This window comes from Amphiprion ocellaris, chromosome 16, assembly GCF_022539595.1.
Source record: "Amphiprion ocellaris isolate individual 3 ecotype Okinawa chromosome 16, ASM2253959v1, whole genome shotgun sequence".
NCBI classification, from domain to species: domain Eukaryota; kingdom Metazoa; phylum Chordata; class Actinopteri; family Pomacentridae; genus Amphiprion; species Amphiprion ocellaris.
The window spans coordinates 12,219,978-12,281,904 of NC_072781.1; the positions used below are offsets into that span (position 1 = coordinate 12,219,978).

Consider the following 61,927-nt stretch of genomic DNA (forward strand, 5'->3'; position numbering starts at 1 on the left):
TATTTCTGACCTGGTGCAGTAAATTCCTACATGAGTGTTTCTAGTCTTCATGATAAGCCAAGATACTCAACTGCTGGCTCGAACTTTATATTTACCAGACAGATGCTCATCTGACCTTTAGCAAAAAGCGCATTTTGCAAAATGTTAATAATCTTTGGCTTTTCAAAGCAACATCAAAAAGCTGCTATCATCAAGTGATCGGGATATGAGGTAAAAGAAAAAGAAAATCTGTCTCATTGCATTTGAAATCTTTAGGATATAAAAACATAAGCTCCATATCAGTCCCTTTTATCAAAATACGCAAGAAATGTTATTCTGATGAAGGCATGACAGCTACTGCTGGAAGAGATTAGTGAGGTTCCCTTCTACTGGTTCCATGTCTGTGGTCAGGACTCCACTTGGCAGTTTCTTTAGTCCTGAAATATTAGGTGTCCCCTTTACGTATTTTATTTCTGAGGTTTGAACTCTATCTGTGTTGGCTTGTCTGTCGAAGTCTGCCACAGGGCCATAGTATGAAATGAAAGTTATACTCCCTCTGGGTAAATCGTTCATATTTGCGCAGCTGGTTCAGACTACATTGAAAGCCTTTGCAGTGCTTGGACAACTAAACATCGTTAATTTGAAACCTATTAACATTCTACTTCAGTTCGGGTTGAGGAAGATATTTTCAACGCTTAACAAGCACAGGGAGCAGCATTTGTTTCCTGTTGAAGTGACGTGCCTTACATTTTTATCCGTGAAATCACAATCACCATGCTGGACCCCACCGCACGGCTTTTTAGGGATGAAATTCTGGTTGAAAAATGATGATCAAGCTTCAGTTTGTTCTCTCATGTTTAAATATTTGCCCACGTGTCAGGTTGTGAGTGGCTAAGCGTTTGAGGCAGTTGATTCTTTTTTCTGTGTTGTGTTATTCAGGCAGAGGTAATTATTTTTTCCTTTAATTGAATCTGTCTGGTGCTTAATGGCCTGATCCTGATGGATTAGGCTGGTTTCCTGTCGAACCTGTGCCCCCAAACACATGCACCAGTAAGCCCTTCACTCAGATAGTTATGACTTGTACTGTAAAGACAGCCTAAGGCCATAATGCTGTGTGTCCTTTAAGAGAAACACCATTAAAATGTAGCTTTCATCCACTTGCTGCAATCTGGGGCTGAGACAGGACACATGATCACAGCTGAGGGTAAAATGGCAGTTAAACAGGCTTTTCAGGAGGGCTGAACCTGATATATGATTTATGGTGAGGTTTCTTCAAACAACGCTATACTGCCAAGATTAGTTTACACCAAACACCAAAAGTATTAATGGTTTAAAGTCTCATAATTCCAGACGAATGTAAACTGATTGTATAGATAGCTCAATTGCTATCCTGAAAAAGGCTTTTAAAAAAGTCTCAGACATGTTGTGATGCCATCAGTGTTATTTTTAAATCATTATACAGTATATATCAAATGTAATAATGAACATTCCGTATTTTTCTGTCTTTATTTATCAAGACAAAAAAAAGACCAAAAAAAATCGTAAAGATGTGATGTCATCAGTTATTTTTTTACTCATCATATATAACAAATGCAATAATGTACATTCAGATACAATATTGTTTTGATAAATAGAATACAAGAAGACAAATAATATTTGATCAGTTATATTGTTTATTTTTTATTCATCCTTCTTATTGTGTATTATTCTGTCTTTAATTATATTTATTCGCTGTAGCTCTTTTTTCCTACATTTCTGGGTGCACAGTGTGTCTTTGTGTGTGCTTTTATGTCACTCAGAGATGTTCACTGTGGGTAATATCTGTCTGGCATTTGTTTAGACTGCGGTCGGGTTCTTTTCATGGCGTCCTCGGGGATACATCTCAAACACAGACTCAATTTGTGAAACAAATCTGCTCTTTTTCACCTAAAAGAGAATTGTTTGCCTCTCTGTGTGTTTGGTCTTTGTCAAGCGTGGGCGATGAGCTACATCAAGCGTGCAGGCTTAGGAGAAGACAAAATGTGTGTAAACAGTTGCACAGCTTTTGAATAAACCAGGACCAGATTTGAAATTAAATAGGTGTTTGAATGCGTTTGCTTGTCTTTCATGTGTCAGTCAAAAGTTGCCTTCCAACAGACCCGCTGTGATTAATACTATGACGTATCCTGAAGATAAAATAAAGATTTTGCCAAAAACCCATTAGAACGATTATGCACCATTTTTGTATTTGTTCAAGAGAAAATGTAAACACTCAGAAAGTGCCTTGAACAAAGTCAACCACTGTTTATAATGGTGACGTAAAACAGTGAGCTTGTTCAATAGTTTATCAAGCTTGCATCATTTGTTTGTGTTACGATGCTGATAAACCAACTGGTTTTTGTAATGTACAAAAAAAAGTCTGATTAGCTGTGTTAAAAATCTCAGTTTATTGTAATCATCGTTTTCTGCACATGGTATGATGTATACACCGATTAGCACATGTTTTTATAAGAAAGCCCATGACCTCTGCATTAGTTAGCACACGTCTGGCACATGTTGGAGGAAGGGCTATATGTAGGTCTCTATGTGTACCCAGCTGTGTGTATGCAAAGATGTTGGAAATAACGTATGTTAGTACAATAAAATAAGTGTAGTTTGTTCTACTGTGTTTGCTTTCTTCCACCCTCCAGGCCTACCTGTGGTTAACTCCAATGTCTCTGCTATTGTGCTTCTGTAATTGTAAAGTGCATTGCGATGTTTGTTTTGCAGTCTTTACTTGCATCAAGTACTGTGCAGTGCATTATTCCAGATTAAAGTGAGGCCTCCCGTGTCACGGTGCTGAATCAAGAAGCGAGGGCTCATGACTGTCAACGCCAAACCTGCCGCAGTAATCCCACATCATGTTTGGATCACTCATTCAGCATCTCTGCGCGGTCGCGAGAGGCCACAGTGTTAAAGGTCAGGACTGTAAGGATATATCATAGTACGACCTCCATCAAGCAAAGCGACCGTGAAATCTGGACAAGGTGCAGTGTCAAGCATCACTGGCCAGCTAATCGAGAAATTTTCCCAAAGTGTGGTATGTGGAAATCGAATGAAGCTTGCTGGATTTCCTTCAAATATGTTAAGAGCATCTGTTTTGTTTAGCTGGAAAGGTTGAATCACCATTTTCATGTAATTATGCTGCAAATCCAGAATTAGATTTGACTGTCTTCATGAAATCTTGCAGATTACCACTGGTAGTTTGTTTTTGTGACATCCTGAAAAGTAATTGTGCAGTTTACTTAAGTTAAAGCAGCAATATCATATTGTAAAAATATCCAAAATAAAAGCTTTGCATTCACATTTATTACAAAGGTAAAAGAAGTATTAGTAATGAAATGTAAAAGAATCAAACTCCTCATAATGAAAAATGTTTAGGTCAGAGTTTGTTATATTTTTACATCATTGCTATTGATATACAATATAAAAGTGTAAATAGTGCAAGTAACAAGTTGTGTAATTAAACTTCTTGGTAAAGCTGTAGTTAATTTTAATGGCTTAATATATAGTTTTGTAGCTTAATCTGTAACACTGTAGGCTTTAATGGACATCATGTATTAAATAGTCCAATTAGTAGTCAGTAACTACAACCCACTATTTCCCTCTGACAGAAAATGTTCAAGCAAAGCACATTAAGTAAAGTATGTGAGTAAATTTACTTTATTTTCCATCACTGGCTGGATGACATGGTTTTGTCTCAAGTGTCATTTTTATTGCACTCTGTTGCCGAAACCTTTCTACTACTTACAGCATGTAAGAGTTAACCAATCCATGTTTTACTCACTGTACCTATAGAGGCATCAACAAACAGAATTTCAGGCTTTATTTACCTTTCAGAGAATGTTGATTACTCCTAGCTTTTAGTCAGGCTGACATATATTGCAGGAGATGGAACTGTTAGTAGTGCTGCTCAATTACTCTATGATGAACCAGTTTGGAGAAGAAACTCTGAAGTCATCTGGTGTTTGTGCCAGTTGAAAAATTGCCTTGTGATTTCTGGGAATAATTTCAGGGACTTTTTTTTTCAGTTCAGGGGAATTCAGAGGTGATAAAATGTGCAATAACAGCAATGTTTTACATGGAAGATTATAACTCTTTACTTACTTTAATTTTATTGCATACGCCTGGGTCCAAATCAGTACAAGAAAAAAAACACAATAAAAACAACACAAGGACAGCAACCCAGAGATTTAATGAATGCTCTTCAGAAGTCGACATTGATTAAAACATACACCAGGCAGTGTCTCCAAAAGAAAGAGGAATAGCTTTTGTGACTTTGTTTAGTTTAATAAAGCCACTGCGATTGCGTTTTTAGAATCAACCAATCAACACAAAAGTCTGTACTTAAAGTATCTCAACACAGCACCAAAGATGTGAACATTGCCAGTCACTATGCCCATCTTAGGAGCGTGAGCGTGATTCTCAATGCGTTCTAAATGCCATGTAAAGCTTTTTGATTTTGTTTTTTCTATAATCTCCATGGGCTATTTTGGTGTCCTCTCATAGGAATCTGGTATGCAAGCGTACTTTTTTTTTTGTGCAAATGCTTTCCGACATTGGCTCTGCATGTCATCACAGATCATTCCTGATGATGTGATCAAAATATCTTGCACTGTTTATGACATTTAGGACTTTCTCTGTCATAGGAAAACGTTGCCTCAGCCCCTTCTTGGTGTAAGGAATCATGATGGCACACCCTTAGATTAAAATTTCACATCATACTGCACGCTATAAGTTGAAGAGAGTCTAAATGATCACTATAAAGAGAGAGAAAGTCATCAGCGTACATCAGGATCTTAATAAGCGATCCCCCACCATAAATACAGTTTTACACTCTTCTTGGAAACTGAGGAAGACGTGCAGAGCAGAAGACCTTGCTGGTTGAAAAGTGAACCCTTTGCTCTTGTAGTCCTGATAATTTTCCATGAGTAGTTTGGTCAAAAGATCAACAAATCCCGGAAACATATAAATAATACATCTGTTATACACACTAACACCTTCCTCTGATGCTCATATGCACAAATCTGTTCCATGTTTGTTTAACAACCAAACTCAGTCATCAGTGGTCGTTGTGTATTCTTGACACGTGTCCAGCAGAATTAGCACCAATTCCTAACACTTTGGAAAGCCATTGGATGAAAACCAGAGCTGCTCTAATCAGAAGCCGACATTTCAGCACCGAAGATGTTAGAGGTCTGAGTTAAGCCACAGGTTCATTTTATAGCAGAACAAATGATTGTAATTTTATTTTTCTTTCCAACTGAAACCACCTCCAATGATTAACACCTACCACGCTGGGATACGCTGAAGCGATTACAGTCATTTCCACCGATGTTATTGCTGTAACTGAATCATACTCCTTCATACTTTTGCGGCCATTTACATGCTGGACATGTTAAACGTTTTGTTGCTGCGTCTTGCGAAGTATAAACATACATTTCATGCATGACTCATTACCGTGCTGAGTTTCTCCGTTTAGACGAATGGTCGTGGCTGAAAAGAGACCCTCGGGATCTCGCACCCCTCCTTCACCACTTCCAATAAACACAGCTTTAAAGTTTCACACTTTGCATGATGAAATCTCCTGACCTCAATGTTAACCTTCCATCGATCACTTATATGGATCCTTCTACTTTTAATTCTTGCTCTATGCCTTTTCATTAGCGTGTACAATATTTCAGGCTATGTTGGTCATTGCCCCTTGTTGTCATAGTAACTGGCGCAAGCGAGGATGACCTGTGATGTCAGGGTCACAGGGAGACTGCTGAGCATTGAGGCAGTTCTTGCACTTATAGGCATGTCTTACATCACTGAAGCTGAAGCAGCAGAGATGGTTGAAATGCAGCCATGACCTGCTGATGGAGAGCTTCTGTGTGGCCAAACGGGGTCAGCGAGGAGCAGTGAAAGGTTTTTCAGGAGTGACAAGAGACTTAGATTTACACAATCCATCCAGTGCCAAAGCAAAACACTTCAAACTGACATCCATCCTTCAACCAATGACCCGAAAACTATTTTATCTTCCTTTTCTAGTGTATTTCATGCTGAATCAGCTCAGCGGGAGCATGAAGACATGAAACATCCCAGATATTTGAGCATTTTCTGAAACTGGATCTTTGAAAATGATATTTGAATTGTTGATTTTAAAATATGCATTATGTCCACCCTGTTTTATTAAACACAGAGTCCATCTGTTGTCACTCAAGTCTCATTAACGAATTCAGTTATTTAAACAGAATAGTTAGAGAACCTTTTCCCTGTGCGTCCTCTCATGAGTCTGATGTGATTTATGTGTGTGACAGGTGTTCAACAAATACACACACACACACTTATGGGTGAGCTGTAGCCGCTATTCCCATGAAGTTAGCAGAGAAAACCTTTGCGGCCCTCTCATTAGGGGAACAAGTGTGTGGATGCCAGAGTAAACGATTTCGAAATTTTTGTCATCAAATCCGTCTATTCTCATAAAACAGACAAGCGTACTATTCCTATGAAGTCATTTAAATCCATATTTAGGGAATTAAAATGTTGCTCAACATTCAGAGCACCCCGAAAGAACTGAGTGGAGCCACAGCCCATCCACCACATTGTGTTTATTCTGTTCTTTTTTAAACTGATCTAATAGTAAAGTTAAAGAATCGGTCTCATTATGATGCTTGACTCCACTCTTGCTGCCTCACAAGGTGAACAAAAACACTCAAGTGGTTCCCTGGAAACTAATTTCACTCTTCAGAAAGTCAGCCTCTTTATTCCACATGCACCCACATATGCATAAATCCATCGGACACGTTCACTTGAAGCACATGCGAGCTAGTGAAAAGACTGAGCCATCTTCCTCGCAGGCTGTCCTTGATTGAGGCCTTCTCTCATTGGTACAATTGGGCAACCGGCTGTGGTTAGAAAAACCCAGCAGCATGGAAACATTTAACCAGGCTGAAGGATGGCCCTCACCCTGACCACCACACACTCTTAAAACACAGCCATATGTAAAGGATTGAGAGGATGATGGCTTCTCTTTTGATACTCGGTTTAAGAGCAGTAGGCATGACTAATGACATGGTGTTTATAATGTGGCATGTAATAGGACATGATTTTACTCTCTTAACCTGGATCTTGAACTCAATCTTCCAATTTATTAGCCGTCTTTAGTCAGAGCTGACAACTGTAAAAGTAGCCTCAGGGTTAAGGATTGTGACTGTACACAGGACCACATGGTTGTGTTTTTCCTTTTCCTGCCTTAAGGACAGAGAACACACCGAGACACTGTCTCATTTTTTTCAACTAGTCATTTTATCTTCTGCAATCTCAAACTTCGTCCGTCCTAATCCATCCTGACAAGTCAAACGGAAGCTAAACTTTCTTTTGGTTGGATTCCATTCGTCCTGAAATGCAGAAAACTAATTGCCATCTGTTTGGGGCTGCTGCGACTGTTAAATTCAATTCTGGTTTGTGGCCTTGACCCACACACAGGGGATAGACACATTTACATAAATATTGCACTTTATTACAAAAATGGCAGTCTATGAGTTGCATGCCAGGTGACTAGATTTGTATTGTTTACTAAGTTTACTGTTTGTTAAGTGAACTTTTTCCATTTACTGGAAAACTTTGTGTATTTTTCATTTAATTTGATTCTTTTTTATTGTTATGTCTCAGAAATGCTGTTAAATGTAACCTGATAAGACCCAAAAGTGTTGTGGAATTTGTAACTGTTATTGAGTTAATTCATTTGAGTTCCTCTAGCTGAGGCTATTGCATTTTTTTTGGTCTATTCCTGAAAGATTTCAGTCCTTAATCTTGCTATCATATTAATTCATGTCCCACCCTAAACCTTAAACCCAAGTCATAACTCTAAATTGAAAAATGAAAAAGAAAAAAGTAAGGTGAGGTTCTCATTCTGGGTGATGTTCCTTTACTTTTAATTCTTTCTATGTTACGCACTCTACATTCAAAGTGTCTGCATGTGAGTTTCAGCTGTGGTCTGTGACTCACCTCCAAAATCAAAATGTCTAAAAACATCCAATAGCGTTACCCCCCTTGTCCTGCAGAGGGCCGACACTGGGCAACGGTAAAGCCATCACAGAGGCTAACACAAAGAAACAGACAATCAAGCATCCTCACACTCACACCTACAGTCAATTTAGAATCTCTAATTAACCTACCATACTATACATGTCTTTGAACTATGAGAGGAAGCATCCAAAGATAACCTATGCAGGCCCAGGGAGACCATGAACATTAATACTTTGTGCTGTGAGGTGACAGTGCGAACCCTACACCGCTGCTCTCAAAAAGCATTTATAATATTTATTCCAGTATCTTCAAACCTGATCTGGTTACAAATGATAGCATGCACAGTGAGATGTGTATATACAGCTAGTTTTGTATTGGAATACTTTTCAGAGGGTGTTTGTGCAACCTTTCCTTGTTTTATTTCACTACATTTAGCTACATTTGCTAATGATATGTGAACCATGACTGTATTTTACAGCTCCTAAATGAAAAATATAGTAAGAGGAATTTCCACTTAAATTAAAAAAGAGCCTTAACTGTGTTTTGTGATGGGAACACAAAGACATAGGTTAGTGCTGTCATCTTACATAAACACACCACACACTGATATACACCAGGATTTCATCACAAAGGATAAACCTCTCATATCCACTGTCACATTCAAATAGTCTATTGCCCTCAGTAGTGTATTCACCATTGTTGACTTCAGCTTCTCATCTCTTTTTTTCCATCTTTTATTTCTCCTCCGAAAGCTATTCATTTTTTGAAGTGGAATTTCTGTCTCTGAGGACCTTCTCAGAAAATCTTTGCAGCCAGGCCAAATTACCGTGAAAGTTTTTCTTCCACTCCTGAGTTGAAACAAGCAAAAAATGAAGAGCAGATTTTCATGACTAAGGTTTGGATGCCATTAAAGGGATGCCAGACTATGTTATGAGATTTTTTAACTCCTGTTTGCAATTAAATACTGCACCATCTCAGATAGTATCAGGGTAAAGACCATGTTAAAAAAAAAATGTATGTTTTGAATGGAGAATACTGTGGGTTTGCTGAATCTTTTATTCATATTTTTTAAATCGTTTTAGATCCACTTCCTTCTGTCCGATTGGAATTTTTCTGAAAAAAGTCAGTTGGGCCATATGGGAGACTGCCATCAGTCTGAAGGGAACATTGGGGATGGGGTTTGTGCTGCAACCTCTTGGTTACAGGGCAAATACTTCATCTTTAAAGACTTTGCACTTAAACCACAGAATAACAGCTCATGGGACCAAAATGTTGTTTCATTCAGAAAGAAAAATTAAAGAAGAAAGATCAGGACTCGTCAGTACCAAGGCCAAACTCTGAATTGCTTACAGTTCTCTTCTCTGGTTATTATCAGTGTATGAATCTAATTGTGTGTGCACATGTGTGTGTGTTTACTCTTGAGAGGGATTGCCCTCTCATTCTGCATTCCTTAACCTTGCCTCTGCTAGCCCCTAACACTCATCGACCCATTCTGAATCTTTGTCTGAAAGCACAAAGCCTTAAAATTCAAACCAATACCATTACCCCCAGCAACAGCAATAGTTTCTTGCTTAGTTAGAAGAGAAAAACTGTTTTCTCTTACCTTTTTTGTCACCTATATGAGCACTTGCTCATTGACTCATATGTGCTGCACACTATTTTCACCTTAAAAGTCAAAATGTATCCAAACTTTTTGTCTCTTTTTGTAAAAAGAGGGATAAATCCTCCAGTTACTGCTCCTTCATGTTGAAAGGAGCTAGTCGCTGTGGTTCAGGTATCTGATTAGGATGTCGCCTGGGTGCCTAATTTTGGAGGTTTTCTGGCACATATAACTGGGTGGAGGTCCCAGGGTAGACCCAAAACTCTGGAGGGATTTCACATCTCATCCGGCCTAAAAACACCTCAGGATCCCTCAGGAGAATATGGAAAGCATTGCTGTGGAGAGGAATGTCAGAAATTATCTGCTTTGCCTGCTACCATTGCAACCTGACCCCGGATAAGTGGAAGAAAATTGATGGATGGATGGAAGCTGATGAATGCTAATGGGCTAAACATGTGTCCCGATACTGCGGTCCTGTAACTGATCAACATGGTGGCTTAGTACAACAACATCCGACTACTCTGATGGGGTACCTTTTGTCAATTTCTCATTGGCCAAAAAGAAATTCTTTACTTATCTAGACAGCCCATCTGATGGCGTTTGTCAAAATCAAATCAGTTACATTGTTCCTGTTAATTAAGCCTGTCTGTTAAATGGAAAACACACCATAAGACTCGGAGACCAGTGGGAAAATGAGAAAACACTGTTTTGGCTCATCATAATATGCTGCGATTTAAAGTGAAAAGGACAGAAAGTGATCTGCAAACGCAGTCACCACAAGAACAGTTTGTGCTGAAAACGCACAACAGATCAAAGTCATCTTCACTTATTGCAGAGGATGACTCAGGGCTGCTCAGATGAAAACCCAGAACAGAAAGGACACGACCGTATAACATTCACTTTGAAAGAGAAAGTGGGCATAAGTATTTATTTAACTATGCATTAGCAAAGCTGTCTTCAGTTTCACAGTGGAAAAGCCAATGATTGATACCCGTTAATGCCCATGCACATTTGCATGCTGCTGGTTTGTGAGAATCTGCTATGATGGATGTAAAGTAGACATTTACATGTTGTGGTTGACCAGCTCACTTGCATTTAGGAATCAAGATTTCTTACACGTTTCAGCAAAGTCACGCTCTGCCAATCAAAATTAAACACATAGTAATGCTGTAAACAGCCTAAAGAACACCTGAGAATTCTTTACAGCATCAATAATCAGTGTTTTCATATGAACAACGCATCATTTGACTACATGTGTGTGAAGTGATCCCTGGTTCGCGTCCCGGCTTTCCCGGGATCTTTCTGCATGGAGTTTGCATGTTCTCCCTGTGCATGCGTGGGTTCTCTCCGGGTACTCCGGCTTCCTCCCACAGTCCAAAAATATGCTGAGGTTAATTGATTACTCTAAATTGCCCATAGGTGTGAATGTGTGAGTGATTGTTTGTCTATATATGTAGCCCTGCGACAGACTGGCGACCTGTCCAGGGTGTCCCCTGCCTTCGCCCGAGTCAGCTGGGATAGACTCCAGCACCCCCCGCGACCCTAGTGAGGATTAAGCGGTGTATAGATAATGGATGGATGGATGTGTGTGAAGTGAAAGTTTGTAGTGATGAATCCACAGGGAATGTTCACATAATTCTGCATCCACTCAGCTCTACAGAACATTTTAGCATCTTTCAGCTATACGTTTTGGTTTTCTGACTGTGTAGTTTTGATTTGAAAAAGTGTAGGAGTTGTTGAAGGCCAAAATAGAGCTAAAAGGAGAGAAAAATATGAAACTTTTATCAGGTATATCAAGTTGACACAAAAATCACTCCAAATGAATGTTGCTCTATAGCTGCTAGATGTGCAGGATTTAGATAATGCTCAATCAGAACTGGTTAAATAGTTGTTTTTATGTCATTCAAATGTGGGGACAGGAGCTCCTTAAAGGCATTCATAGTGTTGTATTTGGTTGTACACATGAAAAGTCACTGGTGTAGTAAGAGAAGTGTGAGGAGATCGAATTTCCAAATCCATGTGACCCTCCAATAAGTAGTTCTGACATGGTATACTGACTCCTTAATTGTCGACTATTTTCAAAAAAGTTTGTCATAGCGATTTACGATAAATGTTGTGTCCATTGTTTGTTTCTGCTGCCTCAAAGTAGACACAAAAGTCAGCTGCTGTAATTTTAAACACTTAAAAATGTTTGACTGCATACTTAAGTCCTGCACGACGTTGTTACACAGAATGAAAAGCACAGCAGAAATGATCACATAAACTCAATTTCATTTCTGCTGTTCCCTGCTAACACTGTTGAACTGTGGGGGGTTTGATGATATATTTAATCTGTGCTGACTGTAAGACACGAAACAGCGACGCATTACACATCTTCCCTGATTTCCCAAAACTTTCTCTAGAATTCATAAATCAGTTTCACAACCACATATTTTCCTGCTCCTTCCCATGTCTGTACTTCATCTCTTTGTCAATGCCGTTGACCTTTTGCTATCCTTACAAATGGTATCTGTAAAAAAAAGGGAAAAAAGGAGCTCAGAAGCAAGACTTTGGCTCAGTGTCAGTATGTAGATATCTTATCCAGCTCAGGAATCAGATGGATGATGACCATAGTCTGCACTGTAGCAATACTTCTCAACCACTAGGTGACTCCCCTGCATTTGTAAATGCTGTAATTAGACCCCCTCAGTGGCAGGATACCTGATGTTTATTTCTGAATTTGTGCCATATTGCTTTGAGCATGGTTTATATTTTCATATTTTAAAAAACATCCACGAATTGTGTTGGTAAAAGCTAAATATTTTTGTCATCCTCACAGCTCCCCGGTGGCCTTTACATAAAACAAACTGTTGGAAATTATAACCAAGGGATTGCCTGAACAAAGCACTGAAATACAGTAATAAAGCTGCTGATGTATTTAAGATTGGAGTTGTTTTCGCTGGTTCTGACAGGCACAGACGCCCACGATGGACTGAAACTGGCTGGATGGGGAGGACGGCAGGGAGAGGGTGAGGCATGATCCACCCCTGCCCATGGGCACTGTGGAGAGAGGCTCAGAAGGGTGTAAAGCCAACATGATGATGAGGGTGAGGAGGCAAAATGAGGAGGTAATTACAAAGTGAAAGGACGTGTGAACAGGCAAGTGAAAGCTTGAGAAGAGGACCAGAGGTCAGGTGGTCAGGAGGGGCGTTTTTAAGAGTGGAAAGGAGATGTGTCTGTACAGCTGCACAGACAGAATGAAAATATGAGGCTGTGTTTATACTGTAACTCTAGATTTACAGTCTCACTGGATGGCAATCACTCACAATTATTTCAACTGTTCCACCCTCTGGCATATGCTGACGATTGCCATAAAAGTCACGATGTGCAGTGAATGTCAGCAAAGATCCCCAAACAATACACACTGACTTATTGCTGTAAATTATGTTTTTATAAGACCGTTTTTGTGTCATCATGAGGCCCGAGCATGTCAAATAAACATACACTCACATCACCCGCTGTGGCCGTAGTGGCATGGCTGAGTTAGTGGTGCATAAATCTTAGCTCATGTTTGTGTGGTTCGAGAGCAACAATACACTGCAGTCTAAACATACACAGGATTTAATCAAGACTTATTTTCATTAAATCACTCAGAGCGTGTGGTCAAAACAGCTGAACACTGGAAAAGTTTGTCCTTGGTAGAACTACAATCGAGGTGATATGTTAAAAAATAATGTTCATTTTTTCATAAAAGCATCTAACTTGGTACACTCGTACAGTTCTTGGCCTTGAATATTTTCGCCAAAAATGCCTCATGGTGGGCATTTCATTTTTTGCCATCACCAAAGGATTTGCTTTGCACCACATCTTCTGAATCAAACAGGATAACAAGCCATTCCATTCTTGAACACTGTTAAATTATGGCCGCATGAAAGACTGTCAGGGCATTGCAAATGCAAAAAGTTGGACGAACCAGGCACAATATTACGAAGTCTAGTCTAAGGTATTGTGATTTTCTTGTCATAGCATCCCTGAATCCACCATTAACTATTCACCTCAACAGTTAATGATGTTGTATGTGGCACCATTTTAATCCTTGATCATCAAAACATATGGGTAGACATCTCCTTTTCTTATTCATGTTTGGTTTAGGAGAATACACAGTCTGGCTCTGGCAGAAACTAAAGTGGCCACCATGAGATGTTTATGCATGACTCTTGAAAATGTTCAGGGCCCCAAACTGTACAAGTGCACCAAGTTTAATGCTTTTGTGAAAAAAAGTGGATATATTGTAAGTTTGTACGTCGTCCATTAATCACACGGTTGGAGGCTCCTCCTCTCTATAGACTGTCCTTGAGAAAGTCACTGAACCTCAAGTGCTTCAGATGATGAGATGAGTGCCATGAATGATACCTCAGATACTATCTGTGTGAGTGAGCGCTTATGCATGAGTGAATGAGGCACATTGTGAAGCACGATCAAGCAATGAATAAGCCATAAAAGTTCAGTTGCTGGTAATGTCATTAGTTTTGCAGGTAGCCAGAAACCCAAGTAGTGGACAAATTGAATTTTTGACCCAGTGATGGTACCGTATGAAAGACTGAGGGATCAACAAAGCTACACTGCCTCCAAAGAGGGACATTAGTGTGTGTGTGCCAGATTAATCCATCCATTAGTTATGATTGCCTTTTAATATAAACAGTTGTTAAAGAACTGCCAACTTCATGGTTTCACAGAACAAAGTATCACTGACATTAGTAGGTTTCCAGCTGGGAGGAACATTGTATAAACTTTAAGACATCTCAGTTTGGACCACAGAGGACGGTCTGACCAGTATTTCCTTCCCTGCAAATATGATGCCAAATACAGCATTGCATTTGGCATAGCACATTTTATACTGTAGTTTTTGCCACACAGTTTATACACATTTGCTTACACTCCATGCCATAAATGCCACAAATAACCTGGATGCTAAGCCGGAAACAAGGGGAACTGGTACAAAAACACAAGAGTGTCTTTGTTAGAGATTTAAGGAGATTTATGTAGCTTACTTTGGCCTCTACCAGGAGTCAGTGTGTGTGTATGTGTGTGAACTTTGTGACTCTGACAGCTCGTTCCAAAAGGCCTCTGCTGTGTCTGAACAAGCTTTCACCTCAGCCAAACCTGCGTCAACTGATTATGTGGGCTTGTATTCATGCATGATCAAGTGTGTCAAAGGGTGTCTGTTTGTTCTGGGGCTGTTTTATCCCATATCCACTGCATTGTTACACTATTAGCGACGTGCAGACAGTCACTGGTGTGTTACATAAACCACGTACTAAGTGGAGATTGTTTATAATATCTGCGAACCTGTAAAAGCTGTGTTTTGTTTACTGACACAAGCTGTTGCATTTTACGTCAGTTCTCAGTTGTGCTGAAGCAAAGTTCCTCTAAATGGATGCCAAAATAAAAGATACACGTAGGATTGCAGCCTTGAAAAAAAAGTGTGTTTGTGTGAAATGTTTAAGATGGTCTGATTAGACTGATTCACTGAAAAATTCACACAACAAGATGAAATAACACAGAGAGAAAACAAGAGGAAACTGGTGGGAGGGGACAAGGAGTTTGTTGGTTTGTAGGTTGCAGATGTCAGTTCAAGGTTGCACACAAATTACAGTTAATTGTGAATATGTGTGTGAGCTAGTTTTATATTCATTCAGGTAATTTTTAACCAGAGTTAATGGCAAATGTGATATGTGCATCAAATGACCTTGAGCTGAACAGTTTCACCTTGACGTGAAAGGCAGAAACCAGTTGAAAGTGGTATTGTGTGTGTGTGTTTGTGTGTGTGAGAGATTAACAGTTACTGGAGCAACAGGGGCACTGAGTCGCAAACCTTTCTGAGGTAAACTCGTCCAGTCTCTAGAGGCTCGACATCATGTCACTGATGGATTGTGAGATTTCAGCCTTTTTGCCGTCCATTTGTCGAGCTGACAGTCCACCATGCATCTAGGATGCTTCTTCAGTAACTGTTAGGTCGCCAACTATCTGAAATAGCGTGACATTTTTAAAGAGTGAAGAAGGAACGCATTTGAGGTCATGGGAAACTTGGAGAGCATATGGTGGATTGTGGTGGAGTCTGCCTGCAGGATCCTTGGTGTTTCTACAGCAACAGGTAAGATAAAAATAAAAACAAACTGACAAAAATCGCAATCACTTATTGCTTCAGTATGAGCCTGATTTACTTCTTTGGATACTCTAGCATTTGTACAAGAGAATCCAGATCCTCACTCTAAAAAGGCCAACAACTTTTGGCAGTAGTAGTACTTTTTATACTTTTTATTGTCTGTGAAGTTGAGTCTGTTAGACTGATGCCTGACTCTGTGCTGAAGTAGTGTTTATTCATCTCAATTTCCATAATGTCACATTTTTAGCAACATTTTAAGCTCTTCTGTGTGGGATAATCATTCAGCTGAACTTTTTTTTAAAGAATTTCCTCAAGCAGAATGATGAAAGATAAGATGGTGATGTTGGCCAACTGTTTCCTGACCTCTAAGAACACCAAACCATCTCTTGGCTGACACATAGAGCCCAATAAAAACATGTTCGAACGTACATCACCGTGCTCTTGTTGTCCCTCCTCCTCTGTTTTCATCTGGCACACCGGGACAGATTGCATGCAGCTCTCTCAGCCTCCTTAAATCATCATGGGGGAAATGGCTCTCTAGTTGCTGCCTCCTTTAGAAAATATGGGACCCCCTATACTTAAATTCAACCAGCTGCAGACGCTGAACATTCACCCAGAGACATGTTCCTCACACCACACCAGCACCAAGTCTCTGCCTCCAGCTGGGTTATTGGGTTTTCGTGATGCAAGCTGTTATATATTTGCACCTACATGAGCTTTCTATGCATTATTTTTTACATGCATGTGTGTATGTTTGTGGCATGAGTGCGTGTGCCGCTGTCTGGCTGGCTGTGGGTTCGCATGTCTGGGTTGTCATGTTGGCCTCTGTGTGTGTTCTATACACAGACATACATGCAGGAAGCACATACATGTTAATATCCAGCTGGTCTATATGCAGCGTTAATTCCTCTCACACACTCTAAACCGTTTAGTCACATTCCCCCCCCCGATTTCCCTCTGGCCCAGATTGTATCTCTGAATTTCTGGTAAGCAGGCCAGAGAAATTGCTTCCATGTGTTTACTGTAGCAGCGATCACCACTTAACCATGCTTACCTCACAGGGAAAGGATTGGTTGATATAATGGGCTTTTATTTATAGTTTTAGAGACTTTGTTGTCATGTCGTTTCTTATCTTCTGTCACACCAGCACAGCCGTATGCAGTTCATGCACCACCAACAGTGTTGTATTGTCAGCACGCAGATCTGAGGCTCTTCCTATTAAAGGAATAGTGACGGGGCCAGGCGAGCTGCTGGTTTACTTTTATGCTAAGCAAACCGACTGCTTGCTTTAGTTTCATTTCCACAGTAGAAAGGTCAATTTACTTACCTTACTCTAAAAACAAAGTGAGTATGCTTGTTTCTAAACAGTCAAACTATTCATTTAAAATATCAGAAATGTAGCAGTAACAGAAATGTAGATTAATTCACTTAAGGTATGTAATGATCCCTTAAGGAAAATTCTTTACAGCTCCTCCTGCTGCATTTAGGTCACAGATGAAAGACAGCTTTAGAGAAGATTTGGCAACTTGCTCAAAGGCACTTCGGTAAAGCTGATCTTGAAGAAAAAAGGGGAGAAATCAGCAACTTCCTGTTCCAGTCCAGTATAAGTCTGTGTTTCTGTGAACAAAGGTGAAACTTACACAGAATGAGTGAATAAAGAGAATAGAATTGCAAAGAATCAAATAGAAGAAATTCAGTTAATTCATTATGGCTAATAAATGATATATCATTATTTATTAAGTCCAAAATGGCAGACAGATAGAAGGTTATATCAACACACTATGAGCCTCAGTGACCACTTCACAAACAGGTGTGGAAGTTTTTTTTTTTTTTTTTTTAGGATATCATGGTTGTGTTTTACTAGCATAAGTTCTGTGATGGGTTAAATATCCACTCAAATAAAATTACCCAGCTTACTGGCACTGACATAGTAATTGAAAGCACGAGTAAGCTATTACCAAAGCTTTGTGACCATGACAGCAACAATTACAAAGATTACCCACATAAAGTGTCCCTGGATCTCTTTAAATAATGTACATCAGCAGGTCAGTAATACTCATTCATAGGTAAAGTACGACTTTATATTGGGTTACTGTTGGTCAACTTAAATAGATTGAAATTTCTTGTTCACAAGTGTCACAAACATTACAGCAGCAACATTAATATGATACATAAAAACGCCAACAAACCATAAACACAGTGTACCACAAAGCTGATGTATTAACGGTATATATAGTTGTTTTAGAGGTTTCCAATGAGCTGCAGTCTCCTGCATAATGAGACAATCATGAACTAAGTCTGACATCTGGTGGACAGAATCTGCTCACAAGTACCTCCAGGAATTTGTTTGTTTAAAAAAAGGAACTTAGTATATCTTCCCTCCTCTTTTTCAGTGTTGTGTGCTGTGGGAGTGGAGACGCTACAACAGGGAGAATTCAAAAGCCTCGGCATCTACCTGCTGTAAGTACCACGGGAATATGAACCCGCCAAAGCACTCCTCATTTTAACAGCTCCAAATAAAGTTACAAATAAACTGCCTGTATCTTTATATGACAAAGAATGTGTGACCTGAGGACTTTAGTGTCATTTAGTAAATACACACTCTTGCATGAGATGTTGGGAAGGAGTCAGAAGGATGAAGCAAGGTCAGAGAGCAGAGGACGACACCAGTCCTCCTCTGCTACTTCTCATTATCTCCGTGACTCACAGCCAAACTCCCCCGGACTCACAGGAAAACATCTCTCTAAGGACAGCAAAAATGTTTCATCTGTCAGTGCACACAGAACAAATGCAGACGGACACTGCACTCACACAGAAACAGAAAATACACCACTCAGCGATAAGGCTTGACAGGGAGGGCAGTGTATGATGATGGTTAGTCATGGGGGCATTTTTCTGGTTCGCTGGGATGAGATGGTTATCGGAGCGTTTGAACACAAAATAAACAAGGGGGCATCAAACTGTAAAGAAAGGAGGGGGGGGGAGGAAAAACATAACTCCTGAATGGCAAGTCTTCTGCACCATGTGTGTTTATCTAAAGCACTTTAGGGCAAACAAAAATAAGAAAAAGCCTTCTTAATCCTCAGCTCTAAATACTGGGAAACTGACCTATTTAGACCCAGTTTACACAGTTTAGAAACAGTTTACTGATTGTATCACTGAGACTGTATCAGTTTCATTTCGCTGAATGCTTCTCCCCCCAGAGCGTCATCTGTTGGCATCATGATGTTTGAGCTGGCCTATTTTCTGGATACTCTGCTGGTCATGTGTCTACCGTGAGTACACAACCCTCAGCTGCAGCTTAAATGCCTGGCACAAACATCACATATCACTCTATAATTCTCTAGGTAGGTAACGTCTGAATTTTACCAGGGCCAGATCCAAATACCAGAGGCCAAATATGGATTCTCATTTTTATCAGTCTGTCATGGTTGTATTACTATGAATATGTTTAGCTGTCTCTACTGTCAAAAGCATCATAATAACACGACTCCTCACTCATGACAGGTATAAATAGCTATAAAACTGCTCGTAAATTGAACCTGCCTGGCTGTCTTTCTCATGTTCTTCCTCTTTACCTCCACAGATGTCCTCCAGACTGGCAGCTGTTTGTGCTGTGGGGGAAGATGGCTCACATTGGAGGCTTCCAGAAATTCCTCTATTACTCCATCATGTCAGTGGTCTGCTTCTTGCACCCTGTGTTGGTGTGGCATGCAGTTATCCCAGGTAAAATGACACGAGCAGGTTCAGTACTAACAATAGTATCTATTTATTGCACTGTTAGTGTCACATTTCTAGCAGGGAAAGCATAGGTTTAAGTAATTAAATGAATGACGGCTCTGTTTTATTCAAATGTTCCTGACCCCATGCACCACTAAAATTGATCTGAAATCATTAATTTGATTATTCTGTGATATGCCAAAAAGTATTTTAAGCAAAAATGTAAATAGAAGTAGATAGCTATAATTTCAGACTGCAGGGACAATGATTCATTTCATTATTTATAACAATTTTTTTCCTGTTTTAATATGTCAAAAAATATTTGGTGCAAAAAACATCCATAGAAATAGATAGCTATCATCTCTGACTACAGGGACAATGCTTCTGGTGACGGCCTTTTTCAACTTCATACTAAGCAAGAAAGCAAAGACCAAGTCTCCCAAAAGGCCACAGGAGAGCTACAGCGACCAAGGCCCGACCACCGTCTGTGTGGCAGAACGAACAGGCTCAGACAGCGCTTTCTCCTTCCTCCATATGGTGCCTGGACGGAGAGGAGCAGGGCTGGCGCTGGCAAACAGAGATCACTGCCTCAGCGTGGGGGAGAGAGGAGAGAGCGTCCAGGCCATGCTGGAGACGGAGCAGACAGCATCACCAAAAGACACAGACAGGGAGAGGAGGAGGTGGAAAGAGAGGAGACTGATATTCTTCAGAGGCAGGGAGGAGCCTGTGGAGAGAGAGATGGAGGAGATGGAGGAGATGGAAGGATACCGTGAGCCCGAGCCAGACACCACCTCAGACACTGCACCTATGATTACTGACTGAACGCTGCTCTGCGCTCACACTGGGCTGAGATAACACACAATGGAAGGCATCTTTAATGTATTTATGCTGACGGGGTGCAACTAGCTGATGCTTCACTTCAGCCGACTAGTTGAAAATACTATCATAAAAGGTCTGACCAGCCAAAAATAAGCAATTTTGAGTGTTTGGTCATAGAATATTGTATATTTAATGTGATTACACAGTAAACAGAAAGATTATTAGAGTTTTTTATGAAATATTCTACTGATTTGTGTATTTTTTATTTCAAAAAGATATCTTTGTACAAACTAAAACATGTGGAATCTGTTTTAAGTCTTTAAAATTACAATTAAACGAGCTTCAACTGTAAAGAATACAAAAGAAATTCAATCATTCGTACCTCTGTGTGCGTGTGGGTGGCTTTAGGCCTGTTTATGCTAAGCCAGCACTGATTGAAGGGCAGACATTAATGCTGGCAATCCAATCCAGTTACCGCAACATACATTATTCATAAGGTAATAAATTAAATCAACTGTTTCATTCATTCAGAGAAAACATGTGTGCGACTGAGAGTATATAGCAGGCGCTGGAGCGTATGCAGGTGCATGTGTTCGTCACATTCAAGCCGCCTCATTGTGTGTTTGTCATGTGTGAGCTGTGACCATGGAGACAGAGCTCTGGGAGGAGTGCTCACGTTATTATGGTGATGAGAGAAACATCAGATTGCCTACCAAAGCGCCACTATGTAGACCAATGTTTCACCAAAACACATCTAGCTGATCTCTAAATTGTGAATTACTAATGTGCCATACGCTGATAATATTAATAGCATGTGTGAATCATTCCCAGCCCCTATAAATCACCTTGATATTAGCATATTTGTGATACAAAGGCTGGTGTGAACAGCCTGTACTATCGTTTCATTTGTTTTCCCTTTTGTTTTATCACGCTACAAAAGACACGATTCTCCATACAGACATTCCTCTTTTGTTCAGGTCATAAATCAATAGTGTTTTCTTCTGTCAAAACACACACACACTGTACACACACTGTACACACACCATATTCCTCAGTCCTTTGTTCACTGAACTGCAGGTATATAACTGCATGTAGCCTTAAGAGGCAATCTCACTGCAGCATCAAAGTTAAAGAGAGAATCAATAATAGCACAGAGCCTCATTCATCTGATAGCACCTCACTGAGAACTGGGGTCAGACAGCAGCCACGTGAAAACACACACGCACTCAAACAGCCTGAAGGTCAAACAACGGGGTTGCTCTCCATATCTGACACAAATGAAATCCCCAGCAGCAACATGATGTCTACAGTCCTTCAACAATTTAACATGCTTTCTGCAAACATGACGTGAATCCTGTCAGGAGGAAAGAGGCATTCTGGTGTTAAATGGCGAGAACAGAAAGCCTTTGTCCAGAGTTTTCTGAGGTCGCTCTCCGGCCCTTAATCTGAGCGTTGTTATTATCTTCACAGTGATCTCTGCTCAATTAGCAGCTGATTGACCCAGTAAGGAGTGGGAGGAGAGGGAGAGAACTTCAGCGTTTCCAATCCGCTTCCATAAATGTCCCGCCAGCTTTGCCATACCCACATCCTTTAGAATGAGCTGTTGTCTTTGAGGGAAGTTGTTCAGCTGCTGGAACAACTTACTTCCTCAGTGCACATTAAATCATAAATCCTATTCAGACACACAGCGAGAGAGAGAGACTTCCTACAGTTTGTGTTTCCACCCTACAATAGTTTCCTAGATGGCAGGTCCAGGCTCAAAAACAGGATGGGTGAAATAAATCTTTGCAGGTCGCAGGAACGTCTTCCTTTTCTCCTTCCTCTCTTCCTTTAGCAGACTGAAAAACAGAATAGTGGGTTTAGATTTTAGTAGCATTGCATATATAACATGTAGAAAAAGGAGAGGAGCTACTGTGTGACTGTTTTGATTTAACATTTCAAACAATCAGACACAATGTGCAAATGTTCACAGACAACACAGAAAAGGAAAAGAGATAAAATGCAAACAAAACAAACTTAAAAGAACATGTTAAGCAAAACCTGATACTAAGAAACTTCAAACATGACAACAGATAAACAAATTAAAGGTGAATATGTCTTAAATCTGCACATATTTTTACAAACAAAAAAGATAAGACTTTAGTTTCAGAACACAAATAGAAGGCTTCCACTCAGAATATTTGTTTTATTTTCACTTTTTGCACTTAAGCAGTTTTTTGTGGGTATTTCCAGCAAATAAAGTAAACATATCTTTAGGCTTCATGCATTTTTGCATAAAACGGCAAAAAATCAAAGGTCAACACAACCCATTTAGTAAAAATGAGATCAGGTTAATTGTCTCCTGAGCTTTATCTTTCTTGGACACTGCAGTGATTGATGAGACTGAAGCTGAGCCCCAGAGGCACCTTTTTCTGGAGGGGAGAGGTATGCAACCCTGACTGACCCCGCCCACACCAGACACTGATTGGCTGAGACGTATCAGTACCGCCTTCCATTGGATAATCCTGTTGTCAGTTTTATCTAGCAGCTCTGAATACCGCACGGCAAGAGAGGCATGAAAACTGATAAGGATAAGCGGGATACATCGCTGCTGGATATACGGAAGAAGACGGGAGACGCTCTGTGTTATGGTAAGATCCAAACTAATTCCATTTACTGCAGCAAATGTTTGTAGGAAGAGATCTGGAGCAAATGGACTGTACCGAACCCAGAAAGCAGCAAAATGCTGTCATGATAAGAGATTTTCGGGAAGTTGGATGCCGGTTAAATTCAGGTTTTTGTGTTCAAGAATATTAATGCAGTAGTGGTTGGTGTAGAACAACTTTTTGTCAGCTTTCATTTGCTCTGTTTTTGTAAAACTGCACGCAACAGTAGATAAATATTCTTCATCAAGTGGTTTGCAGATGAATGTGTCTGTCCGGTTTTGTGGCGAGATGTAGACGTTTGGGGGCACGTGCTGCCAAATTTGGCATCGTGTGCGTTATTTGGAGACATTTTACGCACAGGGATGGTCGTCTTTGGGCGCAGCTGCCAGTGTAGTTGGGATAATTGGATGCGAATCTCGCGATGATCAAACCAATTAGCAGACCTGCAATGAAGGTTCTTTGTCCACCGAGAGAGCGCACACATGGAGGTGCTGCGTAATTTGGTGAGAAGAGAAGAGAGGAGAAGGATTATGGAAATTCACCTAAATCTGAGCATCACCCCCAACAGACTGACCCTTATTTTCTTTGGACTTGGGTTTATCTCCTGTGCAGCCATGTGCAGTGGCTGAATAATTCATAATAATGGTGACAGACTGGAATCCTTTAAGTTATGGAAAATTTATACACCCATTATGACATATAAATATGTATGAGATGTAGACTGACCATCCTATTGTGCAGGTACCTTGTCAGCACTTTCCTTGGAATAAAGTGGAGATGGGCAGAGGTCACTACGAAAGGAGGGAGGAGGGCTGGCAGTAGTTAACATTAACATTCTCTGGATTTTTATAAATGATAACAATTATGAACAAGTCATTATAAGGAGCTTGGATTGAGATTAAAAGAAGAGCACCAATGTGACAGACATTTACAAGAGTTTTCCTTCCATTTTTCATGCTTATTGTTTAGCTGAATTAGCACCTTACCTCACAGAGATCACTTCCCAGTCAGACATTACTGGGAGGGCTGTTTCCTGGTTTTTGTGGCTTTGTTTCCACTGCTCATGCAAGCATTTTTTCTTCTGTTTTTTTTTTTCTTTTTTTTGTCTGAACAACTTCTGTTTTAACCACAAGAAATGCAAAAGAATCACTTCCTATGTGAGTAAAGATCTCAGTTTTAAAGAAGAAGGACTATCAGAAGTTTGGTTAAAATGATTGTGAATGGCTCAGTAGAACTATCTAAACAAAGTGCCTTAAAGTGCAGCTTTAGTCACGTTTAGTTAGTTTAACCTATTAACTTTTACCAAATCATACACTGCAATTAAATGGATCAGCTCAGAAAGTTCCCAACCAATAACTGAGCCATCATTACTTTGAAGTCAGGTCTCCATTACAGCTGCTCACTACCCTGCTGGCTCTGCAGGTGTTGTCAGTGTAAAAACAGACTGCAGACTTTTAAATGTTTAGTGGGCCATAACTGAGCAGAATTGATTCATGATGGTACACTGACTCAGATTTGGATCAGTGTTGTGAAGTCGACACTAGGTGGCACCATTGCTTCATCAACATCGTGGTAATGTGGACATAGTGATGTTTTACAGATGGGTGATAAATTAATGGAAAAACCCTGAACCCCTTGACCTGACATTGAGGATAGCTGTTGGCTCTGTTATGTTGAATGGCACAGTTTGCTGGCAAGTTCTGGGTCGCACTTATTGTTAGAGGGAAGCCTCATGGCAAATAAATACAAAGTTTTACTGAGTGATCAAGTTTAACCTATGGTAGAACATTTCTATCCTGTTGGAAGCGGTCTCCTTCAGGATGATAATGCCTCCATTTATAGGGCATGCGGGCTCACTGAATGGTTTGATGAAAATGATGTAAATCATTTGCTATCGCCTTCACAGTCACCCAATCTCAAGTCAACTGAACACTGATTGGAGATTTTTGAGTGATATGTCAGACAGCAATCTACACCACCATCATCAAAACACCAAATGAAGAACAATATTTTGAGAGAATGGTGTTTCATCCCTGCCGTGGGCTTCCATAAACTTTAAAAATCAATGCAAAGCCGCATTCAATCTGCTCTGGTGACACGTAGTGGGACCTTAGTAAGACACTTTTGCTCAGTTTCCCAGACATGCATTAAGCCTAGTCTTAGACCAAGCATATTTTTCAGTGTAGATCTCTATTGAATGTTTGTTTTAGTCGAGGACTACACTTAACCTAAGTTACATCTGAGGAAACAGACTATGTCGGGTTTTCATTTAATTTGTCACCTGTCTGTAGGTACCATTACAAATAAGCGTTCAGGTCTAAATTTGCGGTGTCAGGTAGACAGTGTGCATAAAAAGATAACACATTTTTGATATAAATAAAACATTTAAAGTCACGTTGCCTCACTTACATTAATGTTTTACTTCATACAATACAAATACTGTAAATTAGTAGTGAATTTAACACCATTACACCATGAGAGAGCGATTTAACACTTAAAAAAACTCTTAATCAATGGTCAGTTTACGCTGAAGAATGTATGTACTTTTGCTATATGCCTGGTATTTGTGTCTAAGAGACAGTAAAAATGGTTAAAAATCTGGTTTAGAAGTTAGTTATTAATAAACTTTGCAACGTAATTGTGCACTAAAGGTGTCATGTAAAACCTAAATAGGATTTTAACACTAGTGGAGGAAGCAGCATAGAAATACTCAGTCACAAATCAAAATACACCTAATAGTTTTAAAGGTATTCACTAGGCAGCAACATGTCCTTTCTCAGTGTCAGTGTATTTTAGTATGCGCATAGTTGGTGTTGTATTATTACAGATTCATTAAGCAGCATTTTAATATGGATTCTGTTAAAGTGAAGCTAACGTGTAGCTTATTTATAGGCTGTTGGGTAGAGTAATATAGAACAAAACAGCATATTTTATAAGCTACTTACTGACCTAGCATAAAAGTATAAAGTAATATACACACACAAATCTAGAGGTGTAAAAGTACAGTTTGTGTACACGTGATAAACACTTAAATAAATATACTTAGTTACATTCCTTTATTGGATTTTAGGGTTTTAGCCGGTCAAATACCACCCAGCAACAAGACTGTTATCTTGAGAGCTGATGTCAGATCCTCTTAGTCAGTATCCCATCTAACAGTGTAACCAGTGAGTAATATTTGACTACAAAGGCACTTGACTGCCAGAACTATGTTTACTAATAACACAATAGAAGTGAAAAGTCCCTTAAATTGCCCGTCCATTACCCTGGTGACTGAAGTAATCTTGTTTCACAGTTAACTTTCACTTTCCATCTTACCGCCATGTGCTGCCAAACAGGGAACAAAAAGGATCATTTTGCAAGAGTCCTTATCAATAGGCTTTTTCAGAGACAAAACATGTAGGCACAGGCTTTAGTTATTCACATTATTCACATGAGCATTGGCACATGGGAAAAAGTATTACGTGTAAGTGTGTGTGTGTGTTTGTGTGTGTAAATGTGTGGGTGTGTGTTCGAAGGGTCTGTCTTGTCACATGCTTTACAAGAAATCTCAGCTGGTTGTGAAGCATATTTACTGGCTATCATTAAACACTCACTTTTAGTGGTCCACGCCCTTATCACCTGGATGTTTCCGTGTGGGTTGTGCAACATCAACAATAGTCCATAAAACTATAAAAACTGTGAGCGGCTCAGTGACCGTTTCTGGTTTCCATTGCTCTTAAACACTTCTGCTGATTTTACAGTAAGCTTCCACAGAACAGGTTTCATTCATCCACATGATAAAAGCATCACGCATTTAGCTCCTGTTTTTGCTTTGAGATATTTTTTGCAGATATTTTCAGTGAGATGTGTTTGTTTTATGCCCGCTGGCTCTCTGACTCACATCCTGTAATTTATTAACTAAAGCGGAGGCTGTGGGTAAAGTGACCTCTTTTATCCTGCCAAGGATGAAGTCTTCTTTCCCTTCCTTCAATTATAAAGAATATCAAAGGCTTAAAGCTAAAATCACACAGCACATAGTATTGTTCTGAAATATTTATTTAGAAAACAATGACTGAAAAATTCCCATACTCTTATAAAAATAAATAACCAACCAAGTCTGCAGTTAGTTTTTTTCCAGCTGCAGTAACAGTCACACATAATAATACAATGACCATTTAATAATGCTTTACCAATAAAACTGTTAACATTTATGACAAGCCTCCAGGGCTTAGTTTTTTACACTACATCAGTCATTTGCACAGGAAGAATAAAACCCCTGCTGCTGGCCGAGAGCATTTGATATACAGCTCAGGCAACAATTTAGGGGAGTTTGATGTCTGAAATATTTGACATTTTTAGGAAGAGAAGTGGCAGCGTGCTGTTTTTTAACAGCCACTGGCGACCTCTAGTTCCAGTAGGAGTCCACAGTGTGCCAAGGGTCAGCCTGGACACTTTCCTCTCCGTGCAGTAGCTCTGGATCATTTGTCAGCTTAACTATTGGGAGTTTGAGGATGAGGCTCTCCTGTTGTGACCACGTCTCCTGTTTCGAGGCTGCTGGCGCTGACCGTTCCCCCTTCGCCCTTTCCTCCTCCTCAGACATAGCTTCACGTCACGACCCAATTTCTGAGTTCTGGAAGACATGCAGAGCAGCACAACACTTAGTTCAGATGTAGAGTAGAAGCTCTTACACAAGTATCAGACATTAGACATCTGGGCTGATCAGAGGTGATAATGTGTTCATGGTAAATATGACCTTTTGAATTTGAAAACAGTGTCTGTGCAGGGCATAAATAATATTTTTGGAAGAATTCCATTTACAAATCTAGCTTTTAATGCAAAATATGTTGATTGGCTCTATGTGTGTTAACCCACACTGACATTTTTGTGCTGTTTCCCAAGTAGCCGAAGGTGCAGGAAAGATCAAGAAACTGCACCACTGGGCGCTTTGTTCTGACAAGAACTGGTTTGGCAGCTAATAAGATTCTGTTGGTCGCAAAAATATAAAGATGGGTGGATCTACTCTGTGCTGCCAGTTAGGACACTAACATGTTCTGTGATGTTATGTGCAAAAGTCATTGCAGTTTCATTTTTTAAGCTTGATATAGGACTACACAATTACCTGGGGGCTGTTAGTGTACTACACTTATGATCTCCTTGCGAAGGGTTTTTGGGACAGTTCTGCCCTGACTGAGTGTGTGTTTCTTCTAGTTTACTAATAGATAAGTGTTACTGATCGAAGCCCTCACCTGTTAAAACAGCGAATCAGCTGTTTGCCCATCGGCCCCTCCGGATCCAGACAGACTTGAGCATTGTTTTTCTTCAGTGTCACTCTGAAAAATACATGTAAAGCCACACATTTAGTCTAAGTTGTTTGTGTGTGTGTGTGTGTGTGTGTGTGTGTGTGTGTGTGTGTGTGTGTGTATGTGTATGTGTGTGTGTGTGTGTGTGTGTGTGTGTGTGTGTGTGTGTGTGTGTGTGTGTGTGTGTGTGTGTGTGTGTGTGTGTGTGTGTGTCTGCAGCATCTGGTACTCACATGACTGTGACATTGTTACAAGTTGGGCTTTTTGGGAAGACTGTGAGCCCTTTCATCTGCCCTCGGACACCTCGTTGCGTCGTCAGACACGGACATCTTCCCGGGACGAACACGCTGTCTGACTCTCTGACTGCGCAGACACAGTAACAAGATTAAAGATTAATTCAATAGGGTGCAGAGATCAAGTTGCTCCAAGCTCTCTCGCTCAGACAGGCCAAAACAACAATCCTCGCTTTTCTGCCTTAAAGCAGAGATGGATGCAGAGATTCTTACCTGTGATCAGCACGCAGCAGAGGCTCAGGAAGGTGAGCTGACAGACTGTCTGAGGATTAAGCTTCATGCTGGAGACGAGCTGAGCGTTAACACTGAGCTCCCGTGCCGCATGCTGCTGTTTTATAGTCACGCTCCTCCCCCACAAACTCGGCGCTGGGCTTTCCATACCAGGAATTCCCCAGTGCACTGTCCCTTGATTTGAGAGTCAGGATGCAGGGATCAGGGACAGCATTTCTCCTGGTTTGTCTGAAAACACTTGACACCTTTAAGGACTCAGTGATTAATAGGTTTCCCTTGTTTTCCCTCGTGCGCTTATATAAGACAAAAAATGACACCAGAGTTGCAAACAGAAAGCCCTTTTTCTACTAAAAATGAACTAAACTGATGATTAAGTTGAGTTTTTATGAATATATTAAGGTTAATTCAATTCTAAGTTGGCCACAGCAGCAGGAGTTATCCTTGAAAGACGCTCCTTTCCGGGCTTTGTTGAGCTTTGCCACAACATGATACTTCTATCAGACTGCTGGCTCTGTTTCAATAACACCATGTGATTTCTTATAATTCCCTGTCCTTGCCCTTTCACTCTGGGGCAGTTATTCCAATCGCATTTCATTAAGAAACTTTCCAATCCTCTAGAACTTGAAGAAAAAAAAAGTATGACAACATATCATTCTAATGTGCATGTTTTTTCAATATTAAATGTTTCTCTCATTGTCCTTTTAAATGCACTTGATCTCTCAGGCAAAATGTACATGAATATTGTGCATTTTTATATAAAGTTAGTTGTTAGTTAAGATAAACATGCAGTTTTTATTACCTGGTCTCATGTTTTTCTTCTGCAGCTGATCTCTAGTCAGAATGTCTGAGCGTCAGACCTACGTGAAGCTCAGTGAAGAGAAACTCATACCAAAGTAAGTTCTTATAGTTCCTTGTCGCTGCACAGCAATTCCAAACAATAAAACAAAGTCACAGTGGTGATTAATTGTATTAGGTTTCCTCCTTGTTTGCACTGCCTGAAAGCTGTTAGCACTAATCTGCCCTTTGTGTGTCTGCGTTCACATTCAGGTCTGACATCTTGTCACTGCTGAGGACGTACAACTGTTACCACGAAGGGAAAAACTTTCAGCTGAGGACTCGTGAGGTAAGAACAGCTGAGCCGCGTATGGATCACCTGCCAGGAGAAAGTGCTAGCGGGAATAAAAAGGTGAAGACAGGAGTTATTGAAAACTGCTGTGCTGGATTGCAGGCCAAATAAAGGGTGGAATGGCTCTCACACACATTCCAAAACTGAAACCTGTCACGGCAAACCAACAGTTTGATTTTCAGGCAGATAATAAGGACAAAAAAAAATGTGAGACCAAATTGGCTGAGATTCCTGGGTTCTATTCCAACAAGGCAAACGCCTGGCAAACCACAAAAAGCCCCCATTTCCCTCTAAATGAAAATGGACCGAGAGGGAGAGTCTCAGATTTCAGTCATAAAGCTCTTTCTTGCTCAGCAAAACATTTCCTCAGTAAACTTTTTTTTGCTGTTGTGTCTGTAAAGCTGTTTGCAAGAGTGTGGTTATTTGTTTGATAATCATTCTATGGGTTTTATGGTCTGGAGTTCCCCTTTGCATTCTCCAGCAGGTTTTTTGGATAGAGGCATTGTGTGTGTGTGTGTGTGTGTGTGTGTGTGTGTGTGTGTGTGTGTGTGTGTGTGTGTGTGTGTGTGTGTGTGTGTGTGTGTGTGTGTGTGTGTGTGTGTGTGTGTGTGTGTGTGTGTGTGTGTGTGTGTGTGTGTGTGTGTGTGTAAGGGCTGGGCAGGGTGGTCAAGATGGTCCATTTTTCTGTCCCCCCAGATTCACTACACTACGACTCACTACACTGACACATTCTGGGAAAATCCCCCCAAGCCACAGACCTGATGTGGATACAGAGGAACAAGTGATATCACAGTATTGATGTAATATTAACCAAAAATAGGGTAACAAGTTCAACTTCTTAAAAAGTTTAGCGTTAATATTAGATGAGAGAAAATTGAATTGAATCTTGCCGTAGAGAATGACTCACCACTAGTAACGGCGGCTCATTACGCCAGTGTAACTTTGTAAGAGGCCCTCTGAAGCTTTAATGTGGGATTGTAACGGTGTGTCATCATTCAACTTGGCTGAATGAAACACTCTGTTTATGTAGTACAAGTAAAACATGTCATTTCACGAAGAACTGAATTTACACTACCGTTCAAAAGTTTGGGGTCACCCAGGCAGTTTCATGTTTTCCATGAAAACTCACACTTTTATCCATGTGCTAACATAATTGCACAAGGGTTTTCTAATCATCAATTAGCCTTTCAACACCATCAGCTAACACAATGTAGCATTAGAACACAGGAGTGATGGTTGCTGGAAATGTTCCTCTGTACCCCTATGGAGATATTAAATTAAAAATCTGCCGTTTCCAGCTAGAATAGTCATTTACCACAAGAGCAATGGCTAGACTGTATTTCTGATTAATTTAATGTTATCTTCATTGAAAAATAAAAGCTTTTCTCCCAAAAATAAGGACTTTTCTAAGTGACCCCAAACTTTTGAACAGTAGTATGTATTTCTCAATAAAAGGAAACTACTGGTAATAGTGGAAGATGTATTCAGATCCTTTGTTCAAGTAAAAGTGCTAATAATAATCCTATATTTAAAACCATAATAATGTAAAAAGAAAAAAATACAAAATATTACCAGTAAAATGTACTTAAAGTATAGTACTAAGTGTATGTATAGTAATTATAGTAAACAAAAATGTTGCAGATGATGTTTTTAGGTTAATATTACTGTTGCATGACAGTGTATGTTTGTGTGTAGTTTATTGTGTAAATGGTTACGGCTGAGCTCTTTCTAACTACTTTATGCACCGCTGGGTAATTTAATCTAAGGTAATGCATCATATTCTGTCAGCTCATCTTGTTTGTACCATCGTTGCTCTGTGAGAATCATGTTTCTCTAAAAAGTCAGCTCTTCATGAGTTCAGAGAAACTACCTTGTTCTCAGCTTTGTGACATTTATGCATTTCCAGCTAATCTAAGAGGGTTATCATTATGTTTATTCAGCTGAGGAAGTAGCTTTTTTCTCCACCAATCAAGGAACATTTAACCCCTTAGTTTATCGTAAAAAAATCAAAATCACCACATCTGGAAATTTGTGGTTTTCACTGAAAAGAAAGGGTGTGAAAAATTGGAAACTAAAAGGCAACCAGTCACTGAAGCAAAATACAGTATTTCTGCCTGAAATATAGTGAAGAAGAAATATATAAATATATGTAAAGTGTATATACTCAATTAAAGTACCAGTAACTTCAAATTTCTGCGTGGAGTTTGCATAAGTTTTCACCGGGTGCTCCGGCTTCCTCCCACAGTATAAAGACATGCAGGTTAAACGCAGGTGATTCTAATTTGTCCATAGGTGTGAGTGTACTTGGTTATCTGTCTCTCTGTGATCAACTGGCGAGTCAGGACAGTGACTTACTTACGTAAGCTTACTTTATCTGATGCAAGCATCAGCTCTTTCTGCAAGAGTCTACAGTAGTTTGTCAAGAACAATACATTTTCCTTATTAATGATTAGATGTTTCATAAATTCTGACTGTGTAGTAACAACTTACCACATAAAAATGTCAAGTCTGATTGCAACCAATAATAATCAAATAAATACTTCATCAATACTATTAACTGTAAGCATTAATTAGACTAGATGAATCCCTACATTTGCCAACAGGACTACAGGCTACAGGCGACATCACACAATCTTACATCTTACTGTGCCAGCTTTGGTGGTATTGAGCAATTTCTGAGTGATTTCTCTTTCTGCAACAGCAAAAACAAGTTTATTCTTGTTCTATTGTTGAGATTGTGCTGTGAAAGCTCACTCTTCATATAAAAAACAGGCAACGCAACATGTGTCTTGTTTCCTAATATGCAGTCTTACAAGAATGTCATGACAGTTTAAATTCTGTTGGTGGTGTTCTGAATGTGGTTCTGCATTGTTGATTTTGAGTCTTACGTCTGTGTTTGTGAGAATGCAGGAAGTCAGACCAACAGTCAACTCATCGCTTTGTTATTTTACTATTTATCTTGCTTTGGGCTTTGTTCAACATGTCTTACTCAGTCCTGTTGTACCTTACCAGGTGATGTAAGGGCAGACTGAGAGGCGGCAACATCTAAATATTCTCACAAAAGTTCTTGTCCTTACTACCAACAAATGCAAAAGAAAAAAAAATCCCAAACTAACTTCAACAAACCTCCACACTTCTAAGCTTTAGGAATCTTTGTAACCGGAAGTGGAAACTTGACAAACAGTAGTTGACGGAACAGTCTCACCACAAGGACCAGCTGCACTTCATCTACTTAGGTCTGACTCATTAGATATTCAGTGAATATGAGGGTCAAAACATTACTCAGCAGTGACATACTTGGCCCGCAAGACCAAAAACAGGAAACTCCTAATGGGACTGTCTAGAAAATACTCTGACCGTGTGAATGAGTTTACATGTAACAAAGCTGTAGACTGACACCATTACTCCCAGGCAGAGCTTTAATTAAATCCTATACATCTAACACAAACAGGTTCTGTGTGAAAAATAGGCGTTTGGAGGCGGTTGAAGAGGGTGGGTTATAAAGATTAGATCATGTGCTGCAGGTGTAGTCAGGTGATGTGTTAGTCATGCCGAAGGACTGTCAGGTGTTTTGACTCGGAGGTTCAGTCCCATCCAGAGTAAGCTAACCCAGAGTTTCCGAGGAGAAAACAAGTTCTAGCCTGCATGTCTAATAAGAGTTTAACTGTGATAGCTGCAAGAATGTAGATGATGCTGATTGCTGGAGGCCCTGTTTTCTCCTTTCACTGTTTGGACTGCAGAGCCGGGAGCCATGGATTGATTCTCTGTCTTGCCCCATAGCACTTCAACATAGTGGATTTATGTTAAAATTCCTGTAAACTTTGTTCTTCTGATTTTTTTAACCCCCAAACCTAAATATTTTTGCAGATTGTAACATGCTGTAGTCAGAAGACTTCATCGTGTTTCTGAGTCAGCACTGCCTGGGTGGTTGAACATATTTAGGTTTGCTTGTCTGCTGTAGTAACCCAGATATTAATCTAAGTGCATATAGCTCACTCTAGTGGTTACATCTGGTACTTTTCAGTTTAAAATTCCACCACTGTAGCACTACCACTTACCACTAGATGACAGTGGGATGCTGAGATTCGCTGCAAAAAGTCATTGGCGTGGTTGAATTTCAGCAGCGTTGAAAAAAAAAAATCTAATCCTTTTTTTACATTGAAGCAGAAAAACACTAAAAATCATCTTGCATTTAAAGTATTATCAACAATATGCACTAATATGAAGAAGCACCGATTGAAATGCTCCCCTGAGTGTTTTATTCATACATTTTGTGTTACTGGGTTATTATCAGGGTAGAATATCAAGTAGCATTTTATTGTAGCCTTGTAGGTGTAGCAGGTCAAACCATGAAATCCTACTTTCTGTATTCTGATGTTAATCTAACAGCTGTGGTGGAAAAAATACTCAGATCTTTTACATAAGTAAGAGTCGCAACACCATAACATAGAAGCACCCAATTACAAGTAAAAACCCAGCATTGCTTTTATTTACTTTGTTTTAAATGGATATCACAAGAAAAATCAGCTTTAAGATACACTAAAATCAAATTTTAACCTTGTCAATCTGATGTTTTTATATACTAGAAGACATGAGAAGGATTTCTGCTTTGAAACTGGAGTGTATCAATATTCCTTTTGAGAATCAGTTTACATATATATGATTGAATCACTAATAGTACTGCTTGCTGTTGTGTCTCATAGAGTAGCTTGTCAGTGTTTGCATAGAGTAGTAAGAGAGCTGGTGTGCTTGAAATGCAGTCTTCTGTCTTTATTAAGGTTGTTGTTTTGTTAGCAAGGTTGTAATGACCATACATATGTAGGATTTTTTTTTTTTCTCTTTGTCCAGATGATCCCATTCAGCTGATATAATATTTAGGTGTGGTCTTTGTTTTATCACTCGTTTTCTACTGTTGATATGATTTTACTACATTAGCAGTGTGCGGTGATCGTTGTCATGCAAAAAAAAAAGAAATCCTGTTTCCAATCAGACGTATTCTTGAAGGAATGGCATTTTGTTCTTAGCCTCTCTAAATTCTTTAAATTTCTTTATACCAGCGTGACTGTATTTTTTGGTGTTCAGTGTTCAGATTTGCCTTGAAGAGTGACCTTTCTAATACAAAGTTATGAATTCATGCTGGTCCGGTTGTGTAATCTTTGCCATTTTGAATGGAATGATGTCACTGAAACTGGGGCTCACAAATTAGGAAGTTTCCAGCGAATTAAAGGGGGGGAAAAAATAGATTAAAACCTAACTTGGTAACATATAAACATAGCAAAAGTAGCTCAAACAGCATGTCTTGAATGAACCCTGGTGTAATACAGCAGAAGATGAGTGCAGTGAATCTCATAGTTTGCACACAAGAGTTGAAGACATGTTAAGTGCAAAAGGAGGTCACACTAAATACTTGACACTCTAGCAAGAAGAAAGTGTTTTTAAGATTTTTCTTTTTGTCTGTCTTTTAGTACTGTGTACACATTTCCTGCATGGTCAGGTTGTATTTTAATACAAAGACTGGGAAATGCATTTGTATGGTCATTATAACCTCACTACAGCTTCTGCATAGTTCTGTACATCTGCACACTCTAAAGGAGGCAGAGGTATCGATTTGTATCTAAACCAATTTAAGGCATTAAAGGATGATTCTTACAGAATAAAATTCTAAATCTGTAATTTTTTTTAGGCAGCACCAGGAGAGAGTGCAAAAAGTAAATGTACTCGTGTAGAATGCTGCATTTGATGTTAAATTTTCCTTATTTATCTTATCCATCTATTATTATAAAACAGAACTGACAGGTTGATTTAAATAATAAGCTATACAATTAAATGTTTGCCTCTAAAGTGTAGTGGAGTAGAAGAACAAAATAGCAAGGACCGGAAAGGCTATACTTAAAAAATAATGTTACAAGTACTTTAACACTGTACTTAAATACATTACCTTCCATCACTGGCTAATAATATGGTTTGTATGCAACTTTGTGGAGTAAAAGAATAGTTAGAGGTTTAAAAGATGTTGTACATCCATGAATGCAGTTGCATTTTAACAAAGACTGCAACTAACAATCATATTATTATTATTATTATTATTATTATTATTATTATTATTATTATTATTATTATTATTATTATTATTATTATTATTATTATTATTATCTGTTAATCAGTCAGTTATTTTGAGTTAATCATGTACTCTCTAAAATGACAGAAACACAGAGTTTTTGTTTTGTTTTGTCTGACCAGTTCATAACCCAAAGATATTCACTTGACAAATAAAACACAAAATCTTTTTTGCAGTTTTGCTTCTTTTTTTGAGCATTTTGATGGCATGATCTTCAGCACTTTTGTAAAGAGAAAGAATTCAACATTTCCAGATTATTTTAGCATTTTATTAAAAACAGTATTCATCATATCTTTACAAAAATATTAAACTACGTAAACATGCAGACTTGAGTCTGTAGTGCATAAAAATAAATAGATCTTCGCTTTTCTCATGATCCATTTGATTATTATGTCTTTGTCCAGCCAAAAGTCAACAGTGTGTTTCCTCCTGAGGTTCCTCCAGCCTTGTTCCATTACTCCACCAAAGTACCTGCAGGGCTTCCACCACCACCACCACCACCACCACCACAACAACAACAACATCACTCTTCAAGTCCTTATCTGTCCAAACAGCCAGTCCACGGGGTCTTTGCCCCTAGAGTCTCGTTCTCTGCTCATCTTTAGAGAAAAGTCCTCTGGGCTGTTCAGATTCAGACTGGAGTGTCTGGAAGTCCTTAGTGAGCGGGGAGACCCCCGAGGCACTGAGGCTGAGACGGAGAGCTTCATCTGAGCCTTTGAGAACTGCCGCATTCGAGGGGACCTCTGGAGTCTGACGGGGCCGTAGCCTGGAGCCTCAACAGGGCGGGCCAGAGCCTGGATACTGGTCATGTAGTCCTCCAGAGACTGGGAGCCCTGGGTGGACTGGGAGGGATGGGCGGGCAAGTCCTCGAGCGTCTCAGTAATGGTGGGCAAGAGAGGCTGGGAAAGAAACAATCTCCTCCTTTTCATACTGCAGCAGGAAAGGAAAAAGAATAATAGTTAGACTGTGATGCTTTGTCTGCTTTATTTAAAAAATAAATCGAGATAGTACTCAGATATTTAGTTTTTAAATAGTCACTGTGTTGCTAAAATATTTGTGTTCATAAATCTGTATCTGCTGTTTTTCCTGTTGCTGTTTTAATATAATAGATGGACTTAAAATTGTATACATCCTGTATCTTTATTTATTTTACAGTCACAAAACAATGCTAGAGCTGGTGTCAAAACATTTCCCTCGATTTCAAATTTGTCTCTTCTGTAATGAGTGAAGTCTGTTTTAAAATTCTTTTAAAATCAGCCTGTGGAGATGGCTAAATCGTAAGAATAGCTGAAAATAATGAAGGAAAAAAGAATCAGCCTCACCTTTGATGCTTGAGTTGTAGTTCTGGCATTCAGAGGGAAACAGCGTGATGTCTAGTCTGTGCAGCTGAGTATGAGCGGACTGGAGCACGTATCCAGGCTTTATAGAGGCAGTGCAGCACAGCGATTAACCGCCTCTTCCAAAAATAGCTCTGCTGACCTTACTCGCATCTGTGTGAGTTGTGTGTGTGTGTGCATGTGAGGGTGTGTTCATGCCTGTTCAGGAAACTCAGGAGTGGCGGGTTAGCAAGGTCCAGTGGTGCAGCTGTGCCGAATGTTTATATTCCAGAAACAATGAAGCCCCTAAAAGAACACTTTCTGCTTTTTCTTTCCCTTCTTTGACATTTTCAATAACATTCAGTCTAAAATTCAAACAATCTTGATTATTGTTTTTTCAGTAATTAGCACACTTCTCATGGTCTAGCCTTGACTTGATCCCCGTTTTGTTATGACGGAACAATTAAACTTTTAATTGTAAAGCAGAAAAATATGTCAGCCAAACGTTGTCAATGCAAATCAAACCATCAGAAACATGACAGGTGTTTATATAAAGGGTAAAACATCATGAAAAATGACTTCCATTACATAAGCCGTTCGCAGAAATACAAACACAAAAATCATGTGGCTCATTAAGCAGATCCTCAAGTCAGCTGCTTTCAGACAGACAGTAGAATTTTTCTGTGGGAAACATAGTGAGGAACAGAAATTCACAGAACTGGGTTGCGTAATTAGGATAAAAAAGATGTAGATGAAGATTACCAACGCAGTTAGTGTTGATACAGAATGATGTACTACAATATTTGGTATTTAGTTAATTCAAACTTAACAGAAAGTAATTAAGTTTTGTTACTTTAATATCGAGATACTTGGATTCCGTCAATGTTTACATTTTTTAACAGTTGACTAGTAATTGTAATGCATTTTTCAAAATAACCCTTCCAAGCACAAGCTCAGACACAGCAGAAAATCTCCACAGCATCTCTGCCTCAATTTGCTTAATTCAACTCACAAACTAGTTTTCTGGACAGTTTTCTTTCTTTTGATTGTTATATTTTTATATGTTTCAGGCAGTTTCTCTGATTGATGAGAGAATTGATCAAAAAGCATAAAAAATTCTGGCAACTCAATTATTTTTTTTGTAGCTCTATTGCTGTTTTTCTTTGGTTAAGAGCAATGTTTTCTTCTATCTTTGATTCACGATGAATCCGCTATGAGCTAATGGGAATCTAAGCATTTTATGGAGGGCTTGTTTTAAAATCAGAAATTAAATCTGATCAGTGTACAGGATCTATGCACATACACCCATATTTCCTAAATACAGTATGTTGTCCAAATAGAATGATCATTTGACTATAAAGCATTAAATTACTTGAGTTTTAACCGAAACTGCTGCAGGGTAACCACACATTTTCAACAGTCAGCTGATCAGACTGGCCTCTCCTAGATCTTTTCTGTTACTTTAGTATTAAAATCTCTGTGATGAATCAATTCATTGATCTTTTCATCAGGTTAAACTATTTAGACATCTGTATTGTATAACAGGCATATTGCATTAGCTATGTTGATGATATAACAAACTGTTTCATACAAGAGAAACAGACAGTCTACTCAGAGTGTCCATTAGCAATTACAAAAGTCACGGTCATGGTGTAATATCTGAGGTATTACTGATCTAGTTGTCACACAAACCCCTTGACTGGCTGCTGACTTCAGGCTTCACCATTTAGGCCACAAACTGAAGACCTTCCATTAATATGAATATACTTAACGCATTTAATTTCTATTTTACTTATAGCTTTAAAGACAAACTGTAACCGTTTAGTTTTATTTTCCTGTGCTCGGAACACGTCCTCCACAGTGACCATTTTTTTCTAAATTTAGAGTTTCATTTTTGTGAAACCAAACGCCTCCCCCTGCGCGTACGTGACCCACAGCAGTGCTTGTTCTTTTCTCATTTCGGCCACCTTTTCAGACATGACTTCACCCTTGTGCTGTGGGGAAAAAAAACGGGTGGGTCAAACCTGACAGAGCTTTTCTCAGATGAGAGGTTCCCCCTGCAAGCTGAGAGCGATCGTTCCTGCACGTACACCTGATATTGAGCCGCTGTGGCAGCCGGCCAGCAGGATATCCCCTCCAAACGTGGCTGCTGATAGTTATTGTTATACGTGTGTGTCTCTGTGTGTGTGTGTGTGTGTGTGTGTGCGCAGGAGGATGGAGAGCTCATCCTCGAGGGGCTGTTGAACATCTACTGGGGTCTTCGCCGACCAATAAGGCTTCAGATGTACGACGACAATGAAAGATTCCGTCTCAACAGGTATCGTGACCTGACTCACTCTGACACACAGAGGCCTCAAAGAACTGGGAAAACAGATGTTGGTTGTGTGAAGACAACGTTGTCTGAGGCCTTTCACACAGTAAAGAGAAATACCAGCAACTCTACAACCAATCTGTATTACTCAGCAGTTACTGAGCAAGTGGAATTAGAAAAAGAAAAAACAATTAAAGAAAGACAAAGAAACAAAACACAGTATGGCATTTTCTGTATCTACATTATTGATATATTTCAAACATCTTAAACATTCACAGATTCAAACTTATCTAATATGAGGACGATGGGGGGTTTTTTTGGTAGTAAATATGGCATATAAATGGTATATTAATATGCTTATATATTGGGATTCTGGGCTATTATGACATAAAATAAGCAATGTGAATATAGAGTGGAATCCTGGGAATTAAAAAGACCATTTTTCTACATTTTATAGCCAAAAGCTATTCAGAAAATAATTGGCAGGTGAATCACAACTGAAAGTAATCATTTTAATTAGTGAGCTAGCCATTTAATCTAAGTTAATCCCCTTCTTACTGTGGAATCATATTTATCTGACAGATTTTAATCTTCTCATCTATCTCTCAACATGAAATCGAACGAGCATATCCCCCAAGATGTTACACTGTTCTTTTAGCTCAGTGACTCAATCCAGTATCTCAACCGCATTAGGTCAACCTTGAGTTAAAAAATAATATCAACATTGTTATAAATGCGAAGATACAGCTTTTTTTCCCCTCTGTCTCGCTACAGAAACGACAGATCAGCAACGGCAAAGCAGTTACCAGCGGAGTCTAACAATAACTCACTGGGAAGCAAAACTGGACCAGCAGGTGAGTGTAAACACGTGCACTAATTCTCACACACACACAGCTGCTAGATTAGATGGAGATTATACGCGCAGACACACTGTAACAGATTACAGCTCCACAAGTGCTTCCTACAGCATTTCCAGTGGAAAGGTTGGCTCACGTGTTGAGCGCATATTATCATGAGATGCCATCCAGATCAGATCACCAACACTATAAATAACCAGGGTTTGACCGCTTGGTGCTGACAGTGGCCTTTCTGAGCAGTTTTGTCAGTGCTGAAATCTCACTTTGGTCATTTTGAACTGCAGATCGACAGTTGAGCAGAACAGTACTTCATTTGTACACATTTTAACCACTCCCCCTACTAAACCAGATGGTACATTTCACTTTTTAATCATGTGATGATGATGCTCTCGTTGAATTCAAATTCAAATGGTAACACACAACTGGATTGGCTCAGTGTGGGGTTTTTTTGTTTGTTTTTTTTTTACTTAGACTACACTCTTCAGATCTTAATTTGAGAACAAATAAGTATATGTGTATTGATTTGTATAAATTACAGCAGTTACTTGTAGCAAAGGCAGTACATGTACATATGTTCTTGGCGAAAAAATATGTCACATTGTATGACTCTTAAAATTAAATACACATCCAGAGGCAATTGATGTAATAATATAGAAATCCATAAGCCATTTCACTATTACTGAAGATACAGCCATGTTGGTAATTACCTCATAAATGAATGAATACTATACAAGGGGTGAAAAGTAGGCAATTTATTTATTTGGGTCATTTTCTGCTGCTCTTATAGAGACAATACGTATGTGAACTAATGGTGGCATGTGCTTTGATAGATACATAGTAAAAGTAGGCTAGACCAATTATCAACTTGGTCGATTATCTGATCTGAGATACCAATTTTTCACAAATAAGATTTTCTTTTTCTTAGTGATATAATGCAGTTATTTAAAAATGTGCTATTTTGGCTCTGATGAGGCTGCCTCTGTCTGCTGTCTGTGTCAACGTCAGGAGTAATAGCCTAACAACACTGAAGGATAAATATTGATAAGTTGTCTTTTAATTAAACATGTAAACAAAGGCATTAGTTATTCTAAATTTTGACATCAAAATTTTTATTGTTGCTGCAAATGTAATGTATATTGATTCAAAATATCCGTTAGCATTCCTCTTGATTACTACTAATCAGTATTGGGGGGGAAACAGACCCTAAGTAAAGGCATTGTTCGAAAAATACCTTCATAATATTGACTGTCTGAATGAAATTTGGGTAACTGACTATAGAATTTGGATCAAATATTGGTTAATTTCATCAAATTAAGTTTAAAAAAAAAGCAAAGACAACCAACCATACTCTGGCTAAGGGAGCACAGAATGGCTTTTTTAATTATCTGATTGATAGAGGTGCGTTTTTGTTTACCCTGAGGTGGTGACATGGGTGGCCAGGAGGAAGAGGACTCCCCTCAGCTGCTGAGGACGAGGAGTGACGCCTCCTTCATGCGGGTTCAGAGGAGGTCAAACACACACACTGCCAGAGACCTGCAGCGTTTGCGCGCACACAGGTTCTCCATCAACGGCCACTTCTACAACCACAAGGTACAATAAACAGAACACACATTAATGCAGCTCCCTGTTGACACATCTCCAGGTGCACAGGGGCCGTGGCTTCCTGTACTTGTGCTGAGCTTCACAATAGCCTGCTGTGTGCTGATTTCATTAATGTGCCACAGAAAACAAGTTCCTCCATCAGTTTCTCCTGGATACATCAGTGTGTCTGTTGTTATTGAACAGATTCCAGCTGCAGACGGAGGGATTTCCTTTCTGTTTCAGATTTCCTGTCCAAAATGTTCAAGGTGTTCAAGTCCAGGAACCTTTGCTCAGGCCTAGAAGTGTTGATAAAGCAAAGTTCCTATAAAAAAAATACTCAGTGTCCTCTTTTAAGACATTTGCAGTTGTATAATTCTGTGTTTGTTGTCTTGCCTCTAGACATCTGTATTCACTCCAGCCTATGGTTCGGTCACTAACGTACGAGTAAACAGCTCTATGACGACTGGACAAGTCCTCAACCTGCTGCTACACAAGTTTAGGGTGAGCAGTAAAAATACAAGCTGGGCCTCAAGTATAGATTCAGCCATACTTTAAACTGTAAATAATTTGTATTTGTGTCTGTCAAGGTGGAGAATAAGTCTGAGGAGTTTGTCCTTTACATGGTGCATGAGTCTGGCGGTAGGTTTCATTTTGGTTTTGTCACCAGAAAGGTTTTTCCATATTTGTGTATGTGTGTTTGTGAGCAGGTTTTCTCTTTGTCTATGACCTCACAGAAAGAACCCGGCTGAGGGACGGAGAATATCCGCTGGTGACCCGTGTGCTTTACGGACCCTGTGAGAAAATCTCCAAGATCTTCATCACTGAGGCCGACCTGGGAGAGGAAGTCACATATGATGTGAGTCTGGGCCTCGTGCCACCACTCTTTCTCTTCTATCATCTGGTTCGTGATTAGTGTCCTTTCTCATGTTTTTGTGCAGTCCTCAGCATGGATACACAATGATACAATGGGCAACTGATAGATAGTTGGGTTAAATTTAGCAAGCTGAGCGCAGATATCCTGTTTTGTGGCTGATGTAACAATAGGCTAAGATGACTGGCTTTATGTTGTGACGGTTCTGAGGAATATAAATAAAACGGGATTGTTGCTGGATGAATTTCCTCAGTAGTCTATGAATGGAATCACTCTCATTAATAGCAACACAGTAACACGAGTTACAGGATCAGTTCTTCCGAAAAATACAAGAACAATCTTACCTCTAGAGGTATGCATTCATAGTTTCAGTTTTATTTGGAATGTCGTCCTGTTATTTTTGTCTCAACACAATGCAGAAGAATCGACTTTTGTGTTACTCAGAACATTAAAAGTTTAGATTCAACATTTGATTGGAATATTTCTTTCCTGATGCAAACGCCAAGTTACTTTGGATAAAAAACATAACTGGCTCTTGATCGTTTTTAGAGCAGCTTACTAAAAATACTGTCCATAGTGTGTTATCTAGATTATTAAGATGAACAGGGGAGCTACTTCTGAAAAAAAAAAACAAACAAAGAAAGAAGTAAACTATGGGGTTTGCTTGTTTGTTTTGGTGGCAAACTGACAGTGGTAAAACTGTTTGTGGGTTGCCACTTTAGCTTCCCTTTCGACCAATGCAAACTGGGTGCTAGTTCAGGGCTAGAAAGCCACCACAGAGCCACATCATTATGTCGCTTTGTGTGTTTTACAGCCATCCAGCTGGTGATGTCACATTGTAGTGGCCAATTGTGAACACATCACTACATGCCAAAGTTTGCATCTATAAAGCTACTGCCAATATTTAAACACTGAATGGCAATGAAAATGAGACAAATACCGTACCTCATCGTTATTACCACATCTTCTTCTTTGGTTTTGGCAGATTAGTTCAGTTTTTTTTTCTGTAAAAGAGTTTTAGTTGGTGTTGTTGGCGACAATAATCCTGCCCTCAGCCGTATGACATAACCGGTTCTTGGTTGTAAATCAGCAAAGTGTTGGTGCCACTCTGGTTTGAGATGAGGTTCCAATCCAGTCCTTGATCTGCCTGGATGTTAAAAAGGGTAGTATCATATTTATGAATTTTGATTGTTGTATTCTTACTATTTTATTTGTTTTTTCTTTAAATTTGACTGAGACAAGCTCCCTTGTGTTGATATATCTGAATCTTTTTCTCCCTAGGTAGCCCAGTACATAAAGTTTGAAATCCCCGTTTTAGACAGCTTTGTAGAGAAACTTAAAGAAGAAGAGGAGCGTGAGATAAACAAACTGACCAAAAAGTAAGTCAAAAGTCTCTATTCAATTCAATTCAATTCAATTTTATTTATATAGCGCCAATTACAGTCAAATTGTCTCGAGACGCTTTACAGAACCCATATGCCTGACCCCCAGAGCAAGCCAAAAGGACAAACTCTGTTTGCTCTATTGAGCAAACAGAGTTGTAAAACTCGCTTTGCTCTGTTTCATTATGTGAAGTCTTCTGTAAACATTCTACAATCAAAACAAGGCCACTGCTCTTCAATGAGGACAGTGTTTGTAGGAAGACGCATTAATCACTCACTTTACAAGCTTGTGTAATCACTAAACTCATATGACTCACCCAATGTAGCCCTAAGACTGTGTGTGATCTTGTGTTACTCTTGTCTGGATATTATGAAAGTCCACATAATGTAAATCCTTGGTTTAAAGTTAGACTAGGTAAGGTTAGGTTTAGATTAGCATTAGTCTCAATCAGATAATTAAAGTAAGTGAATGTAAAGTTCTTTGAAGGGATGGCAACACAGCTATGTCTTTACTTACAATATGTGTTTTAACTGTCATTGTTTACACTCCATTTTTAAGATTTATGCCTGTTAGTAACAGATGCGTTACATACCACAGACAGGCTCAGACTGCAGATAGAGAAACACATTCTTGCTTCAGTCTTTTAATGGGATTTACTGACGATAACACACACCAGCCTTATCCTGTTAAGTCCAACTAATTTTTAAGCTTTTATCTCTCAGTTTTTATGTTCTTTTGTACGTCAATGTTACAAAATACTGAAAAGTGTGTGCATTTATTTGTGTGGTAGTGTTGGATATATCACAGTCTTTATTTGTGCATTTCCATATCTCTGCAGGTACAGCGCTCTCAAGTCTATGATTCTCCATCAGCTCGAAGACAGAGCTCACACCAGCGACAGAGTATGAGTGTGTGTGCGTGTGTGTGTACGTGTGTGTGAAAGGAGAAAGAAAGAGGAAAGGGTGGATGCAACACTAATGATTGTTGATTTGCTATGGGAAGATTTCCAAATATTGTAGTGAATGTAGAGTTAAAGGTGAAAGGGTCTTTCTACTTGCAATGTGCTTCTACTTTTAGAACTATATATATCTCACGGCTTTGTAAAACCTGTTTTGTTAATATTTTTACCATGAACTGTGTTTTGATATCTGCTATTAATATATTCACATTTTGTATGAAAATTCTTACTGCACATACGGATATTTATACAAAATGTTTTTGGTAATGTTTTTCTCTGACTTGGACCTTTTTATGTAATAAATCATCTTTAGTGTTGCCCTTATAAATTGCTGCTGAATCTCTACTGACCCCAAACATAATACCCAGCTCAGGCTTCCCACAACCAAAACAGGCAACTTTATTATTTCCTGTACTTCTGACTGAGCACAGATTAGCATTGTTCTTTTAAGCAACTTTCTTTGCCAGCTAGTTCCCATAAGCTTTGTGTGTGTGTTTGTGTGTGTGAGTGTGTTTGTGTGAACATAACATTACACAATGGGGGTATCCTGAGAAAGGAGGGCTGTTCCTTTTTCCCACAGTTTTACAAACAGAAAGACTGTTGTAATATTTGGTGGGCCACCCTTGCCCTTCAACATTGACCTACAATCGGTTGACCAGTATTGTTCTTTGATTTATCAGATAATAGTAATAATAATAATAATGCCTCCTACCCCCAACCCTCACACACACACAGATATGCACACATTGCATACTTACAGTTGAGTTTGTATTTTAGCAAGGGGACAAGTATGAAGAAATGTGACAAAGATGCAAAAGCAGCAGTGGTCAGCAGGAACATCTGTGTCATTTAGACACAACTCCTGAAAGTCAGTCATGGGACTATTGCTGATACTAAGCTGAAGCAAAACTGTACCTTTTGAGATTCTCCAAACCAGGCTGATGTGGTTCGGGTATCTAATTAGGATGCACACTCAACTGGGAGGAGACCCCAGGGTAGACCCAGAGGGATTATGTATCTCATCTGGCCAGAGAACATCTGGAGATACACCTGGACGAGCAGAAATGGAATGGAATGCCAGCTTAGCCTGCTACCACTGAAAGCCGACCCCTGATAAGAGGAAGAAAATGGATGGACGGATGAATGAATATAAGTTGATGGAAAGTATTTGATATGATAGAAATATCTGTAACAAATGGCAAATAAATCTTGAGATTCGATTGTCTCATAGGGGGATTACAATTAGCATTCCTAGGTATGTCACCAGCATCCCCAGGCTTGTCATTCACACATTATTACGCAGCATTCATCTATCCCTGGCTTCAACATGGACTCCTCCAGCTTTCATTTGTGGCACCAGATGTGCCATACAATTCCAAAAACAACACAAAATATTCTGCTACTACTGAAATCTGCTAAATTCAAACAAAACAAAGCCATAAAAAATGTATTGAGTATATTTTAGTTACATTTTGGTTATTTTGGTGAAATGGAAGTTATTATATTGTCATGTACAATTGCAGTTCTTTATTTCAAGTGAGAAAAACAGTCTTCATTTTGAGAATATTGAGGTTGCTGCAAAGACATCTCATACAACTTCAACCCAGCAGCACAGAAGATCTACACAGTTTCACGGTGAGCACCCAAAAGTAGCATCACTAGTTGAGTAACTGACCAACCCTGAAACAGGATAACAATCTCGACTTCTGTTTCTGATTTTGATGTTGAATAAAAGAAAGAATGAAGTGACCTTCTACAGTGATCATCACTGTATCGTTTTATGCCGTTAGAATTTTTTTTTTAATTGTTTTCCTCAAAATTAGCATATAAATTCTTGAATTATGACCTAAAATATGTTTTGTGAGGTTACAGTGACTTTGATGGTTGACTGCTGACCACCTACATCAAAATAGTACATCCTTGAAGTTAAAGCTGGTGCCAAATTACAGGGAGTTTCCCATTTCAAGATAAATTAAAGCTGCAAGCAGCGTTGGACGGGTCCTCGCATCCGAGCGGCCCGGCATGCCCACACATATCCACCAGGAGGCGCTGCAACTGAGAGAGTAAAGTTTCAGGCAGATTGGACCATGTACAGGCTACTTACACAGCACTTCCTGTTTCATGGCGAGAAATCCAAAATGGCTGCCAGGTGGTGCATAGATGTGATTAGGGCCGGACTCTGATCATGCATGTAAAATTTCAGGCAAATTGGAGCATGTACAGGCTAGTTAGACATCACTTCCTGTTTAATGGCGAGAAATTCAAAATGGCCGCCAGGTGGTGCTATGACCGTGAGTCTATATCGACCTATGGATGTGATTAGGGCTGGACTCTGATCACACATGTAAAGTTTGAGGCAGATTGATGCATGTCCAGGGTAGTTAGACAGCACTTCCTGTTTCATGGCGAGACATTCAAAGTGGCCGCCAGATGGCGCTATCAGTTTCACTGTATATTGGTCTATGGAACTCATCAGGGCTGGACTCTGATCACACATGTAAAGTTTGAAGCAGATTGGAGCATGTACAGGCTAGTTAGATAGCACTTCCTGTTTCATGGCGAGACATTCAAAATGGGCATTTTCCGCTGGTCACTATGGCCACGCCCTCAGACTTTTGCGGAGAGTTTTGATAACATTTGTTCACCCATGACTGGCGTACATCCTGACCAAGTTTGAGCTCTCTCAGGGTTACGCTGTTTGAGTTAATAATTTTTGAAAATGTCCAAAAATGACAAAATATGAATCATACTTCAAAATGGCCGCATTCCGTGGCTCGCCATTTCCACGCCCTCAGACTTTTGCGGAGCGTTTTGATAACTTTTGATCACCCATGACTGGAATACATCCTGGCCAAATTTCAGCTGTCGGGGTTACGCTGTTTGAGTTTATAGATTTTAAAAAATGTCCAAAAATGACACAAAATTGTCCAAAATATGACTTATAATTCAAAATGGCCGACTTCCTGTTGGATTATGGGTAATGGTACAGGAGGCTTTTTTGTGCGTCTTGATGAGTTACATATGTGTACCGAATTTCAGAAGTCTAGGTCGAACGCTGTCCGGGGGCTGAATTTTCTTAGTTTTCTAGGGGGCGCTATTGAGCCATTTTGGCACGCACGCGTGCCATTCCCCTAAAATATCAAATTTTTCGCCGGTCCTGATGTGTGTGGCGATTTTCATGCGTTTTCGTGAATGTTTAGGGCGTCAAAAAGGCCGATTTCGAGGCCGACGAAGAAAGTATAATAATAATAATTCCTAGGGTTTCAATAGGTTCCTCGCACCACTTCGTGGTGCTCGGACCCTAATAATTCCTTGCATTCCAATAGGGTCTTCGCACCATTCGGTGCTCGGACCCTAATAATTCCTTGCATTCCAATAGGGTCTTCGCACCAGTCGGTGCTCGGACCCTAACTAGAAACATTGACTTTAACAGTTAAATGCAAGTCAACTCAAATCAACTCAACTTTATTTCTAAAGCGCTTTAAAACAGCAGCCGCTGAAACAGAGTGCTGTACAATAAACAACAAAATAAAACATTAAAACAATAAATAAAACATACACATATTAAGACAGCAGCACAATAAAACAGAAGCAGAGTCTCATGCTGTGTTAAAAGCCAGTGAATAAAAATAGGTTTTAAGTTTGGTTTTCAAAACCGCCAGTGAGGGAGCCTCTCTGATGTGCATAGGGAGATTATTCCACAATCTGGGAGCAGCAACAGAGAAGGCTCTATCTCCTCTGAGCTTCCTCCTGGACCTCGGAACCTCCAGAAGCAGCTGAACAGCTGATCTGAGGGTTGGTGAGGAGGGATGAGGATGGATGAGGATGGAGCAGCTCAGAGAGGTAGGGAGGGGCCAGACCATTTAAGGCTTTAAGAACAAATAAAAGAACCTTCAAAGCAACCCTAAAGCGCACGGGGAGCCAATGGAGGGAGGCTAAAACAGGCGTAATGTGCTCATATTTTGGAGGGCAGCAGCAGCATTCTGAGCCAACTGGAGACGCGCTAGAGCAGACTGGCTAAGAACAAGAACCGCATCATCCCCAGAGTCGTTTGCCAGGAGAACATCATTAAAAACCCGTAGCAGTGCTGACTCCGTGCTATGCAGAGTCTGAAAACCAGACTGAAAAACCTCCAGTACGTTGTGCTCATCTAAAGAGGACTTCAGCTGGGCATGAACAACTGTCTCTAAAAATCTGGAAAGAAAGGGCAGCTTGGAGATTGTTCTGAAGTTAGATAAAACCGTGGTGTCGAGGCCAGGTTTCTTCAGCAGTGTTTGGACTGCAGCGTGTTTAAAACTAGTGGGGGACCACGCCAGTGGACAGACAGCTGTTAATGACGGTTAAAACTGACTGCCCAATACATGGAAAAACCTCTTTTAAAAAGTGAGGCGGGATGGAGTCGTGAGGGACCCTTTATGTGGCCGACAGTGTCTATGAAAAACGACAGAGTAACGGGCTGAAATTTATGGAGCCCAGCCGGGCAGCAGACAGAGGCAGAGGGGTCGACGGCGGGAGCTGAGATCAGAGCCCTTGTACTAACAACTTTATCAATAAAAAACTCCTGAAAGTTGACGCACAGTTCCATGGATGCTTCCTGGCAAACCGGCTTGGGAGCATTTAAAACTGAGTCAGTGGTATTAAATAAAATTCGAGGGTTGTGGCGGTTTGACTCAATGACTCCAGCTAAGTGAGCCCTTTTGGCTTCCTTAACCACAGTCTGATAGTCTCTCCAGCGGTCTTTTAAAATTAAAAACGACACTTGCAGCTTGTCCTTCTTCCAGCTGCGCTCAGCTCTACCACACTCCCTCCTCACTGCTCCAGTTGCGTCGTTGAACCAGGGCTCCAGTTTTGCTCTACGATGTGCAGTCTTTAAAGGAGCCACGGAGTTCAGAACACCTTGACAGAATAGAATGGAACCATGAGCTGAGTTCCTCTGTATCCATAGAGGATAAACTAGAGGGGACGCAGAGCTGATTAAAAGCAGCGGAGAAGCGACCGGCAGAGAGAGAGTTCAAAAACCCGACAGTACCGAGCAGGAGCGCTGGATTTAAGACCAGCACACGGAAAGCTGACATTAAAAATCACAGGCTTATGATCAGAGAATACGTTATCACCGATCTCAATATTCGACACAGACAATCCATAAGACAGAACCAGGTCTAACGTGTGTCCGTGTTCATGTGTGGGACCCGACACACACTGAACCACATTAAAAGAGGCAATAAGACTTAGAAAGTCCTTCACCAGCCGCTTATCGGGACAGCACACACGAATATTAAAATGCACAATATTTCTCCTGTCTGGATTAAATTTCAGAAATACAGTTTAGATTTACTAAATATTCCAGGAATTCTTGCTCTCAGTTTGACCATAGAAATGAACTTGTTGAGGCAGTTTGTGTTTGAGTTTTTCTGCCTCGAGCTTCATCACCAGTGATGTTCAGGACTCATTCTTGTATTTTACACTCTCTGATGTTTTCTTTTCTTCATGTCTAGTGTGTGAATCATTTCTGGTTTGTCTCTTCAGTGTCTCATGTGGCCCTGCAGCTTCTCCTCCTCCACCTCCTCCTGAAGCCTTCATCTTCTTCATCATCAGCTGCTCAGTGACTCTGTTGGACGTCTCACCGTGTGGCAGCAGCTCAGGTCAGTGGTGAAGATCCTCTTTATCAGCTCCACACCCACAGACGGAGTGAACGCAGCGTCTGTTGTTGTGCTAATAAGAAGCTGCAGCTGAGCAGCAGCAGCTCTGTTCACTCCAGCCTCAGTCACACATGGAGTCAGAGCAACACTCTGTCAGAGCTGATTCCTCAATGTTAGATCTGATTAATCTCTCTCTAGTAACAGGTTATGTACCACAGGCTTTTAAGGTTGCTGTAATCAAACCTTTACTTAAAAAGCCCACTCTAGATCCAGATGTTTTAGCCAACTATAGACCAGTTTCCAACCTCCCATTTCTCTCCAAAATTCTGGAAAGAACAGTTGCAAATCAATTATGTGAACATTTACAAAGGAATAGCTTGTTTGAAGAGTTTCAGTCAGGCTTCAGAGTGCATCATAGCACAGAAACAGCTCTGGTGAAAGTTACTAATGACCTTCTCATAGCGTCAGATAATGGACTGGTCTCTATACTTATTTTATTGGACCTTAGTGCAGCATTCGATACAATCGACCACAAACTTTTATTACAGCGACTAGAACATTCTATTGGCATTAAAGGGACAGCACTGGACTGGTTTAAATCCTACTTATCAGACAGGTTCCAGTTTGTGCATGTCAACAATGACTCTTCTGAGCATACTAGGGTTAATCATGGAGTTCCTCAGGGTTCTGTCTTAGGACCAATACTGTTCACATTATACATGCTTCCCTTAGGCAACATTATTAGGAAGCACTGTATTAATTTCCATTGTTATGCTGACGACACTCAATTGTATTTATCTATGAAGCCAAATGAAACTAATCAGCTAGCTAGACTGCAAGATTGTCTTAAGGACATAAAGACCTGGATGACCTATAATTTCTTACTACTAAATTCAGACAAGACTGAAGTCATTGTATTTGGCCCCAAACATCTTAGAGAATTGCTTTCAAAGCATATAGTTACTCTGGATGGCATTACATTGGCCTCCAGTACTACTGTGAGGAACCTCGGTGTTATCTTTGACCAGGACATGTCCTTTAACTCGCACATAAAACAAATCTGTAGGACTTCCTTTTTCCACCTGAGAAATATTGTGAAAATCAGGAACATCCTGTCTCAGAGTGATGCAGAAAAACTAGTCCATGCATTTGTTACTTCTAGGCTTGACTACTGTAATTCCTTATTATCAGGTTGTCCCAATAGCTCTCTGAAATATCTACAGCTGATCCAAAATGCTGCAGCCAGAGTACTGACGGGAGTTAGCAAGAGAGATCATATTTCTCCTATATTGGTTTCTCTTCATTGGCTTCCTGTTAAATCTAGAATAGAATTCAAAATCCTTCTTCTGACATATAAAGCTCTTAACAACCAATCTCCATCATATCTTAAAGACCTGATAGTACCATATTACCCTAGCAGAACTCTTCGCTCTCAGACTGCAGGCTTACTTGTTGTTCCTAGAATCTCTAAAAGTAGAATGGGAGGCAGAGCCTTCAGTTATCAGGCGGCCTCTCCTGTGGAACCAGCTCCCAGTTTGGGTTCGGGAGGCGGACACCCTCTCTATTTTTAAGACCAGGCTTAAAACCTTCCTTTTCGACAAAGCTTATAGTTAGGGCTGACTGGGGGACCCTGACGGGGTATGCTGGTGTTTTCATTTGCACAACTGACTTCCCCTCTTGACGTCCCTTTAGTTTGCCCCTAGTTATGCTGCTATAGGCCTAGACTGCTGGGGAACCTCTCTTGATGCACTGAGCCCTTCTCTAACTACCTATGTATTTACTACATATACCATTATTGCATTACATTCACTCTGTTTCTTTCTGTGTCCTTTCTCCGAGTGTCCCTGGTCCCAGAGCTGGATGCTGGATGCTTCAGATGTGTGGCTGTGTTTTATGGTCCTTGTGTCCCACCCCCCCACCTCTCTATCTCTACCCCTCTATCTCTACCCCTCTATCTCTACCTCTACCCCTCTATCTCTACCTTTCTACCTCTTCTGTCCCTCTCAACCCGCCCGGCCAGCAGGCAGATGGGTCCCCCCACATTAGAGCCGGGTTCTGCTCGAGGTTTTTTTCCCTGTTAAAAGGGTGTTTTCCTTGCCACTGTCGCCTTTTGGCTTGCTCTGGGGGTCAGGCATATGGGTTCTGTAAAGCGTCTCGAGACAATTTGACTGTAATTGGCGCTATATAAATAAAATTGAATTGAAAATTGAATTGAACTGAGAGCTCTCAGCAGTTTTCTACCCATTTAAGAACAGGACAAACCGAACAAGCTGTTGTATCGATTTGTCCACGATTTCCTCTCATGTGTCCATTTTAAGGAGTTTGCAGTCAACCAAGGCCGACTCAGAATCACTCCCACCGGGAAGATCTGTGAAGGAAGGTCCACCCGGCTGGTCCAGAAGCTCCGGTCCAGCAGAGCAGCGTCAGGATGGAGACGTAACCGGGTGAGTTAACTAGAGAGGCGACACATTCACATAGAAAATCCAACAATTCCTTCTGTTTTTTACAGTTTGTGACTCTGGTAAATGGTGTCATTTTTCAAAGCTGGTGGGTTTTGGGCTTCACAGATTGAACCTAAATGCTTTTCTTAAACAAACTGCTGAGCTGCTGCACAGTGAAATGTTTGAGTGGAGCTCAGGATGAAAGCATCAGAGCTGTTTTACATGTTTTTATGTTCAGCTAATATCATTTCCTCTGGACAATGTTTGTGGTGTTAGAAGTGGACGTTTGTAGGGAGTTTTCAGTTGTGATACTTTAATGCATAAATATTTGCAGTGGTGGTTTCACTGCAAGCATCTACTGATGTCACCAGCGAAGTAAATAAAAACAGCATTTGTTGAACTTTACGCCTCTCAGTGTCTGCAGTTAGTTTAGCTGAATCAATGCAAAGATATTTCTATTTTTCTACATGACAGGAATGTCAGTGAAATCCAAATGCTAAGAATAAACAAGTGATCTGCCTGGTCACAGATCCCACTTTAATCCAAAATAAAGACTTTGCAAGGAAATGAACTTGAAATATGAGCCACCAGTAAAAGTTGTGATCAGACAGAAGGGCCTGTATTTTATCTTTGGAGAAGTTTAACATGTAAGTTTGTGCAGCTGATCAGTGGTGAGGCCTGTGGATGACTGGAGATGTGTGTGGACACTTAGACGAAGCAGCAAATGTGTTGAAAATGAGTTGTCTTCTCAGAGTCTTGAAGATGTTTTGTCAGAGCTAAGAAAGAAGTAAGAGATCCTGCAGGTGATTGTTGAGTGGTGTTGAGGAATTTGAATGTAGAGGAATAGCAAAGAGATTTTGAAGATATTTAAGCCATAAGTTGTATTTTATTTGTTTGCTGTTCTCTCCCATTTGTAGTGAAGAGAAGTGATTTGACATGAAGAATGTGATTTGTGTGGCTTTGAAATTGTGTTAAAATGTAAAAATGAGTGATGAGGAGAAGAGTGTGACTTTTTAGTATTGTGTTTTTTAGCGTGTTCTTTAAAAGTTGTAGGTAGATTATGTTCTTTTTTTGATTTTGTGGATTGTTTTTTTTTCTTTCAGTGTTGATGTCACCGCCTTGACGAATAGAAGAAAAGCCTGTATTTGGGTATGTAGGACCGGTAGTCCAGAGGTAGTGATGGTGGTTTGGAACCTGGAGAGTGCAGGTTCAATCCCCCACTCTGCTCAAGCTTTTTTTTCACATTTGGGCAAAATTCGCCAAAAATATTCTTTACGCTCTTTACGCTCTTTACGCTCTTTACGCTCTTTACGCTCTTTACGCTCTTTACGCTCTTTACGCTCTTTACGCTCTTTACGCTCTTTACGCTCTTTACGCTCTTTACGCTCTTTACGCTCTTTACGCTCTTTACGCTCTTTACGCTCTTTACGCTCTTTACGCTCTTTACGCTCTTTACGCTCTTTACGCTCTTTACGCTCTTTACGCTCTTTACGCTCTTTACGCTCTTTACGCTCTTTACGCTCTTTACGCTCTTTACGCTCTTTACCTTTTTCGGGCAACTTCTTGGTTTTGCAGGAACCACCCTTCAACTCCAATCCACTGACACTCCACACCACACACCACAACCTTTCCACTCCGCTATCATCCTCCACAAGGTTCCCAGTGGGGATTCGAACCGTGACCCTCCACATGACAGACACACAACCTATGTGTGAGCTATCTTTCACACAAGCTCCTTCATGGACTTTGTTGTAATGATGGTTGAAAGAGGTTGTCATACAGCCAAAGTATGTATATATTGTAAATAAAGCTGCTGTAACAATGTAAATTTCCCCTGGAGTGGGGAGAAATAAAAAACTTTATCTTATCTTTATCTTATCTTATAAATTGTCAAAAGAGCCCTGGGCTGGATTCGAACCAAAAACCTCCTGGATGAGAGGCAGATAACTTACCACTGCGCTATCCTTCCTACTAGGTGCAACTGTTAGTTTTCGTAAATGATGGTACACAAAACTATTAAGGAGGTGAAGATAATAAAGGTACTAAGGTTGATTTCAACCAGGCACCTTCAACATGCCAGGCAAAAAACTTACCTCTACACCACCTGTCCTACAAGATGTTGCTCTAACTTTGCTTAAATGATGCTAGCAATTAGTACTGGAGCATCCAAAGGACACATAAAAAGTGTGAGTGGGGATTTGAACCATGGACCTTCAACATGTGAGGCACAGAACTTACCTCTGCACCACATTTCCTACAAGGTGTTGTTGTAAATTGGCTTAAATGATGGCATCAATCAGTACTGGAGCAATCAAAGGACAAATAAAAGGTGTGAGTGGAGATTTGAATCATGTGAGTTACAGAACTTACATTGCAGGTTTGTTTCTGAGACTGAATACACCCAATCTCATCTGATCTGCCAAGCTAAGCAGGGTTGGCCCTGGTTAGTATTTGGATGGGAGACTACCTGGGAATACCAGCTGCTGTAAGCTTTTTACTTCTCCTCACAACCTGAACAAGACACTGCTGGTCATTCACTAGAGACAGCTATCAACTAAAACCTCTTGGTTTCTTTATTATACACTCTATGAGGTGGATAAGCTGCAGCTCATGCTGATTTATTGCTGGTTCTGGTTGGAGCCAAAGAACAAAGGCATCACCTGTTGGAGCAGCTGATGTCCTGCAGCCTCTTCACCACAGAAAGCCTCTGACAGCTTCAATTCTTTACACTCTGACTGCAAGACACCAATCACATAGGAACATATACATGTGTGGAACAAAGAGCTGAGCTGACACTCAACATGTGTTTGACCATTTATTGATAAAGACATTCAAACATGTCTACAGATAGAACACCAACGCACGGTGTAAGAAAGGTCAGAACAGACTTCACCTGCTCATGAAACTGAGGTCCTTCGGGGTGCAGGGAGCAATTCTGAGGACCTTTTATAGTTGTGTGGTGGTATCAGCCATCCTGTATGGAGTGATCTGCTGGAGCAGCAGCATCACGGCTGCAGACAGGAAGAGACTAAAGAAACCGGTTAAGAAAGCAAGCTCTGTCCTGGGCTGGTGTTAGACAGGAGGATGATGACAAAGCTGTTGTCTATCATGGAGGACATCTCCCACCCCCTGCAGGAAACAGGACCATCACCGGCAGCTCCTTCAGGGACAGACTGCTTCACCCACGATGTTTGAAGGAGGTCCTTCCTTCCTGCAGCAGTCAGACTGTGTTCAATCAAACCTGCTCCCAGTAGTTCAGATCACCCATGAAGTAACTGCAATAAAATGTAAATAAGTCAATATGTGCAATTTCACAAGTTTTTTTTTTTTTTACAAGCATTTCTATTTCTTCTCTAAGGAGAAAGCATCTATTTATATCTGTGCACTGAGTGCTGCTTTTCTTTTTACTTTTTTTCCTATCTGCTACTGCCACACTGAAAATTTCCCCACTGCAGAATCTACCTATCCATCCATCTATCTATGGTCCATCTACCTCCCTACCTATCTATCCATCCATCCATCCATCCATCCATCCATCTCTCTCACAGGTGTGGGGGTTGATTCACCTGTTCTCAATCACCTTAATCCACGAAGGCCCGGTTCTTCATTCTTCCGCTCTCTGCCAGACCAGAGACTTTGAAACCAGAACCTTTCTCCTACAATTAGTCTGGTTTCCCCTTTTTGTTTTCACCTTGGTTTAGTTATCCTTTCTGTGTTGGTTTTAGTTTCATTCGTTAAATAAAGTCCTTGTAATCTTTGACCTGTGTCTGCAGATGTCCTGTGACACCAATGATCCCATCTGATATTTAGCATGTTTTCAATTATTGGTCCCATTTCTTTAAAAAAAAAAAAAAAAAAAAAAAAAAAAGCCCCCTGAAATCTGATCAGATAAATGAATGTGAAACTACTTTGGGTCTGCTGCAGCTGCCTCCCTCTGATCTTGTTCCTGCCCACAGCACAATCTGATCAGTGAAACACTGAAGGACAACTTCAGCATGTAAAACATAAATAAGCAAAGGCTGCAACTCGTGATTATTTTAATTTTAACTTAACTTTATGTGCTGTTCAAAAACTTTATTTTTTCTGCAAATGTGTAGTGATTCCAAATCTTGGTTATTGATCTCCTTGATTACAAAAAAAATCTGCATCGACCCGGAAAAAAAACAAACATGTCAGGCACCCTATGATGTTAACTGTTTGCCTGAATGTTTTTGTTTAAAATCCTCAGTAATAACCTTTGACTGGTTGCTCTTAACCCTGTAAAACTCACTGCTGCAAAAATACAACATCAGCTTATTTTTTAATTACTATTTTCTATTATATATATCTGAAATAAACCCTAATCTGGGGTCTGACAGCAGCGTGAGGTCAAAGAAGCTGCCATCAGCTGCTGCACTTCTGTCCGTCCAGCAGATGGACCCATGAAGCTGCAGTGAAGTGAAGAGCAGCACAAGGCAACCACCACTTCCATCCACTGACGCATTCAATTTGACTGACACTAATGTTTTATTGACTTCCAACCACTAAACCAATAAAAGCTGCAAGCAGCGTTGGACGGGTCCTCGCATCCGAGCGGCCCGACTGGCCCACGCATATCCACCAGGAGGCGCTGCAACTGAGAGAGTAAAGTTTCAGGCAGATTGGAGCATGTCCAGGCTACTTACACAGCACTTCCTGTTTCATGGCAAGAAATCCAAAATGGCCGCCAAGTGGTGCAAAGATGTGATTAGGGCCGGACTCTGATCATACATGTAAAATTTCAGGCAGATTGGAGCATGTACAGGCTGGTTACACAGCACTTCCTGTTTCATGGCGAGAAATCCAAAATGGCCGCCAAGTGGCACAAAGATGTGATTAGGGCTGGACTCTGATCATACATGTAAAATTTCAGACAAATTGGAGCATGTACAGGCTAGTAAGACAGCACTTCCTGTTTAATGGCGAGGAATCCAAAATGGCCACCAAGTGCCACAAAGATGTGATTAGGGCCGGACTCTGATCATACATGTAAAATTTCAGACAAATTGGAGCATGTACAGGCTAGTTAGACATGACTTCCTGTTTCATGGCGAGAAATTCAAAATGGCCGCCAGGTGGTGCTATGACAGTGAGTCTATATCGACCTATGGATGTGATTAGGGCTGGACTCTGATCACACATGTAAAGTTTGAGGCAGATTGATGCATGTCCAGGCTAGTTAGACAGCACTTCCTGTTTCATGGCGAGACATCCAAAATGGCCGCATTCTGCTGGTCACCATGGCCACACCGTCAGACTGTTGCAGAGTATTTTGATAACCTTTGATCAACCATGACTGGTGTCCATCCTGACCAAATTTGAGCTCTCTCGTGGTTACGGTGTTTGAGTTAATAGCTTTTTAAAATGTCCAAAAATGACAAAATGTCCAAAATATGAATCATATTTCAAAATGGCCGCATTCCGTGGCTCGCCATTTCCACGCCTTCAGACTTTTGCGGAGCGTTTTGATAACTTTTCATCACCCGTGATTGGAGTACATCCTGGCCAAATTTCAGCTCTCTCCAAAAATGACACAAAATTGTCCAAAACATGACTCATAATTCAAAATGGCCGACTTCCTGTTGCATTATGGGTAATGATGCAAGAGGCTTTTTTGTGCGTCTTGATGAGTTACATATGTGTGCCGAATTTCAGAAGTCTAGGTCGAACGCTGTCCGGGGGCTGAATTTTCGTAATTTTCTAGGGGGCGCTATTGAGCCATTTTGGCACGCACGCGTGCCATTCCCCTAAAATATCAAATTTTTCGCCAGTCCTGATGTGTGTGGCGATTTTCATGCGTTTTCGTGTATGTTTAGGGCGTCAAAAATGCGTTTTCCCCGTCCGTAGAAAAAAGTATAATAATAATAATAATAATAATAATTCCTAGGGTTTCAATTGGTTCCTCGCACCACTTCGTGGTGCTCGAACCCTAATAATAATTCCTAGGGTTTCAATAGGTTCCTCGCACCACTTCGTGGTGCTCGGACCCTAATTAAAGCTGCAAGCAGCGTTGGACGGGTCCTCGCATCCTTGCTGGTCGGCGAATCCGCGCACGTCCACCAGGTGGCGCTGCGACCGAGAATGCATGTCGGCCTATGGATGCGACGAGGGCTGGACTCTGATCACACATGTAAAATTTCAGGCAGATTGGAGCATGTTCAGGCTACTTCTAGAGCTTTTCCTGTCCATCCACCAGGTGGCGCTGCGACCGAGAGTGTATATTGGCCTATGGATGTGATCAGGGTCAGACTCTGATCACACATGTAAAATTTCAGGCAGATCGGACCATGTCCAGGCTAGTTATAGAGCATTTCCTTCCATCCACCAGGTGGCGCTGCGACCGAGAATTTATGTCGGCCTATGGATGTGATCAGGACTTGACTCTGATTACACATGTAAAGTTTGAGGCAGATTGGAGCATGTTTAGGGCAGTTACACAGCAGTTGATGTTTCATGGCGAAGCATCAAAATTCACGAGGCCGCCATGGCCACGCCCTCAGACTTAAGGTGAGCATTTTGATAACTTTTGATCACCCATGCCTGGAGTACATCCTGGTCCAATTTCAGCTCTCTCGGTGTTACCCTGTTTGACTTTATAGCTTTTGAAAATGTACAAAAATGACCCAAAATCATCAAAACATATGACATATAATTCAAAATGGCCGACTTCCTGTTGGGTTTTGGGCATGGGTGTCAATTACATTTTTGTGTGTCTTGACGAGTTACATATGCCTACCAAGTTTCATGATTCTAGGTAACACGTACTGGCCGTAGTAACTGTTTGAAATTTTCCAGGTGGCGCTATGGAGCCATTTTGCCACACACATGTGCAGTTTCCCTAAAATATCAAATGGGTTGCCGGTCCAGATATGTGTGGTAATTTTGGCGAGCATTTGAGCATTTTTAACCTGTCAAAAAGTACTTTGTTTATTACGGCAACGATGCGTTGCCACGGCAACAGTGTTTTATGAATCATCAAAATCTTCACACTGTGGCATCGTCTAGGCGTAGCCAGTCAGCTGACCAATTTTCAAGATGATATGACAAAGTTTCCGGCAGTGGTAGGTGCAAATGTAATGACAATTACTTCCTGTTGCCAATAGGTGGCGCTATGAGTATTTCTAAATTTATGAGTGTGGATGTGTTCAGACCCGGACTGGTGTCCACCATATCAAGTTTGGTCCAGATTGGACGATTTCCAGCTGAGATATTAATAATTAAATTTTCATGGCGAGAAATCGAAATTCGCCGCGCCGCCACAGACATGCCCTTTGATGACGAGCCACCATTTTCTCTGGGAATCATCATCAATGTGTTCTGGCTTATGTCACCAAATTTGAGGTGAATCTGATCAACCTGCTAAGAATAGTACCTCAAAATGTAAAAAATGTCAATTTCCTGATACCACAAGGTGGCGCTATGACTGTCAATGCATATAACCACATGGATGTTGTCAGGGCCGGACTCCGATCACACATGTAAAATTTCAGGCAGATTGGAGCATGTACAGCAGAGTTAGACACCACTTCCTGTTTCATGGCGAAGGATCCATTTTTTTGGGAGTCGCCATGGCCCCGCCCTTTGAAATGAGATGAACATTTTGATAACTTTTCATCAGGTCGCGTGTTTGCATATATTGGCCGAATTTGACGTCTCTCGGACTTATCACCGATGAGTTATTAATTTTGAAAAATTTACAGCTAATTCAAGATGGCCGACTTCCTGTTGGGGTTAGGGCGTGGTCATGATTGACTATTTTGGGTTTCCTGATGTGCTGAATATGCATACAAAATTTTGTAGCTGTAGATGAAACGTCGTGCAAGTTGGCCTAATGACCAAATTTTCAATTTTCCAGGGGGCGCTATGGAGCCATTTTCCTACACACATGTGCAACTCCCATAAAATATCAAATTTTTCACCAGTCCTGATGTGCATGCCAAGTTTGACACGTTTTGGGGTATGATAAGGCCGCCAAAAATGGCGATTTCCCGGCGGGCAAAGAATAATAATAATAATAATAATAATAATAATAATAATAATAATAATAATAATAATAATAATAATAATAAATAATTCCTTGCATTCCAATAGGGTCCTCCGCACCGTCGGTGCTCGGACCCTAATAATAATAATTCCTTGCATTCCAATAGGGTCTTCGCACCATTCGGTGCTCGGACCCTAATTATGTTTATGTGAATGGGATGGATGGACAGGTGTACAATCTGATGGCACAATACCTCTGATCATAGCTGTTGCAGATCCATTAAAATGAGAAGCGGAAGTAGTGCAAAGTTACAGCCAACCTTTCGGATATAATTTTTTTTTAATGGGCTTTTAAATGAAGTGAATGGACTTGATTAATTTCCATATGTATACAGAGGAATGTGAAAAGGAAGCATTAGCCTACACACTACGTTCTCTCTGCACAGCATTGCACATGCACACACGTAGACACAAGCGCATATTTACACATTTCACATCATCACAGATAGTTAGCCTACCTTTAGCACAAAAGCTAGCTAGCTAGTGCTACTGCAAGCTAATAATACTACCTATAACAGCT

General features: G+C 40.3%; 3 protein-coding genes across 3 annotated transcripts; 2 read left to right on the plus strand and 1 right to left on the minus strand.

The window, feature by feature from the left end:
• Positions 1 to 15,453: 15,453 nt before the first annotated feature.
• On the plus strand, positions 15,454 to 20,671 carry tmem72 (transmembrane protein 72). Its single transcript, XM_023283705.3, has 5 exons — positions 15,454 to 15,743; positions 18,149 to 18,215; positions 18,959 to 19,030; positions 19,342 to 19,481; positions 19,849 to 20,671. The coding sequence occupies exons 1-5, from the start codon at positions 15,668 to 15,670 to the stop codon at positions 20,295 to 20,297; spliced, it is 804 nt and encodes a 267-aa protein (XP_023139473.2). The 5' UTR covers positions 15,454 to 15,667; the 3' UTR covers positions 20,298 to 20,671.
• A 2,136-nt stretch (positions 20,672 to 22,807) lies between these two features.
• rassf4a (Ras association domain family member 4a) lies at positions 22,808 to 46,491 on the plus strand. The gene is made up of 11 exons (XM_023283704.3): positions 22,808 to 22,924; positions 29,570 to 29,638; positions 29,793 to 29,868; positions 39,516 to 39,622; positions 40,391 to 40,470; positions 41,894 to 42,063; positions 42,454 to 42,555; positions 42,642 to 42,693; positions 42,789 to 42,910; positions 44,207 to 44,304; positions 45,147 to 46,491. The coding sequence occupies exons 2-11, from the start codon at positions 29,586 to 29,588 to the stop codon at positions 45,214 to 45,216; spliced, it is 930 nt and encodes a 309-aa protein (XP_023139472.2). The 5' UTR covers positions 22,808 to 22,924; positions 29,570 to 29,585; the 3' UTR covers positions 45,217 to 46,491.
• Positions 26,960 to 29,569, minus strand: LOC111577429 (C-X-C motif chemokine 5-like). The gene is made up of 5 exons (XM_023283706.3): positions 29,545 to 29,569; positions 28,728 to 28,919; positions 28,455 to 28,584; positions 28,168 to 28,251; positions 26,960 to 27,551 (listed from the first exon to the last, which is right to left on the minus strand). Exons 1-5 carry the CDS (start codon positions 29,552 to 29,554, stop codon positions 27,416 to 27,418), a joined length of 552 nt encoding a protein of 183 aa, XP_023139474.3. The 5' UTR covers positions 29,555 to 29,569; the 3' UTR covers positions 26,960 to 27,415.
• Positions 46,492 to 61,927: the final 15,436 nt, after the last annotated feature.

What these genes read in the sequence shown, in the direction of transcription:
- rassf4a (XM_023283704.3), top strand. Translation starts at nt 29,586, where the DNA reads ATGTCTGAGCGTCAGACCTACGTGAAGCTCAGTGAAGAGAAACTCATA. An exon ending in GAAAGATTCCGTCTCAACAG is followed by an intron (nt 39,623 to 40,390) that starts GTATCGTGACCT and finishes GTCTCGCTACAG; the next exon opens with AAACGACAGATCAGCAACGG. An exon ending in GCCACTTCTACAACCACAAG is followed by an intron (nt 42,064 to 42,453) that starts GTACAATAAACA and finishes TCTTGCCTCTAG; the next exon opens with ACATCTGTATTCACTCCAGC.
- tmem72 (XM_023283705.3), top strand. Translation starts at nt 15,668, where the DNA reads ATGGGAAACTTGGAGAGCATATGGTGGATTGTGGTGGAGTCTGCCTGC. An exon ending in TGGTGTTTCTACAGCAACAG is followed by an intron (nt 15,744 to 18,148) that starts GTAAGATAAAAA and finishes CCTCTTTTTCAG; the next exon opens with TGTTGTGTGCTGTGGGAGTG. An exon ending in AGCCTCGGCATCTACCTGCT is followed by an intron (nt 18,216 to 18,958) that starts GTAAGTACCACG and finishes TTCTCCCCCCAG; the next exon opens with AGCGTCATCTGTTGGCATCA.
- LOC111577429 (XM_023283706.3), bottom strand. An exon ending in TGTAACAATGTCACAGTCAT is followed by an intron (nt 28,252 to 28,454) that starts GTGAGTACCAGA and finishes TGTATTTTTCAG; the next exon opens with AGTGACACTGAAGAAAAACA. An exon ending in CTGATTCGCTGTTTTAACAG is followed by an intron (nt 27,552 to 28,167) that starts GTGAGGGCTTCG and finishes CATGTCTTCCAG; the next exon opens with AACTCAGAAATTGGGTCGTG.